This window comes from Gossypium raimondii, chromosome 9, assembly GCF_025698545.1.
Source record: "Gossypium raimondii isolate GPD5lz chromosome 9, ASM2569854v1, whole genome shotgun sequence".
In the NCBI taxonomy this organism is placed as follows: Eukaryota; Viridiplantae; Streptophyta; class Magnoliopsida; order Malvales; family Malvaceae; genus Gossypium; species Gossypium raimondii.
In genome coordinates this window covers 38,276,645-38,337,592 of record NC_068573.1, presented here as the reverse complement: position 1 = coordinate 38,337,592, position 60,948 = coordinate 38,276,645, and the positions used below count along the sequence as shown (strand labels likewise).

At 34.2% G+C, this 60,948-nt stretch overlaps 5 protein-coding genes and 1 non-coding gene across 9 annotated transcripts; 3 read left to right on the top strand and 3 right to left on the bottom strand.

Annotated features, from left to right (window-relative positions):
• The first annotated feature begins 696 nt into the window (after nucleotides 1-696).
• Nucleotides 697-9,088, top strand: LOC105799509 (uncharacterized). 3 transcript variants are annotated; one of them, XM_012630107.2, is made up of 15 exons: nucleotides 697-858; nucleotides 1,582-2,030; nucleotides 2,279-2,372; nucleotides 2,826-3,012; nucleotides 3,108-3,366; nucleotides 3,856-4,068; nucleotides 4,147-4,233; nucleotides 4,332-4,466; nucleotides 5,622-5,735; nucleotides 5,897-6,144; nucleotides 6,223-6,303; nucleotides 6,667-6,898; nucleotides 7,855-7,953; nucleotides 8,051-8,236; nucleotides 8,520-9,088. In XM_012630107.2, the coding sequence occupies exons 2-15, from the start codon at nucleotides 1,686-1,688 to the stop codon at nucleotides 8,619-8,621; spliced, it is 2,382 nt and encodes a 793-aa protein (XP_012485561.1). In that variant the 5' UTR covers nucleotides 697-858; nucleotides 1,582-1,685; the 3' UTR covers nucleotides 8,622-9,088. The 3 variants fall into 3 exon arrangements, with proteins under 3 accessions (XP_012485561.1, XP_012485559.1, XP_012485562.1); XM_012630105.2 differs by lacking the exon at nucleotides 697-858 and adding an exon at nucleotides 925-999; XM_012630108.2 differs by lacking the exon at nucleotides 697-858 and adding an exon at nucleotides 1,285-1,344.
• A 443-nt stretch (nucleotides 9,089-9,531) lies between these two features.
• LOC105799510 (uncharacterized) lies at nucleotides 9,532-16,668 on the top strand. The gene is made up of 15 exons (XM_012630110.2): nucleotides 9,532-9,755; nucleotides 9,984-10,088; nucleotides 10,291-10,359; nucleotides 11,017-11,106; nucleotides 11,234-11,317; nucleotides 11,707-11,874; nucleotides 12,421-12,608; nucleotides 13,009-13,081; nucleotides 13,552-13,605; nucleotides 14,337-14,594; nucleotides 14,931-15,137; nucleotides 15,244-15,347; nucleotides 15,678-15,822; nucleotides 15,970-16,104; nucleotides 16,216-16,668. Exons 1-15 carry the CDS (start codon nucleotides 9,663-9,665, stop codon nucleotides 16,390-16,392), a joined length of 1,950 nt encoding a protein of 649 aa, XP_012485564.1. The 5' UTR covers nucleotides 9,532-9,662; the 3' UTR covers nucleotides 16,393-16,668.
• Nucleotides 16,669-19,775: 3,107 nt separating this feature from the next.
• Nucleotides 19,776-23,885, bottom strand: LOC105799508 (uncharacterized). 2 transcript variants are annotated; one of them, XM_012630104.2, is made up of 7 exons: nucleotides 23,774-23,885; nucleotides 22,774-22,902; nucleotides 22,501-22,700; nucleotides 22,252-22,359; nucleotides 20,682-22,081; nucleotides 20,403-20,475; nucleotides 19,776-20,223 (listed from the first exon to the last, which is right to left on the bottom strand). In XM_012630104.2, exons 2-7 carry the CDS (start codon nucleotides 22,868-22,870, stop codon nucleotides 20,071-20,073), a joined length of 2,031 nt encoding a protein of 676 aa, XP_012485558.1. In that variant the 5' UTR covers nucleotides 22,871-22,902; nucleotides 23,774-23,885; the 3' UTR covers nucleotides 19,776-20,070. The 2 variants fall into 2 exon arrangements, with proteins under 2 accessions (XP_012485558.1, XP_052477294.1); XM_052621334.1 differs by having other exon boundaries at nucleotides 23,815-23,836.
• A 16,785-nt stretch (nucleotides 23,886-40,670) lies between these two features.
• Nucleotides 40,671-44,417, bottom strand: LOC105799506 (zinc finger CCCH domain-containing protein 30). The gene is made up of 2 exons (XM_012630099.2): nucleotides 44,069-44,417; nucleotides 40,671-43,249 (listed from the first exon to the last, which is right to left on the bottom strand). Exon 2 carries the CDS (start codon nucleotides 43,112-43,114, stop codon nucleotides 41,027-41,029), a length of 2,088 nt encoding a protein of 695 aa, XP_012485553.1. The 5' UTR covers nucleotides 43,115-43,249; nucleotides 44,069-44,417; the 3' UTR covers nucleotides 40,671-41,026.
• A 1,739-nt stretch (nucleotides 44,418-46,156) lies between these two features.
• Nucleotides 46,157-46,263, bottom strand: LOC128032934 (small nucleolar RNA R71). The gene has a single exon (XR_008189273.1). It is a non-coding gene; the product is annotated as a small nucleolar RNA R71 (small nucleolar RNA).
• Nucleotides 46,264-57,580: 11,317 nt separating this feature from the next.
• On the top strand, nucleotides 57,581-59,833 carry LOC105799507 (galactan beta-1,4-galactosyltransferase GALS1). Its single transcript, XM_012630100.2, has 2 exons — nucleotides 57,581-58,879; nucleotides 59,007-59,833. The coding sequence occupies exons 1-2, from the start codon at nucleotides 57,720-57,722 to the stop codon at nucleotides 59,353-59,355; spliced, it is 1,509 nt and encodes a 502-aa protein (XP_012485554.1). The 5' UTR covers nucleotides 57,581-57,719; the 3' UTR covers nucleotides 59,356-59,833.
• Nucleotides 59,834-60,948: the final 1,115 nt, after the last annotated feature.

Below are 60,948 nucleotides of genomic sequence, written 5' to 3'. Positions count from 1 at the left end.
GCTTGTTTTATTTATTTATTTATTCATCGAGCAAATTGCTATGTTTCCAGCTGTTGCCCCATGCACCCATCTATTTAAAGGTAGAAAGAATAAAAACTTTACTAAATTAATATATTAGGTTATGAATATGATGACAAATTATGAATTTTGGTATCTCTAATTTAATACCAAGTTCCAAAATATTGTTTTCTTTTGTCATCACACCATGTGCTTTCCTTAGTTTACAACCCATAAATTTCAAAAGCTTTCTCTACCGTGAAAAAGTGATTTTAAAAATTATTTTAAAACTTTAATTTAAGATTTGAGTGTTATTAAAGGATGATTTTTAAAAATAAGATGTCTATTTTAAATATAGTGTTATAAAATAACAAATATATGTTTAAATAATATTTAAATTAGTTATTTTAGTAAAAGTATAAGAAATAATGTATGAAATATAAATTTTAAATAATTATAGAAAAATAATTTCAAAATATTTTAAATATTCTCAAAATATTATATTAAATACCGGTTAAAATTGTCTTTTTCTTAAATGTATTTTTGCCCAAAGTAGAAACTAAAAAATTTGCTCTTACTTTTGAGGCTTAAAGCGCTTTTCAAAAGCGGGTGAAATGACAAAATTGGGCTTGAGTTGCTACCGGCTTTCTGTTCCGAGTAACCCGTCATTGGATAAGAGGACTGGGTATTTACAGCAATTTTAACTGTCAGCATTTTCCAACGTCTTCGACCAAAGCCTAGTGGCTTTTGTAATAAGAGCGTCGACTCTTCCCACGTCAGCTGCAAAATTATTATTTCCTTTTAATTATTCTTTTAATATACTCCGGCTTTGCTTGGAATCTGCAGAACAAGCGCCAAATGGTGAGCACTGTTTTAAATAATCATTAATTTATAAATACAATTAACTATTGCAGTATTACATTCTCGTTCTCATGTGTTTATACCATTTCCTGTTAAGTTTTGTTTTTTGGTCAAACTTTGCAAACCCAGATCTGTTTAAAGGTTAGGCATTGCTTTTTTATCATCAAAATTCAATCTTTTATTGAAAAGAATTTAACTTTTCTCCTATCCTATCTATTATAGTGATTTATTGCCCTGTTCTCAGTTAGGTGAGAAGTTAAATGGTTTTAATTCCATAAATTGTTAATCACTGCTTGTTTTGAGTTTTAGATTTTAAGGTGTTATTTTTGGAGGTTGTCTGATTTATAAATTGCTGCTTGCTTTTATCATTAAACATTGCAGTAGGGCTTTGGGGGTTTTAAACTGTAATTTTGAAAATATTTTAAGGTTGCCGTTGAGAACTTATTTCCAAAGGATTTGGATGTCAACTGCTGTATGAATTTTATGGTAATGCTCCTTCAATATTGGATGTTTATGATTACTTTCTAATTCATGGCGTTTTTGCATTTCTATTGAGCAGTGAATTGGTAAACGAAAAAGTGAATTCCTATACATTTGAGAATACAATCATCCTCATGATCTGTAAAATGATTAAATCTAAATCTACTCTCTAAAATTTGTTTCCAATGAAGCATATGCTTGTTGCGCTTATTTTCTAAAACTGCTTTCTGATTGATGTTATAGATGCTTGGAAAGAGTGAGGCGTGAGCATAGAGCCGATTTTTCATGTGAAAATCAAGGTTTTTTTATTTGGTTCTCGCCTGTAGTTAGAAGAGGTACTTGAGATAATGTTTTCTGTTCAGAAGTGGAAATGCTCATGGTCTATGGTGGCTACAGTTGCTTCTATTATAGTGCTAGTTTCAGTAGTTCATCTATTCCTGTTTCCTGTCGTCCCATCTCTTGATTACTTCAGTGCTCGGCAAGTCCAGTACAAATGTGTTCCAATTAATTCATCACTTGAACAGAGTACTGATCATGTTTGGGAAAAAAAACCACAAGGTCTTAATTTAGATCTCAGGTTTCCTAGCGACTTGCATAATGGAGTTGTTTATCGTAATGCACCGTGGAAGGCAGAGATAGGCCGCTGGCTTTCTGGTTGTGATGCTATTGCTACAGAAGTCAACATTGTTGAGGTAATTATATTGATTTTTAATCTTCATTCATCCTTCTTGTCTTCTTGAGCAGCCCCTTACTCCATCCTGGATCACTCTCTCTTCTGTGTGAGTGACAACTTTAATTCCAGCCTGCTACTCTTAGGAAGTTTATATTTGTTATGCACGGTCAAGTGGATGTATGTTGCTTAATTTCATGGACCTAGACTAATTAATGTTACATCAGCATCATCTTGACTTGCACATCATAAATATGTTCTTTTGGGCAGACACTAGGTGGGAGGCGCTGCAAATCTGACTGCAGTGGTCAAGGTGTTTGCAATCATGAGTTGGGCCAATGTAGATGCTTTCACGGATTTAGTGGTCAGTACTTCCTTCATTGACTTCGTTTCAATTGAAGTTCTATAAGAACCGTCATTGGAAGCAAAGCCTTATCCATTGCAAACATTTTTTGCATATAAACTTGAGAAATATTCTATCAACTATTACAGACTTGATAAAAATGCAGTTGACTATTAGTTAACAGCTTACCGCTCCTAGCTTCTACAAAATTGGACATAAGACACTGTCTAATACTTGGACAAGTTGAGCTGTATGTTTTGTCCATCTCTAGGATGGTCAATTAAAGACGATGAAATTTGAAATATAACCAATTTAAATGGTAATAGCAAATTAAGATGGATTATGGAGCAATAAAGAATGTAATTGTTGTTACAAATTGACGGCAGTTTACTCTTTAAGTCTTAAAATAGAAATCCTAAAATAATATGATATTTTAATCATGACACTGGCTAAATGACATATCTGATGGAACAGGAGAAGCATGCTCCGAGAGGCTAAATTTGAGTTGCAATTACCCTGGAACACCAGAGCTACCATATGGGAGATGGGTTGTCTCGATATGTTCTGCTCATTGTGACACTACTCGAGCTATGTGCTTTTGTGGAGAAGGCACAAAATATCCAAATCGTCCTGTGGCTGAGGCTTGTGGGTTTCAAATGAAGTAAGCTATAGTCAGTCTCCTAATCCATGCTTCTCGGTATTTCTTTTCTATCATGAACTTCACAAGCCACACTCGTTGTGTTGTCTCTATTTCAGCTTACCTTCTGAACCTGAAGGTGCCAAACTGACTGATTGGGCAAAAGCCGACCTGGATAATATTTTTACAACAAATGGGAGCAAACCAGGATGGTGTAACGTAGACCCAGCTGCTGCATATGATTCAAAAGTGCTGTTTAAAGAGGAATGTGATTGCAAATATGATGGACTTTGGGGGCGTTTCTGTGAAGTTCCTGTTGAAAGTGTTTGTATCAATCAATGTTCTGGAAATGGCCATTGCCGTGGTGGGTTTTGTCAGGTAATGGCTTTATCCTTCTGTATGTTTATATTAATTGTGGAACTTGATTTTCTTCTGAAAGGAAAATTTCTCTCAACAGTCTTCTTTCTACCTAGATTCATTATAGGCAAGGATATACACATATGTGTGTGTGCGTGTGTGATGAGCAGTAATTGATAAGGATAAAAGAATCACTGCCAACTTTTGGGGTAGCAAAAAATTAATGGACTACTTGATTTGGAAGGATAATAGCTTATAATAACAACAATTTTCGTAAGTGTCCTTTGAATGATGTGCAAACTCTAGGAGCAGATTAAATGCTAAATTATGTTGGAACCTTTTCAAAACATTACTAATTTGATTTTAAAAATCTTTATCATTCGTGTTCCTTCCTTCAAACATTTGATTTGTGTTAATCACCCTTTACACTGGGGAATGTTTGCTTAACTTGTCCCTTTCTTGGATTTATTCAAAACTAAATCATGGTTTCTTTTTTTTTTCTTTTTCCAGTGCTATAATGGATGGTACGGGACAGACTGCAGTATTCCTTCAGTTGTATCTCCAATTGGAGAGTGGCCTAAGTGGCTCAAACCTGCTCATCTTGATATTCCTAGTAATGAAGTCACAGGCAGACTTGTCAATCTCAATGCTGCAGTTGAAAAGAAAAGGCCCCTTATATATGTATATGATTTACCTCCTGAGTTCAATAGCTTGCTTCTTGAGGTAAGAATGAGCAGTATTTTTGTACCCAATACCACCAAGAGCAATATTCTTATATTTTTGCTTGATTGACAACTCTAGGGACGGCATTTTAAGTTCGAGTGTGTGAACAGAATCTATGATGAAAGGAATGCAACATTGTGGACAGAGCAGTTGTATGGCTCCCAGGTATTTTTCAGAGCTCAAACTAGTATTAACATTTAACGCAAAGCACCTTATAACCTGAAGTATTGCTTAGAATTTGCTTTGATTCTATATATTTCCAGATGGCTATGTATGAGAGTATTCTAGCGAGTCCACATCGAACATTAAATGGTGAAGAAGCAGATTTTTTCTTTGTTCCTGTTCTGGATGCTTGCATCATAACACGTGCTGATGATGCACCCCATTTGAGCTTGGAGGTAAATTTCATAAGTTGTTATATTTTAGTCTATGTCTACAGTGTTAAAATTAAGTTATTGGATTGTGGATAAGTATAATGTCCATTGCTTTCTATTTTGGGGGCTTTATTCAATGTCTTTCACAATTAAAACCAAAGACTATGGTGTGATTGCTCTTGTGAGGAACTCTCCAGATATTACAATAGCATATTAGCAAGTTCACTTTTTTTAATGAATGAACCTTTACGATTTGAGACAGAACTTTCTTAGGGCCAGTTCTTCATTGTTTAAAAAAAGCACTTCTGACTCCAAAAGCACTTTTGAAGGAAAAGCTGTGAAGAACAAGCTACTTTTGGCTGAAATTTTTAGTTTTTCAGAAGTGCTTTTGAAAAGCACTTCTGAAAAGGAGCTGAAAAGGAGAAGCTAAAAATTTTAGCTTTTCCTCTCCCAAAAGCACTTTTGGTGTTTAATTACTTTTTCACCCCTCCAATAACATGGTATTTTTATTTTTTTTCTTGGTGCTTAATTACAATTGTGTTAAAATCATTAATTAAAAATAAAAAAAATATTTTTTAAAATACTAATTACAAATATTTAATGGTTATATTTAAATATTTAAAATATAGTTTATATATTCTAATTAAATTTTATAAATAATTAATATTTATTGCTTAAAAATATTTAAAATTTATATTTCATATATTAAAATATTAACAACAAGTTATAATAATTTTTATATTCTTACTAAAATATAATAATATTAACTAATTTAAATATTATTTAAATACATATTTGTTACTTGATAATAACATGTCTAAAATGGACATTTTATTTCTCAAAAGCACTTTTTGACAGCAATGCTAAACACTCAAATTTTAAACCAAACTTTTCAAAAGCACTTTTCAAAAACACTTTTCAAAAGCAATGAAGAACTGGCCCTTAGTCTATCAGGCAGCACTGCTGATGATTTGTAGCTTATATTTTATTCTAACAAAAATGTTGCCTCCTTGATAGATAGTATTCTTATTATGCTTTAATTTTTCCTATTTTGTCCTCTCTTGCAGTGACCAAAAGGCAGCACTTTTGTTTCATTTGTGAACATCAACAAGGCTTTATTAACTTTTCATTTGATCCCAGGTTCCATGAATTTATGTCCTTATTACTCTGTGATTTCAGAACCATACTGGTTTGAGGAGCTCTCTCACTCTGGAATTTTATGAGAAGGCATATGAGCATATTATTGAGAAATATCCGTACTGGAACCGCTCAGCAGGAAAAGACCATATTTGGGTATGATATGAAATGTTTCATTTGATGATATATAGAAATTTGAAGAGAATGGTAGCTGATTCTCTGTGTGTGCATGTTTATTTCTATCTATATGTCGGCATTTTCTGTTTAGAACTTTGCTCTATGTATGCTAATCATATCACCTTTACATTTGAAGGCAGTCCTTTTCATGGGATGAAGGTGCTTGCTATGCCCCCAAGGAGATATGGAATAGCATGATGTTGGTTCACTGGGGTAATACAAATTCTAAGCACAACCACTCAACGACAGCCTACTGGGCTGACAACTGGGACAAGATTCCATCTGATAGAAGAGGCAACCATTCTTGTTTTGATCCTGCAAAAGATCTTGTGCTTCCTGCTTGGAAACGCCCTGATGTTACTTCTTTAAGTGCAAAACTGTGGTCTAGGTACTCGTCCTGTTGATTGCAGTAATACATGTCCCATTGTTTGTCTTTATATAAAATACTTATGTTTCTCAATTTCAGGCCTCGTGAGAACCGGAAGACACTTTTTTACTTCAATGGAAATCTAGGACCAGCTTACACAAGTGGAAGACCAGAAGCTACGTAAGTAGACTACATGTTAATACGGAAAATTTTGATTAAGGAAGTTATATTTAAAGGAAATATAGACGAAATGCTCAGAGGATCCCAAAATCAGCACCTTCTTTTTCATTTCTTAGCCATGCTTTCTTCCATTTCATAAATTTTCATTATCTAAAATGGGCTATTTTCTGATTTTAAGAATCGTGTTTAATAAACTTATGAGCCATCACTTTTGAACCTTTGGTATCAATATTCAGAAACATATTTATCTGGAAGCTACTTCATTTAATGGTTGGATTTTACTTATTACATGGCATCTATATGCATTTAATAAATTTAAAATCTTGGAAATTATCTGAAGATGGTTCTTTGGTGTTCATGCAGGTATAGCATGGGGATCAGACAGAAACTGGCCGATGAATTTGGATCAACCCCTAACAAGGAAGGAAAACTAGGGAAACAGTATGCGGAAGATGTGGTTGTGACTCCACTTCGTTCTGAAAACTATCATGAGGATATAGCCAATTCTACTTTCTGTGCGGTGCTGCCTGGAGATGGCTGGAGTGGTCGTATGGAAGATAGTATTTTGCAAGGATGCATTCCTGTGGTTATTCAGGTACAGTATTAATTCATGTTTTGTACCTTATAAAACCATGATCTGTTTAGAGAAGCAATTTATAGCTTGAAGCATTTAGCTTATTGGTATCTCAATTAGACTTGGATTACTTCCTATGTCGGAATGGAAAATGACGTTCTGCATTCATTTGAAGTGGTTGTCATGTTTCGGTGAATTATGGCTTCTCTTCTTTGCATTGCACCTCAAGCTATTTGGCAATAAAAAGTATAAAACTTTGAAGAATTTTCCCTGGCAAACTAAGGTGTTCTATGGAGGCAGTAAGCACATTTAGCTCCCTTAATATTTAGAGAACAGAACTTTATTCTAAATGAGCTTTATTAGATTTTGGGCTGCCTAGTTCTTTTTGAAGGCAGCATAAATGAAGTATTTTCAGATTTTAGTGGCTAGCTTGTTCACCAAGTAGCTGCTCAAATGCTTTTAGTGGATGTCCTGTCAATGGAACAGACAAATATGCAACATGAAAACTAATGAATAAACAAATTAATGTGCTGAGATCAATGATTTTACTGTTTGATTGACTATGGTAATTAAAAATTGACATTAATTATCAAGAAACAGTAATTTGCATGATCCACATGTGCATCTGGTAGGCTTCCTTCTCCCCATCCTAATTTCAAATGAGAAAAGTGCATGGTGCTGAAAAAATTGGCCATGATTTGCTATGAGCTAAATTGCTCAAGTTGTTCGAGAGGAAATTTTCGTTCTTTCCCCCTGAATGCTTATAGCATATCTTACTATTGCTCTTCAAGTACACGCCAACTATGAGTTCCTGGAATATGCTCTATTGATCATTGTTGCAAATACACGTAAATGGTTCTCCTCAAGCCGTAGGGTTCTTCTACATCTCGGATGTCTAACTTCTATATTTTCATGCATGTTTCATCAGCCTTTTTCTGCCTTTTCCCTTATTTGACTTGTTATCTGCTCATGTATAGGATGGTATATTCCTACCTTACGAGAATATGCTCAACTATGAAAGCTTTGCTGTTAGAATACGTGAAGATGAAATTCCAAATTTGATAAAGATTCTTCGGGTATTGCGTCTCTTTAGGCTTTTCTTATAAACTGAAAAAGAGAGAGTTGAAACTTTGCTTTTAGCTGATCATTTGGCGGCCTTTACATTCGCTGCAGAACATAAATGAAACTGAAATAGAGTTCAAGTTGACCAATGTACAGAAAATATGGCAGCGGTTCCTTTATCGCGATTCTATTTTGCTAGAAGCCGAGAGGCAACAAACTGGTTTTGGCCGAGTGGAGGATTGGGCAGTTGAATTCTTGCAACAATCTGACGATGATGTCTTCACAACATTTCTACAGGTATTCATCGTTCGGTAATACATATAAAGCTCTTGTATCTATTACCTTTTCAGACAGTAGAATGTTCTAGCAGTTTTCCAACATATAAAGCTTAAACATGCAATTGGACCACCAAAGAACCAATGAAGCAATTTTTGTTTTTCATGCATGTTTTGAAGTGTTAAATATGCTCCCAATTTGCACATCATGACCTCAGGTCTAAACAGCCTTCAGATTATATGATCTATACCCTTCATGTTTTCTTGTGTATGCATGTTAACCTTTTTTTTTGGTCTGTAAACAGGTTTTGCACTACAAGTTACATAATGACCCTTGGAGGCTGGAACTTGCTCACCTTAAAAAAGACTACGGATTACCACCAGAATGTTTGATAAGAATCAAGTGAAGAGCTTTTAAATTGAAGTAATATAACAATGCGGCAATCCAAAGTGACCAAAACCAAATTTACATTAATCAACATTCATTCTTAGCTTTATACCAAAGATTTGGAAAGCGGCCAAAATCTAAAAGTGACAAATTGATGCAAGATTCAGTAACCCAACAGAGGTAGCACAAGAATGCAGGCTTAGTTACTACTTTTCCCTTTTTTTATGGATTTCACAATTTTTCTAAGTGTTCCAAGGAAGAGGAAAATAAATAGAAATTGTTTGGGGGAAGTGAGGGTGGAATAAGCAAAGTGCAGTTTAGCAGAAGAGTCAATGTGTGGAAGTTGAAACCCTCTTTTTTGTTTGTTTTTTTATTCTTTTCTATGTTGTTTGTAAGTCTACTTCTTCATCATTGCCTTCACAAATACGAATTGCGGTATATTACAGTGCCAACAAATTTATACAAAAGGCATTGATCTTCTTTCTATCCTTTGAGCTTAGGGATATTTTATCGGACAATTTTCTTACGAGTAACTTGGAACCTTAAAAACTTATAACCTCAGCTTTAGGATAAATTATACTTATAGTCACTCAATCATTAGTCATCTAATTATAAAAAAGTTACAAAATAGTTATGAATTGTTCTATTTTGATTTTTTAGCTATCAACTGTTGATTGGTTAATTATCAATTTAGTCTTGATTTTAAATTTTTATTTTATTTTTTTATTCTTTTAAAATTAACCCTTAAAGTCATAAATAAAAATAAAATATAAAAATATAAATATTGAAGCCTAAAATTTTAAAATTAAGACTAAATTAAACAATTTTAAAAGTTGTCAGATGTTTTGAACAAAAAATTTATTAACGTCACTCCTGAAGTAGATTACCCTATTTTCTAAAATGAATTGAGTTTTTAAAATTGTAAGACTGAATTACCACAGTCACTGATGATAAATTACATTGAACTCTGAAGAGTGTAAACGACCTTAGCAAGCATCTCCACTCAAGGAACGTTCATAGTTGTCCCTCAACGGTGCTCGTAGCAGTGAGAGAAGTGGGGATGGCGATGGAGGGAGAAAAGAAGAAAAAAGCATCTCCAATTTCTCTTCAACAATTCATCTCCAATATCACCCCTTTAATTGATTTGGAAAAGGTTCTTTCTTTTATCTCTCCCTCTCTCTCTGTATATTTGATTATTACTTTTTAATTATCAAATAGCACCAAACTGGAGAAAATATGTTTATATTGTTCTAGCATTCTTGAATTCTGAAACTTTAGTGATGATTTGATGTAAATGATACTATTCTTCTATGTCTATATTGATTGGTTTTCTGTTTTTACAAAGTTTTGAAAAGAAAAAAAATTTGTTTCTGTGTTTCAGGAAGCTGAGATATCAGCTTCAATAAGTTCAGGAACAACAAGAAATTTGGATACTGCTCAAAAGAGGGGCTCCACGATTCTAAATTTGAAGTGTGTTGACGCTCAGGTTATATTATTTTCTTAGCTTTTTGTTTGCTGTTGTGCTACTTTTAGTTTGCTTCCTTTGGTGGCTCTAAAAAATAGAAGGCAAGGGAAAAATGGGGATAATACGTTTTCAGTTTTGTTAAAAGGAATATGCTCCAAATTATGTATCAGAAATGGCTTGGGTTTCTTATTGTTTATTCTTTTTTTTTTCTTTTTGCAAACAGACAGGGCTTATGGGGAAAACTCTACTTGAGTTCCAATCGACCAAAGGAGATGTTCTTCCTGCTCACAAGGTGAGGATTCTTAAGTGGTAGAGCTGGAAAGTTTTGGGGATTTTTGGTGCTTTTTCCATGATATTGATCTACTATAGAATCATTTTAAATTGTAGTGAAGAAAGCATATTTCGCATTTAATTATTCTTTTGCTTTTGGTGACTTATTTTTTAGTCTTTTCTATAATTTCAACAACTGCTAAATTTTTTTATTTTTAAAATGAACATTTCTATTAGTTCTAGTTGAAAACAGGTTTTTTATTTGTATATGACACTTTGTATTTTCTTTCAATGTGATGCAATGCTGGATTTCAACAGTTATCAGACTTACTTTGGGATTGGAACGATATTGCTTGAAGACATGGTTTGGGGTCAAAATGTTCTAATTTATTTTCTTGGAAACAATGAATAACTGATTGATGTAATAGGAAATGGCATTGGTTCACTTGCATTGGGTAATAATTGATTAATCTTCCAGCAGAAAGTAAAAATATAAATTAATTTCTTGTTCCAGTATGAGAAACCTGCATAAATTATCTGTTAACTACTGTTACTGCAAAATGAGTAGTAATATGTCCCATCCAATGGCAATGAAGGGAATTTATTCTTTTTTCTTTTGCTTTGAAATGCATGTTCCCTTCTTTTTATCAGCTTATGTTTTCCTCTGTTTGCAATGCAGTTTGGAACCCATGATGTAGTTGTCCTAAAACCAAACAAGGCTGATTTAGGTTCTCCTGCTCTTGGACAAGGTGTAGTTTACCGGTTGAAGGTAATTTTTTACTTTATTACAGGAGCATTGGTGTTGGGTTATTTCTTTATTGGTTTTGTTGCTTCATATCATGCATGGTCTTTGTCTGAAATTCTTATGCCACTGATCCATGTGTAATATTGAACAGGATTCCTCAATCACAGTTGCTTTTGATGATGTACCTGAAGATGGTTTAAATAATCCTTTGCGTCTTGAAAAAGTGGCAAATGAGGTCTGCTATTCTGAATTTGTTTTGCTTCCAGGTTTTTCATATTGGCTTCTTCAGTTACACTGTGTCATGATAGTTTTCTTTTATTTTAAGTATTCATGTGGACTTAAACTTTCCCCAGTGCATTTCAAATCAAATTTCAGTTATTTATTTTATGTTTGTTGAAAAATTTGTTCTGGTTGACCTGGGAATCATATGAGAAGTCAAATGTAATATTGTAGTGTTCATTTTTCCTATTAACATCTAATCATCTATACAAAGTTAAAACTAGATTGAAAACCGTGGAATTAATATTAACTACTTGGTTTATAAATTTGGAGTTGGTACTGTCAATGTTTTGTAGACTTAAAGTTATAAGAAAAAGCACATAAAATATTTAATGACCTTTGCAGGTGACATATCGTAGGATGAAGGATGCCCTGATACAACTGAGTAAAGGTGTGCTGAAGGGTCCAGCTGCAGATCTAGTTCCTGTATTGTTTGGAGAGAGACAGCCAACAGTCTCAAAGAAGGGCACTGTCACATTCACCCCATTTAACAAAAACCTTGATCACTCTCAGGTGCATTGTATGGGTTCTGGTTTTTACCTTTGCCAATATTTTCATTTTTCTTTTCATTGTGTTTCTTTTGTTTTCTTCTATTCTTCTCACTCAGAGCGGTGATATTATGGTTAAAAACTATATTCTATTTGCACTATGAACATGTTGGCCTCAAAACATATTTACAATGTGAAATATTGATGCTATCTTTGTTTCCTCTCTCATGCCCTTTTCTCCATTATTTTTGGGTAATTGATATTTTATTCTAGGTCAGATACTCAGAGTGCAATAAGATGAATTGAGTGAAGTAAAGAAATGGTTATTGCCTGGGTTTTCTGAATAATAACTTTGATTCCTTTACTGTTGATCTAAAATTTTAATTGACTGGCTACTATATGTGTTATGGTCATCAGTCATCACTGCTTGTTGATTCATGCACTAACATTCTTATTCAATATGTCTAGTAGTATATCCAATTTATAGGCTTTATGTGTGCTACATATTTTACAAATTAAGGATCCTCCTCCCTGGCCTAATTTATTCATTAACCTTATTTTTTGGGTCAAGAGAGATGCCATTTTAAAGGCACTGTCATCAAAGGATGTATTTTTGCTGCATGGACCTCCTGGAACCGGAAAAACTACAACAGTCGTGGAAATTGTACTACAAGAAGTGAAGCGAGGATCAAAGATACTTGCTTGTGCTGCTTCAAATATTGCTGTTGACAACATTGTTGAGCGACTTGCCACTCACAGGTACAATGGCCCAATAATTGGGCAATATTCTTCAGCCTCAGCTAGTAAAGAAATCTTTCCTGATTTACTTTTGTCTCTGATCCTCACAGTTTCTATTTTGGGAACCTTACGCATGCAAAAGGACTAATGATTTTTTGAGCAGATAAGAGCCTAAGGCTTTAAACTACTGACTTTTTAATGCTTCCTGTGATTCTGTTGAAGTTTGCAGTTTTTAGCATCTTTCTTTTTCGATAAAATTTTCAGTTATCTTTTATTATTCATTGTTGGGCCACTATCCGTTAGTAACTTCCTCTGTTAAATGTTCCTTTCATAGGATTGCTACTGAGACTTGAAAGGTTAGAAATATTTTTAGAAGTAAGACAGTATAATTGCTCAATTTTATCTTTGCTGCTTTCATCAGAGTAAAGATGGTCAGATTGGGGCATCCTGCTCGATTATTACCTCAAGTTTTGGACAGTGCTCTTGATGCAAAGGTAAACCTTTGTTTTCAAAAGGAAATAATTGACAATGAAATTTTAAAATAGAAAGACAAGAAAATTTTTGTTTTCATGATGTTGGTTTCTGTTTCAGGCACATACTTGATGGTTACCCCAGTCAAGTGTTTTACATATTCTGTTAATGCTCTTATCATGTATATGCCTTTGCTTGTCTTTTATCATTTTGTTATCCATAGTTTTCCTAGGAAAGATATACATCTCCTACTCATGTTCTCTTTACAGAGAAATTAACACCTTACCTGATCTTGTATTTTCACTTTCTTTTACGAAGTGCATAAACTTTCCTTTTATGTCATCTATTTGTGAATATAGTAGCAAGAATGACTGTTTCCTATGCTTTCTTCTGAAGTAGATGCAACTTTTGTGTTCTTGTCTGTGTTCTTATATTAAGTTTATCTGTTGTCTAAATCTTAGTTTGCTTATATATTTGGTTCTTTTGCTGTTAGGTACTACGAGGAGATAATAGCTCTCTTGCAAATGACATTAGAAAGGAAATGAAGGTATATGCTTATGCTATAATTTAATGTCTCAGTTGTACAGTACCCAAAAGAACATAGAGTGAAGTTTCAGTTTTCAATATTGAAGCTAATATACTAAAGCATGATCTATTCTTGTGACCTTAGTTTAGATATTAAGCCTCCATTTGGTTTCAAGAAACAAAGACCGATTTTGTTTTCATTTCCTTGAAAAATGGAAAGCAATAAAGAAAATGTATTTGGTTGAAAATTTTAAAAATGATTTCTGGAAAACTAACTTTAAATGAATCGACCTTGGTTCAAACCCATATAAATGTAAAAGTATTTGTTTCAAAAATTTTGAATATTAATATCTTACCCTCCAAATCCATATAATTGTAGCATTTAAAAAAATATATTTCTAATGTTTCTGTTATAGAAAAATAGATAGCAAACATGTTTTTATATTTTCCTTATTGAAAACAATTAACTTTTATTTACCAAATGTTCTTTTCAAATTTTAAATAGAAAATGTAAATTAATTTTTAAAATGAAAATAGAAAATAAAAACAGGAAATATTTCTTAGAGCCAACTGGAGCCTAACTTCATCCTGAAATGGTCTCTAGTGAAATATTTGAGTCAGTGACCCAGTATTAACATTGGCATTCTTTTATAAAAAAATATATTTGCATGTTGAATTCATTTATACATTTTGTATATAGAGAGGAATTTTAGTTTTGCCTGTTCTTCAGCGTACTCTACTTCATTGCTTCAGGCACTAAATGGGAAATTATTGAAAACCAAAGACAGAAATACAAGGAGAGAGATCCAGAAGGAGCTTAGAACTCTTTCAAAAGAAGAGCGTAAAAGGCAGCAGCTTGCTGTTACTGATGTAATTAAGGATGCAGATGTCATATTGACAACGTTGACTGGTGCATTTTCTCGCAAACTGGACAACACTACATTTGATTTGATTATTATTGATGAAGCTGCGCAGGCTCTTGAAATAGCATGCTGGATGGCTCTACTAAAGGTAATTATGTGGTGAATGTAGATGCGTACATTAATAAAAAAAAAAGGGATAACAAATATGAAGTAACTTTTTGTACAGTTTAGAGACAAAATTGTTTTTAGGAATTGGATCACCCAACCCCCTCTCATTTACATAGTTATTCTGATATCTAGTAGGTATGGTTCTTCAAGATTTATGAATGTGAAACCTGCCTTTTTCTAGGTTTTATGGTGCATGCTCATTCTTTAATATATGTAAAATGAAAATTGATATTTTACTTGTAAGATTCTTTGGCTGAGCATAAACCTAGCGTGTAACTGTGCAATCCCACCTAATCTTCCACTGTCATAATTTCAGGGCTCAAGATGTATACTTGCGGGGGACCATCTGCAGCTTCCTCCGACTATCCAGAGTGTTGAAGCTGAGAGGAAAGGGTTAGGAAGAACCCTTTTTGAACGCCTTGCAGATCTGTATGGAGATGAGGTCATGTCCATGCTCACTGTCCAGTACCGCATGCATGAGCTTATTATGAACTGGTCATCTAAAGAGCTTTACAGCAGCAAGGTACTGAGATTTGAGCGTGTATGCTTGCTTACATATTTAAATTGCAGGTTAAATGAACATTTTGTTTTGCTACGTTGTGCTCACGGCAGTTATATCGTTATTGCAGATCAAAGCCCATTCTAGTGTTGCTACGCACATGCTTTTTGATCTCGAGAATGTTAAGAAGTCAACTTCAACAGAACCAACCCTTCTTCTCATAGACACAACTGGGTAAGCTCTTATTATTGAATTTTGATAACAAGCATGCATGTTTTTTTATTTGGCCTCTATTCTTAGCTGCTTTGGGGGTAACACATGAAATGGATTTCACTCCCTTTTCTTTTTATTGTTATTTAACTTACCTTTGCTTTCAAAAAAAAAAAACTTTAACATTTAGTGAAATACTTTGACTATATGGTTTCTTAAAAGGAAAATTGATACAAATGTTGGTAGAAGTTGGAAGATAAATGTGTGAAAATGAAGATCCAATTTGAATCTACCACAAGAAACATCTCAAATGTGATAGGAGGCACATATGACTTTGATTTTAATTTGCTGTAGGTGTGATATGGAAGAGAAGAAGGATGAGGAAGAGAGCACATTGAATGAAGGTGAAGCTGAGGTAGCTATTTCACATGCAAAGAGACTCATTCATGCTGGAGTCCATGCTTCTGATATTGGAATTATTACCCCTTATGCTGCACAGGTAAGAAGATTTTATTATGGATTGGTTGATCTCATTTCTATGAATTTTCACAACTTTGATTAAAACATTGCCAGACTGAAATACTCTATTGAACCTATACCCTTTGTTTATATGCATAAACTCATAGATCCATGGATGATTTTGCAGGTGGTTTTATTGAAGATGTTGAAAAGCAATGAAGATAAGCTAAAGAATGTGGAAATCTCAACTGTTGATGGTTTCCAAGGTCGAGAGAAGGAAGCGATTATCATTTCAATGGTTCGGTCAAACTCAAAGAAAGAGGTATTAGCATCTCTTCTGTTGTAACTGGATTCCTTAGAATATATTGTACAATTCACGGTGTTAAATTATGATCAACTACATTCTTGGGCTTATAATTCTCAAACCATTCAGGTTGGGTTTTTAAGTGACCGAAGGCGAATGAATGTGGCTGTGACACGAGCAAGAAGACAGTGTTGTCTTGTATGTGACACTGAAACAGTTAGTAGCGATGGGTTCTTAAAGCGATTGGTTGAGTATTTTGAGGAGCATGGTGAGTATTTAAGTGCCTCTGAGTATTGTAATGAATAAGTGAAGATCCATGGGGAACAACTTTATCACATTATGAGAGGTACTATAATCTGTTGGCTTTGTGGTGTGATTCCTCGGATCTCTTGCTACATGTTTTTGGAGCAGAAGAAACTTAATATTCTTACGTTCTATGCATCTTTCTTTGTTATTTTCGACTTGATAAAAATTCCAGATCATATGTGTTTGATCTTATATTGATATCAGAACAAGTAAAGCTTAGGTTTGACGACTGTTATACTAACAAATTAGCTTTAAAGGAAGGTTAGAATTGTGGCATTTTACGTTATGGATTGGAATGTAAGATTGTCATAAGATTACCATATGCTTGGATGTATTTCGATGGGTGAAGAAGGGTATTTGGAAAATGAAATGACGGAGGAAGAACTTTGATTGTGCATCGAATGCATTGGGCATAAAATTAGGGCATTCTTGGTTTCACTTGAAGGGGATGATTACCCCTTCATTGCCAGAGTAGATTTTGACCATATCATTTTTTCTTTTGAAAACCCTCACTGGAGGTTCACCAGAGGGTCATTGGAAGTTGGCTCGAGCACTGTCAAGAACTTAACGGGGGATGGGTGCTCCGGTGATTGGGGCAGGGTGAGGGTGCTATGTGATAGGCGTGAGCAGGCTCTAGTGAGTGGCATCCCCGACCTCTGCGCCCCCTTCTAGGGCACTCAAGATTTCTTCCCTCCAAAGAGATTGAGAGTCTTGCAACCAGTAGACATTGGAATGCTCAAAACGAGGACACTTTTTGTTAGACACGTTCCACAACAATAAATACAAATAACATGCAATTCGAATTTGGAACCAAAAAACCCAACCAAAAAAATTAGAAAATTTATGGACCGATAAATATTGAAAAAATCGTTAAAATTAGGAAATAAGCCGGTTGACCATGAAACTGTTTGAAGCATCCTCCCACAGTACTATAAATTTAAAATCTATAAAATTTGTATTAACAGAAAAAAAATTTGAATACGTGCCTAAACTCATCTGATGGTGTGTAGCTCCCACACCAGTAAAGGCCTTGCTAGTGCTGATTGTGTGCAGGCCTCTCGCACCCAAGGGCTTACAAGTGTCGTTGGTGTGCAAGGCTCCTACAAAACCAATGCCATGAATTGTCGAGGGTTTGCGAGGTTTCCGCACATGTGAGGCCCCATGGTACTGATGGTGTGCGAGGCTTTCACACCACGAAGGCCTTATTGTGCCAATGGTGTGCAAGGTTCTTGCACCAATAAGGCCCAATCTTGCCTGAGGCTCCTACCCCAGCAAGACCTCATGGTGATGATGGTGTGCAATGCTCTTGCATATCAAAGGCCCCATTGTGTTGATAGTGTGCAAGCACATCCAAGGGATAATGATGCCGATGATGTTTGAGGTTCTTGCACATTCAATGGCCAATAGTGTTGATGGTGTTTGAGACTCTTGCATGTGCAAGGGCTAATGATGTTGATGATGTCTAAGGCTCTCATACATCTAAAGCCTAGAGTTACTAATGATGTGTGTGGCTCTTGCAACACCAAGACCCTATGGTGTCGATGTCATCTAAGGCTCCTACACCAGCAAGGTTCATGATGCCAATAGTGTACAAGGCTCTCATGCCACCAAGGCCCGATGGTGTCAGAGGTGTGTGAAGTTCCTGCACATCCAAAGGCCAATGATGTTGATGGTGTTCAAGGCTCTTGCACACCTAAGCGCCAATAGTGTCCGAGGCTCTTGTACAACTAAGCGCCAATTGTGTTGATAGTGTTTAAGGCTCCCGCACATCCAAGACCCCAAATTGCCAATAGTGTGCATGGCTCCCATACCACCAAGGCCACATCGATGGTACTTGATGCCTAAAATGTGAATTTTTTAAGATTGTTCTAAGCTCAATTTCACATTCTATTGATTTAAATAATGTATATCAAAATTTAAAAATTCTTTTTTTTCTCCAAGCCGTTTGTTTTTTATCTTTTGTTTTGCTCAGCGGCGGCGCCAGCTTTCGGGCTGGCTATCGCCCGTTTTTTCCCACTCCCACCAACTCTTTCTTTCTTTCTTCTTCTCATTCACTTCACATGTCTTTTCTATTTTTCAGTTTGCAAATCTATTTTGTGGGTATCTTTGTTGTCTTCACAAGTTGTGATGGATAGATGACAATGTCTGCCGTTCGCTAAAACTCTACTGGCCACCTGTAGTTTTTCTTGGAAAGTGGGTGGCTCTTCGTCAGCTTCTTAATTTGTTTTTGTTTTGAGAATATTTCAAAATAATAAATGATTTCACGAGTCGATTTGGACCTCTTAAGTTTTATATTTTTTTGTTTGTTTTTCTCATTATTTTAATAAGTCTTCAATTTTAGAAGTTTTTATCTGCTCTTGCAGTACAGTTTTTAATCTTGCTTAGGCATGTAATCTTAGATTTACAAGTGATTTTAGGGATGATTTTGTTGTAATCCTCTATAGTTTGGTGAATGCTTGATTCTTTTGTCATTTTTTGCTCACCGCTTTGGACCATCCGGGGCTGATTTCCTTATCGTGTTAAGTATTTGCAATTATTCCAAATATGTCATGCTTGAGTTGTAACAAAACCAATTACCAACGTATCATAATGTTCTATTGATGCAGAGGTTAAAGCCTTTGTTGTGTTGATAGAACTTGTCCTTCCCCATCTACAACAAGTATTTGTTATTTTTTTCCTGAATTGTATGGTTCCATTCATTGAATAAATTTACCTTTAAAATAAATGTATATCAAAATTTTAATAAATTTAAAAAACTATTTATTGAATTAAAAATCTTTTAAATATTAAATATTAAAAATCATTATTAATTAATATGTTATTAGTTTGATTTGTATTGTTAAACTTTTAATTTGTAATTTAATTTCACACTAGTATAAGTAGATATGTTACATATATATATATATATATATATATATATATAATGCAAATCAAGTTACTAGCATAATAACAAAGACTTCAAGTTCAACGTTGACATTAAGACTTGTTCAAACTTTATGGAACTCTTGGATATACTAAAACATGTGTATATTGTGTAAGAAAAAATCTAACTAATGTAGTCTCATTTTGCATGACCAAAAAACTGTGAGAGGAAGCCCTTGAGCTTTTATAACTAGCAGACAGAGTCCCAACAATACACCAGTCCACACCCTCAATCAGCAGCCCGTGTTGCAAGGAAATAAATTCACACCTAATAGTTAAGGATTAAAGTTCAACTAAAATCTTGCTAGCAAGGGTGAGTTTCCCTATTCTATCAACACTCTTGTTCTCAAAGAATAGAATTGTGAAGGTGAATTCCCGCACCCCTACAATATATAACATCTTATACACTCCCATCAAATGCATGTAAAACATCAAATTTGGAGATAGCTAGGATTAAACTATTTAAGTAAACTAGCCATACCTTAGCATTTGAGATGACCAAAGGTACATAGATGATATATACCAACATCATTCAAAATACTGGCTTCCAGTTCCATCAAAGGCAAACAAGTATGTCATTTCACAAAAGACAAAAACAGGGGGAAAACCCATTTCCAACTTCCTATTACTTATGCTTTAGCCCTGAATACAGTAAATCATAACAGAGCTATTGAACTCACCTACTTCCTTTAAAACAAAAAGAGATGACTTAACCGAGATATATAAGATGCAAAATCACAAGGCTGTGACATCATATCATTTGCATCCCGGGCTACCCTTGCACATACTTCTCCACTTATTCTTGAGGTCTGTTGCAGTCCTATCCATAAGAAACACATTGGTACCAAACTCCAAAATTCTCTTCCATGGAACTGTCCCATCCTCATTTGCAATCTCCTGCAGTCCCTTCTGCAAGCACAATATAGCCAGTAAAAATCTTACAAGAAAGCTTGACATGTATTACAAGCCATGTGCTTAGTAAATAAACATTTCAGAAAGTTCACACTTGTAACACCAGGAGTATACAAGTATATGGACTTCAAAACTATCAACTATAACTTCTACGACCTATGAAAGAAAGTAATTACCTTGAGCATCTCTTCTTCGTCATTCGTCCATGGAGCTTTCTTTCTCCTCAATCGTCGAGTTGTCGAGAATGATCTACAAATAAGAATCTTGTAAAGATTTAATCATCAATAAAATCAAAGGCTAACTCATTTCTTCCCACAAAAATAATAAAATTGATTGCAAAAGCATGTTAAAAATTAAAAAAGAAAATGCGTTAGAAATGGTGTATATGTGTGTGCGTTTGCGTGTGTATGCTTGAAGATGCATGAATGTTATCAATTTACGCAAAGAGAACTTACTGCCTTGTCTCACTTTTTTTGGACCTTGTAGAATGACTAGATATTATATACTTATCATCTGCACTGGTAGATGATTCCTCTCCATCACTATTGACAAGTTTCTGACGTGCATCAGTAATCTGAGGCCCTACAACTTCCTTTAGTATGTCATGTCCTTCAACTTCTACCTGATTTATGGGGAAAGTTTCAGTGTTTTCAGTGGTTGGATTATCATCAGAGGTTTTAAGCTTGGCTGGTAGTTCTTCCTGTTTGTGTTCATGCTCTCTTCCTAGATGCCCACTCTCCTGAATTCCAGCAAGGTTTTCATTGCCATTTAATTTTGAATGATTCCAAGACCTCCCCTGCTCCTGAATAAGTTTTCCCATAAGCCCCATAAATGCAACTAGTTTCTTCCTTGCCAAGATGATCTTGTTCTTAGCTTCTAGGTAATTTGAGATGGAAACAGAGCATGCACAGAAAGGGCAAAGAAAGTGGCCCTTATCATCAAATCTTGCAGGGCAATTCAAGCAGCTCTCATGAACCGCAAGCAGGCAACCACTAGAAGTACAGACCAACAACTGACCATTTTGATTACACTTGACACAAGAATTTTGTTCTGTCCAGTCAGCATTTTGCACAGGATCTTGACTTGCCATGCGCTGTGAACTCAAGAAAAGGTTCTTCTTTAAGGAAATGTTAAAGATCTCATCTTCATCTTCGCATATTTGTTCCACACAAGGATGATCCATGTCAGCTTTTTCCCCAATCAGATCAACATTTTCTTGCAACCCATCAGCGGAGGTAGAATTTTGGGAACTTGATGTAAAATCTTGATCAATATTTCCACCCGCATCACCACTAGATTCCTTTACCGGTGCACCATTTTCAACAGGACTGGATTCGTCAATCACAACATTTGGGCAAATTATATCTCCATGCTTTTGCTCGACCATCAGCCCAGGGGTCCTTGAGGCAACACATAAATCTTGATCACCCTCGCCTATCTGAGAAACCTTTCCCAAGTTATTAGTCTCTATTTCAGTAACCTTCATAATCCTTTGAGATTCATCTTCCAACTGCTCATCATCACCATGCAGGTGAATTGGAAGCTCCGCAACAGCCTGAATAGTACAAGTGGGATTTGCAACTAGCTTTGACTTCTTTGCATTCAAATGAAGATCACATTGCATACTACCATGGTTAACACTGACTACTCCCTTCGAATTTCCAGCAACCAACTCATCTCTAGACCTCTTTGACGGAATTGGATTTCTTCCAAGCAACTCTTCATTTTTTTTAATTTGTGGAATCAAGTTACCCTCTTGATTACCATTTTCATCATTGCTGTCATCAGACCGTGATGGAGGCCCATTTTCATTGCCATCAAGATAAGGATCGTCCAGCAAAATAACATCTTTCAACTGTTACAGAAAAGGTCAATAAGAAACGATAAACAAATTTAGAAAGAAAAAAAAAGAACTTGGATGAGAGAAAACAAAAGGAGTGAAGCTTGACGCCATTATCGCATCATAGCAGCAGGAAGCCAGGAACAAAGAAACTTAAAAGAAGAAGAAGAAGAATCCAGTTTTACCTGTTCTAATGCACATTTAGGTAGGGTGGCTCTTTTATGCTCAATAAAGGAGTGACCATCCCATCTCAAAAGCTCTGGTCCAGCATTTTTCAGATCAGATAATGGGACCTGATAAAGAAAGATACTTGTAACTGACAGTGCATGCATTTCAGCTAGCAAGGTCTTACGAGTGACACAAAAAAAGTTGTTCTTTCAAGACAACCAAATTTATAGTGCAATGCTGAAACTAGAATGTATTTTATATTTGACCTTTTGCAGTATGTGATACAGTATGTGATCAAGAACATCATCGCAGCTTGCAGAAGGATTCAAAACAGCTCTTGAAACAGGAGAAACACTTCCATGACTGTTTTGAGGACCAAATAACTCCTCCAAGCATCTTAAAGCAACCCTTTCACTTGTATTTTCTTCTAGGTCCTCTGGTAAAATTGGAGCTGTTTCAATCAGACCTGAAAGAAGAAAGAAAAAGGTAAAAGACCCAAAATAGTCAACAAACACCATGAGATTTGTATTTGTCCATACCGGATATAATGGAAATATCTAGCTGGGGAAAGCTTGATACGTACTCAATGATCCAAAGCCATGCAGCTCTTGGACCATAAGTGTAAGGGCGAAACATCGGACCTAGTCAAGAGCAAGCACTTGATTTACCTGTTACAAACACGAGTTTCGTAAGTTTGAACCCTTATAAGAATTCAGACCAAAAAAATACCTTTTAGGAATGTAAAATTATACATATGAAAACCAATAAATAAACATTATTTTTAATAATAAAAAAACCCTTAAAGATGACATCATTCAAGAACGAGAAGATCATTGTGTTTAACCACATTTGGCTAAATTTACAATCTCATGCGCGGAAATGAGCAATGAAAAATAAATTTAGCGACAAACGAAACATAATAAACCTGATTAATGGAGAGAAAATTATCTCATGTATGAACTACTTGAACAGATTTCAAGAAAAAATCCTTCATTAACCTACTGCTAGAGTAATAGTTTACCGTGGTGGATAAATGAACTAAAAAGTCTGAAAAATCAAAGTCAAACCCAAACTTTAGAAAAATAAACACCCCAGTCCCTTGAACTAAGAAATGTTAAAAAAAAAAAAAAACAACCCAGAAAATACAGCATCCAAAAAAATAAAATAACTAGGCGAAAACTTAAATCAAAGTTAAATTAACTGAAAAAGAATGAAAAATCAAACTCAAAGCCATATTTACAAAAATAAATAAATAAATAAGTCCCTTGAACTAAGAATGTACAAAACCCTAGAAAGTACAGCATCCGGAAAATATATGAAATCTTATATCGAAAGAAACAAACAAAAAAAGAAAGAAAGAAGAATACCAAACAGAAAGAGGAACACAGGAAGTAATTATTATCAGCCGATACACATAAATTTAGGAATTTCTTTATTCTTAACAGATATTGCCAAATTAAAAAAGAAAAAAGAATCAAAAGGTACAATTGTGAATGCTTAGCTAACAATCATGCTGCTGATGAATAGAAAATTTAGAACCTTAAGAATCCATTGAAATATTTCAAAGAGAAGAGTATCACTTGAGTGCCGGGAAACAATGTGTTCTTTCTCGTGGTGGTTTTTTTCCTTTTTAAAAAATTTAAAATAATATATATATATTTGCTTTTTAAATTTTAATTTTAAATAGAGGAAAATGAGGCGAGCTTGCTTATATTTGGGCTTATTGAGTTGATCTAATTAGGACATAATTTTTAGAGCCCAAAACTATTGGGCTTCTATTCATAATCCCTTTTGCTTCCATTATTATAAAATAATAATAGGTTATTAAATCCTTTATTCGTATTTCAAAAATTAGGCTGAATTTGGTTTATAAAATATTATTTATTTTCATTTTTAAAAATTAGTTTTATTTTTATTTTTAAATTGAAAATTGTTATGAAATAAAGAGAGTAAAGAACAACAAATAAAAAATTATATATTTTATTTATCAATAGGATATTTATAGTATTTCTTTAAAGTCTATATTTATAGACATAAGAAGTATATATGGTATAAAATTTACTTTTAATAAACATTAAATTCATAATGTATATCAAACTTAACTTGACCTTAATAAATATCTACTTAATAATAAAATAATCATAACGCTCATCCTTAAATGTCCATTAGTAGATAATATGTTTCATTAAAACCTTACTAAGTAGTACATATAATTATAATACGCATAACATGCTATTTGATTAAAAACCTCCCAGTGAAACAAAATTTCGGTTTAAGGAAAAAGAGTACAACACGTATTTACTCCATCTCATGACAACATCACATAATATATCATATTCTACGTATTCAAATCTTGAATGTTAGCTTTCCAAATGATCATTTGAACATATTTGCTAAGATTTATATCACCAATTTTTTGAAAGTCATGAGTGAGGAATTTTTTGGGGGGAAAATATATTTTGATCATTTTAGGAGTTTTCAACAACAAACATAACAAAACTTTGATCATGACAATTCTATAATAATACATATGTTCAAAACAAATTACATAAATATTTAAACAACTATTTTGAACAATATTGTAAGAATTTCTATATGCTTCTAGCATTCTAAATCCTTCAAAAATTTTAGAATAAACTTCTCTTGTATAGTGATTTATATAAAGATTGTAACAACAATCATAAGGTGCTTGTCAAATCTTTCATGAACTGTCATACTAATAAAATATCTAAAGGTTATTGCATCCACCATAAAAGAATATTATATCTTCTCATACAATGTCAAGACTTAGCGAAAAATTTCATTTTTCTTCTTTTTTTTTCGCAAAACTACTCATTGGCAGATGTTTGGACTGTTGGTTAAGAAACTTCACAAATTTTTTGATAATTTTACTATTGGTTAAGAATATTATACCTTCTCATACAATTCTACTTGAATTGTATATTTCCACTTTGGCCAATTACTCTATGTTTATATTTTTTGATAATTTTATTTAAGATCCTCGTTTTCTTTCATTATTTCAATAATAATATTGCATGCAAAATTGTTGTTGACAATTTTCTATTTTCACATTTCCATATTTTATCATATTGACATAACTTATAGAAATCTCTTTATTTTTAATATTTCATCTTCAATTTCAAGTATTTGAATCTCTTTTAGAGTTTTAATAATTAGTTATGTCTTGGGTCTCTTCGAAACACTCGTCTCTACAATAGAACCATCTATATTTATTATTTTCTTTTCCGAGAATTTTCATCTTTGGAACCAATTGATCTATCATGCTTCAAGCATGCATTATTTTCATTTTATTCTAACAAGTTGTCCTACTGAGACTTTAATTCAAATCAAAACATTAGCGGTATATAATATTTGTTATTCTCATCGATCAAGAAATGCATTTAGTAGTTAACTTGTAATAAAATGAATTATGTTTTGAACTTCGGTTCAAATCACTTTCTCTGAATATCTAAATAATGATAATTCATTCCAAGTAATTTATTTATCCAACTATTATTTTTCGCTCCTAATGTTGGGAAGACTATCAAATAGTGATCACAAATCATGTCATGATTGAATCTCCAATTCATTTAAAACATCTAATAATAGAATAAGACTCATAATTAATATACATTCCCAATTTTATTTGAATACTCATTTTATGCATTGTGGTGGAGTAACTTGAATATATATCATACATTCAAAAATTCTAAAATGGTTGAATTTAGCTCTTGACCAAAAGTCAATTGTAATAAGAAGTATTTATTACAACTTATTGGCATGATGCGTACAAGTATTAATTCATGTAAAATATAATATTCTTATACATATACAAAAACTTTTGTTCTCAAAGGATATGGTTTAACTATTAACCGGAGGCATACTTTATAAATATTGTTAAACCATTTTATATGTATAAACAATAGGCTTTTGCGATAATTACTCACACCGACAATCTAGCATTCAATAATAATTAAAAGCCCGAGAAACAAGAATTGTCTCAATTGTATAATTTAAAATTTTTATTCTTAAACAAACCATTAAACAAATAATCTTGCAAACTACATGTTGTGCAATAATTAGATTTATTATAATTTTAAAAGTTACAATAAAATTTTAAAATCATTATTGCAATAAAACTCACCCAACTAAATAACCCAACCTAAAATATAAAGTTTTAAAATTATATTTAATCCAATAAAACATTTATTATATTTATGATAGTGTTTTTAATATAAATATTTTTAATATATTTTTAATATGTTACAAAACTTTTATTTTAGCGTTTCTTAATGCATTTAGTGTATTATATTTTTAAATAAAAGCTAATTCAAAAAAATAAAATGTTGGTAGGTCAAGTTTAGACCTGGATTTAGCTTTCCTAAATTAGGTCGAGCTTAGACAAAAAAATAAAGCTATTTTTGGGCTAGGCCGAACCTAGGCTTGAAAATTAGTATAGATATTTTGCATGGGCTTAGCCCAAACTTTGCTTAGCCCGATCATTTGCACCCCTATTTGTAGCCCACTTGAAAAAGTAAAACTTTTGCTAGAATTATCTATATGTTCAAATATGGCTTAAGTTTATATATTTTTAGTACATTTAGAATTTAGACTTTTATTGTTATTTTAAAGAATTTAGTCCATGCAAGTTCAATTATTAATATTGTTAGAATTCTTTCATTAAATTTAAATTCATTAAAAAGATTTTTTTAGTTAGATAGCTAAATTTTTTATTTTTTAAAATAATTTAATGAAAATTTTAATTACATTAACAAATAAACCTATGTAAATGATAAAAAAAAATTAAATTCTTAAAAATATATTAACTATAATTCGAATTTACAAAAAATAAAAAGATTTATAGCCTTTTTATCCTTGATTCAATGTTGAACTCTTTAAGGTCTCACTTTCACTTCCACCTCCATTGTTCTCTCTTTGTCTTCAAGTTTTAGTTCCTGCTCTTTTCATTCTTTCTTTCTTCTTCAAGAGTAATTTGATTTTTTTTCTCTCTCTTTTTCTATTACTTACTTTGATGGGATTAATTTATGAATTCAGCCATGCAAATTTTGTTGAAATAAATGCAAAACTTAGGTCGTAAAAGTAAAGAAATCGTAGCTTTTATTAAAGAATGTATAAGCGGTGAGAGTTGTAGGAAAAGACTGAACAAAGGGTGCGAGCTTCTCAAAAACTGAAAACCGTTTCCACTTCAATCGTGTTTTTCACTCATGGAATTTTGATTCCTTGCCTAAAATATAGAAAAGGACGAAAACTAAATAAAAATGGAAAAGGAAAAGCACACTAAAATATATTTCCAAACAAATAAAATGGTTGTACAATAATTAGAGGTGTTCATGAATCGGATTAAGTTGGATTCAGGTTGGCCTAATTATGATATTAACATATTTTATTCTTGTTTGGTTCGGTTCAAAATATGGGTCTAAAATTTTACTTAAGCCTACTCATATTTGTAAATGACTAATTCAAACATATTTTAAGCCCACCCATATTATTTTTTAAAATTTTTTAAAAATATTTATATTATTTTAAATTTAATATTTAGTACTTTTATATATTTTTCTATTTATTGAAAATTTTTATATAGTTATCTTAACATTATTTTAGTGTTTACATTACAATAATATTATATATATAATATAGGTTTTATTTTTTTAATGTGTTATGAATTACATAATATAAAGTATTATAAACTTAAAATGGTTTGAGCCAAACTCAGGCCTTAAATGTTCAAACCCAACCCACATTTTAAACGGACTTAAATTTTTTACCAAACTCATTTTTCGGATCTAATATTTTTACTCAACCCTTCTTAATTTTCAAGTGGATATTCGAGCATGGATAAATAACACATCTCATAAACGAGTATAGACCCAACATATATATCCCATCGCAAACTATCAAAATAAAGTATTAATCTCTGTTAAAATCTACATAAATACAAAGTACATTAAAATATGATTATGTAATAAAAAAAGACACAAATTTTTAGGTCTAACAAATATTAAGCTATATATATCAAAAGAGAATTTCTTGGTAAATGGCAAATGCCAAAGGTAGATGCAAACAAAAATTAGTTGAGTAAGCTTACTAAAAATATCAGTTCCTTGAATATGCTACCAACCAAAAATGCTTCTATCTGAATTTGGGAATTAGGAGGCCTTCCCTTCCCTCTTGAAATAGATTTAATTATCTGTTATTTAGAACAAATAAATAAATAGTTGGGCTCCATCCAAATATTTTGGGCACAAAAAAAATATGATATGGACATGTCAACATATCAAACTGAAGGTACCATACTTACAAAGGGCTATAATACAAATAAAAACCTAAATATGCGTGCGACCCATCTTTTCTTTCTTTCCCTTCTTTTCATAATTGAGTATGGGGCCAACTTTTGCATATATTTTTGGCCTATGTCCCTTTTGCTAATGCAAGAATGAAACAGGCATTCCTTGTATAAAATGGATACATATTTTATATATTCATTTTACTATAGATTCTCAAACTCATACAATCAATTATATGAAAAAAGAATAGATATAATACGTAGATAGATATATATTATATGGCAGGGAATGTATAGATATATAAAATAATATCTACGTTTTTTTTTTCACAACTTATATTTTATAACGATAAATTTGTTCAATTGGCACCATTAATGTTAAAATCTCTTAAAAATTATGGGTTTAAATGTATTCAAGCACGTAACATCATTTTCAAATGAATATAATTAATAAAAAAATTTAGATTCAAGTGATGAGTTACTCAAGTATCGATGATCCACAGTTTGGTGGGTGCAATGAAAAATGAAATGTAATTGATCGTGGATAAAGAGTTTTAATCAGTATAGCTGTTAGATTTGAGGCTCCTGCAATTTTTTTTTTTTTTTGGAGGTGTGTCTCAACCTTGAAAATTATGAGTTTGGAAGGTTGAATATGGGGGAAGTTGAACATCCACAAGTTGAACAACATCCAAATAAATCGTCAAAGGAAATATAAGTTAACCTTGATTCAGTATGGTGATGGGTTTGTGATATAGGTGAAGACCACCCACAATATGATCAATAAGATCATCTTCGGAGATGGGAACATCAAATGCAAGTGCAACCAATTTCTTGGCACAGCCCATGTAAGTGGCAATGGATTCATTGTCCCAAGATAAAGTATAAAGACTATTTGTTTTGGAGTGTGAATTTGAACTCTAAAACTCAAAGCATAAGTGACTTGTAGTCGAGACCAAGCAACGGTGATGGCACCAACAATTTAATAGAGAATATATACAAAAAGACAATCAAGGATTTAACTTAACACAATCAATTCTTTAGGTGGAAGAGGCTTGGAGGCATTAATGTGATAAATCGTTTGTTGCCTGCAAATGAGTGGACTAATTTAAGTTTTCCAAAGAAAATAATCAGAGTAAGTGAGCTTGATTATTATTTGATTGTGAAGTGATGGGAAAGACATTATAACGCAGGAGGAAGAAGAAGCTGATGACTAGGAGGCCATGGTGAGAAGGGAAATAAATTGTGTCAGTAAATATGATACCATAAAAAATTCACAGTTGAGTGTTAATGGAGCAGACGCCCTTGATTACCCTTGTCAAAGACATATTTAATAATTTTAATGATAATTTTGCAAAGAATAAATTCAAATTTACAACAGAATCCCTCTAAATTGAGATGGTATGTTTGAGTTAAATGATTATTAGCTAGGATGGTGTTTATCTATTTTCCATTATATGTCTAAGTTATTTTATACCTAACATCTAATTTTTATAAAATGAACTAATGCAAAAGGAAATCTAATTAAGAAAATGATAATTATTCTTAAGAAAGAGACTTTTTTTTTAGAATAGTGCCAACTGATTCATTAAAAAGAAGTGGGAAAAGTAACTTGGGAACATAACTGAAAACAAAACCTTTGGGCTGAACAACCATCCGCCAAAACCAAAAGAAGAGAAACAAAAAACCCCCAGCTACCCCTACCAAGGCCATCCTTTGCTCCCAGCTTAGCCGAAACCTATTTCCACTGTTAGAACACCAAAACAGAGAGGAAAATAGGCAAAGAAACAACATGCAACCAGATTTCTTAGCTAACCACCATGTCAATTGCCAGTGAAACTTCAATCGCAACACCTATCCAACTTACCAAGGGTGATACCTACGTCTATCAACATTTACAACATCCATCACAGCCGTCATCCAGTAAACCGACCCGTCTAATTTGAGACCTCCACAAGCAAGTTGGTGTGCTACTATAAGCGAATCATTTATGTTTTCCGGCTTTCAACCAAATAATCTTCTTCACTGTTCTCGTACCACATACTGCTTCGAGTGCAAGGTCGAGTCAATTGAATCGAAACACAGAACTAGAAAAAGTTTTTTCTGTCTTTGGGGTGAAAACGAAAATTCTCTCTACTTAATAAAAACTGGTAGAATTGTTATTCCGGAAAAATATATGTAACATTTAAGAATAAATTCTCTATACTTTTAGAATAACAATATCTCAAAGTTGTGTTCATATTGGAGGAGAGAGAAAATCAAGCTAAAGCTTGAAATTAAGAAAACAAGGTGATAATATCAAAGTTCCATCATGCTTTTAAGTTTAATCTTGTTAGAAAAGTAAAGAAATGATGTTAAAGTAGAGAATTCTCATTAAAAATTTTATGTTCTTGACATGTTATTGAAGAGTCGAAGGAAGTGATTCAAATGCCAAAGAAAAGAGAAAAACAAGTGATTCAAGGTTGAAGAGAGGTAAGAGAGGTAAGTACCCTTGAACTCTCTTGTTATCTAAGGATTAAAAAGTAAACTTTGTGAAAGCTGTGGTAAATTAGTAAAATAAAGTGTAAAATAATTTGATATGTGAAATACAATATTTTAAAAGAAGGCTTAATTGAAGTGAAATATGTTAATGAAATAGACATAAAGTGGTGTTGGAGTGAGATTATAGTAAATATTGTATGTTTATGATGTTAAGGACTAACTCGTGAACTTTTTGAAATTTATGATTGAAATAAGAAATGTGAAGAGCATACATGTGAAATAAGATATTATGATGAATTGATTGATTAAAGTGCTATGTGATAGTGAATATTGAATTTCGTGGTAAAAAGACTAAACTAAAAAGTACGTGAAAGTTTTACATGTTATTATTTGATAAGTGAAAATGATGTAGAGAACACGAAATATGAGGTGTATTATGAATTAAGAATTTACTAAATAAATTTTTGTGATTATTGGAAATAAAATTATAATTGTTCTTTAAATCGTGGAAAAATAAGGAGTAAATTGAAAAAGTGCAAAAGTGTAGCTAAATTGTGAAAATCGTGAAATAAATACCAGTATGAATAAATATCGTAGTTAGTCATGGAATGAAAGTGTAAAGAAAATGTTCTTGAAAATTTTAATGTTCGAAATTATATGTTCGTGTAATATTAAATAGTAAACTAGAACGAAAGAAACGTTAAAGTGTAATGAAATCGTGGAACAAAGTATTCATGATTAATTATTGTACATTCAATTATATTCAAGTGCTCATGTAGACTAGCGTTGAACTTTGTGGATATAGTTCGTATTCCATAGGAACCCGAGTGCTCTCGTGTTATTCGTAATATTCATGATATTGCACTTCGATGCCTCATGTTTTGTTATGCACTTTGGTGCCTGTGTTTCCAACACTTTTTTGCTTCGTGTATCGTGTTATGTTTCGTGTATCCATCTTGTTCAAACTAGTCTAGCATGGCTAAAAAGTCATGGTAAGGGATTTATGATCAAAGTTTCATTCATGTTAATCCGTGAAATGATAAAATTAGTGAATTTTGTAAATATGAAATAACGTATTGATTATTAAGATATATTCCTGAATTATAATAATAATAATGTTTATGGTAAAGAAAAATCAAAGAAATGGTAACATTTGAATTAAATGGTATTTACTAAGTTTTCACGAGCTTAACGCGTTACTTTTCAACGCGTAGGTGAAATATTGGATTGAAGTTCTCGTTCGAAGTGGCGACCTCAACACATCTCATCACATCATCAAGGCTTGGAGGAAATGGGGTATGAAATAAATTTCATGGTATAGAATATGACATGTACATAGGTGAATTAATGAACTAAGAAAAAAAGTGTCTAGTTATTCTTATATTTGAGTTTAATGTGTTTTGAACGATAAATATGAGGTATTACATAGTTTATGAGCTTTGATTATTTTTTGGAATGATCATGGACAATTTTGGATGGCTTGGAGGTATTTGAAAACAAAATTTCCAAGTTCTGTATCCCTCTCAAGTCTCGAGACACAAGAACTTTGAAGCTAAAAAGCTATAGTATCAGGGTCATGTCTCGAGACATAAGCCCCTTTATCTCGAGACATACACTCATTTGTCTTGAGACAAGACAACTTCGAAGATAAAGTTCTACAATAGCATGACATTGTCTCGAGACATTCAAGCCTTTGTCTTGAGACATATAGACCTAGAATTAATTAATTTTTTTTAGTTGGGCCAAAAGAGACCTGAAATGAGTTTGGAATAGAATTAAACTTTATTGTTAGTATAATTATGTTCTAAAAAGTGTAATGTGACCTTGATAAATGTTCAAATTATAAGTATATGATATTGTAAATAATGTTCAGTGCCAAATGTAACATTCATTACTCGAGTTTCTCAAGTAAGGGGTGTTACAAAATTTCTCCCCCCTCGAACCATTAAAAATAACCAATAGATGACTGGTTTTACACAGTGTAGAATACGGTCCACCAGAGGCCCATTAAAACCCAACCGAACCATCATCTCGTTCAAAAGACTCCACTCCACTGTGTCATATATTTTGCTTATGTCCAATTTCAAAGAAAAACATCCATGATTAAGTTTGCACCTTTTTCTTGAATGAGTGCAACATTTCATAGGCAATTAAAATATTGTCATAGGCAACATTTCCCGGAACGAAAACATTTTGCGCTTCATCAATACAAACATTTAACACTTTCTGCAATCACCTTTGATATGATTTTGTATAGCACTTTACAAAGGCTAATGGGATGAAACTTATTAAGATATCAACAATACTGAATTGTTATTAGAAAATTAACTTGAGCTTCAGTACAACAACTATTGCTTATTTATAGCAGTAGAAGTTAAACTGATCTAACTAACTTTAACCAACACAAGCAGTGGTTATTCATTAGCTAACTAACTAACAGACTTGAACTTTAAATCCTGTCGAAAGCCAGCAAACTGCTTTGGAGGTATAGGTTTTGTAAGAACATCAGCAATCTGCTTAGCAGAGGGTACAAAATTAACTTGTAAGGCACCTGCAGCCACTTTTTCTCGTATGAAATGATGATCAATTTCTACGTGCTTCATGCGAGCATGATGGGTTGGATTGGCAGCCATAGACACTATAGAAGTGTTGTCACACCAGACAACTAGTGTTCTACACATTGACACCCCCCGACTTCATCTAGCAGCTGTTTGATCCATAACAGTTCAGTAACACAATTAGCTAAACTGCGATACTCAGCTTCAGAGGATGACCTGGACACAACCGATTGCTTTTTAGAGCACCGTGCAACTGGATTGGAGCCAAGATAAATCACATACCCCGTGGTGAAACGCCTGTCTTCAACCGAGGCAGCCCAGTCAGCATCTGAATAACTTATCAACTTGAGCTACCCTTTGGAGAAAATTAAACCATAATTCATAGTCCCGACGAGGTACCTTAGATCACGTTTTACAGCTTTCTAATGATCATCACTGGGAGAATTCATATATTGACTTAATTTGTTGACACAAAAAGCCACGTCAGGACGTGTAATGCATAGGTACTGAAGCATACCAACTGTGCTTCGATATAACTAACCATCAGCAAATAATGAATGTCCATCAGAGGCAACTAGTTTTGGGGTACTCACCATAGGTGTTGGCGTGGGTGCAACCCCAGCCATTCTAGTTCTCTGTAAAATCTCTGAAATATACTTTCTTTGATTGAGGTACAACCCTTGAGACGTGTGATGTACTTCAATCCCCAAGAAATAACTAAGTTGACCCATATCTTTGAGTGCAAATCTATCATGAAGTAGACGAACGACTGTGTCTATTTCTTCAGCAGAACTTCCTGTAAGTACAATATCATCAACATATGCCATAAGCAACAGTTGATGTCTAGCAGAGGTTCGAACGAATCAGGTAGGGTCTGCTTTTGAAGCACGAAAACCAAGGTGATGCACAAGATGTTGCTTGAGCGTCTGAAACCATGCACGAGGTGCTTGTTTTAGCCCATAGAAAGCTTTGGTCAACTTACACACAAGTGGCTGCCCATTAGGTCCTTCAACTTCAAAACCAGGTGGTTGAGCCATATATATTTCTTCTGTCAGATCCCCATTAAGAAACGCGTTGTTCACGTCAACTTGCCTCAGAGACCACCCATGCATAACTGCAACAGCTAGAATAGTTCTTATTGTTGCTGCCTTGACAACTGGGCTAAAGGTGTCTCTAAAATAAAAACCAGGGTGTTGAGAAAACCCCTTTGCCACTAAACGTGCCTTGTACCTTTCCACAGTGCCATCAGCTCGCTTTTTGACTTTAAAAAGCCATTTGCACCCGATAATCTTTCTATTTGCAGGCAGAGGGCAAAGCTCCCACGTTTTGTTGCGCAAAAGAGCCTGCAACTCATCTCGAATAGCCGTTTCCCAACAGGCATGATGCATGGCATCATGAATATCAGTAGGAGATTCAGTGAGCTCATGACTGACCCCACTCAAATACACTTTTGGTTTGAAAACACCAGCTTTGCTTCTGGTAATCATTGCATGTGAATTAACAGGCAGCATAGGAGATGCAGTAGGCACTGAGGACCTAATTGAAGGAGATTGTTGCAAGCTGGTGGTTAAGGGAGAATCTTGAGCTGGATTGAGACTACCAGGAGGTGAACCATTAAGCAAAGAGTTCACTGAGCTGGTCATGGGAGCTGAATTACGACACAGTACTGGTGAGATTGCTGCATTCGGTTCCGAATGTAGTACCAACAGCTTAGAGCTAGAAGAAGCAACAGGTGGTTGCGAGACTGTCAACTTGGAGAAAAGCTTCTTGAATGGAAACTCGTCTTCATGGAATGTAACATGCCGTGAGATATACACCCTACCATCAGCTGCCTGACATCGGTAGCCCTTATGATAAGGAGAATACCCGAGGAACGTGCAGGGACTGGACTTAAACTGCAGCTTTAAAGTGTTAAACAGCCGAAGATTAGGAAAACACAAACAGCCAAACACCCGTAGAAATGAGTAGTTGGGACGCTCACAAAATAACTTTTCATAGGGTGACACTCCCAATGGAGAAGAAGGTAACTTGTTCACCAAGAAAACAGCACTACAGAACGCATCATTCCAGTAAGTGATGGGTAGACCAGCATGTTCCATCATGGAAAGACCAGCTTCTACGATTTGCTTGTGTTTGCGCTCCACCAAACCATTTTGTTGCGACGTATATGGACACGTGACACGTCGGACAATCCCATGCTGTAACAGGTAACTATTCAAAGCTTGAAATTCTCATCCACCATCTGTTTGTAAAATTTTTAACTTGCACCCTAGAAACCTTTCAGCCTGTCTATGAAACACGGGAAACATACTAAGAACATCAGACTTTTTGTGTAAGAAATAAAGCCATGTGTATCTCAAGTAAGCATCTGTAAATGCAACGTAGTATCGAAAGCCATTGGACGTGACTGGGGCAGGTCCCCACACATCGGCAGACACAAGTTGTAGTGGAGCAGTATATTCAGAGGTTGAATGAGAGAAATGTTGCTTATGCTCTTTTCCTAAATGGCAAGCAGTATAGCAAGTAGTATGTTTATTTGTAGCAAAAGGAACATTACAGTGATACAATGTTTTCTTAAGTGTGGCATTACAAGGATGCCCTAGTCTACAATGCCAAACATCAAAAGGAATCATAGTACTGGCAATCAGACATTGAGCAGGGAGCATGGATGAACCAGGAGCACTGGAGTGCAGTTTGTATAACCCGTCACTTATAGAGCCAGTAAGGAGAACCTCTCTACTCTGTAGATCACGAACTTTGCACTGTGTGAGGGAAAACTCAAACATCACATTATTATCCTTTGTAAATTTTGAGACAGATAGAAGATTTTTAGTTATGCCAGGAACGTGCAGCAACGACTTCATAAGCAAAGGACGTGATCGAGTAATTAAGGAAGACTGTCTCATGGACATAACAGGAAGAACTGAGCCATTACCCACATAAACTTTTCCTGGACCATTGTAAGGTAGAGTTTCACTGATTGATGACCCCGAATTTGTCAGGTGGTGCGTGGCTCCAGAGTCAGGATACCAGGCATTATCCGCCACCATCGCAGGAGTTGTAACAAAAGCTTAGAACTGTGAAGTTGGAGAAGAAGCAAAGGCAGGCATGCTACTATGCTGTGGAGAACCAGCAAGAAACGGATTAGTCCAGTTAGGAATTTGAGAAGGTGGACAATACCAACCTGGAGAAACAGTCTGATTGACAGTAGGTGCTGGAGCCATCCAAGGTGCAATCGGATATCCAGCTCCAAACAAACTCAGATTCGCTTGAGGAACCGGAGGAGGCCTGTAACCAATACTTTTATATGAAGCATCAAAGCGATGGTAACACTGATCAACAAGGTGTCCAGACTTTCCACACAACTGACACTGAATCCTCGATCCATATGAACGGCCACGTCCACACCCTCAGTTATTTGAGGGACGATAAACTGATGTGGTTACATTCTCATTGACAGTATTTGGTTTTTGACTAGAGACCAAATTTTTTGAACTAGGAGCCTCGCATACCACAACATTTTGTCTCGTTTCAGCATCAAGAAGAATAATTATCACTCCTTGAACCATATATGGGACCTGGCTAGCAGTAACGATAGAGATGACAGATTCATATTCAGGTGGTAAGCTATTAAGAATGGCAGTGACATGCTCAAGATCAGTAATAATCTCCCCACAACTGGAAAAACCATCACAATAGGTCTTGATCTTCATAAGAAAGTCTTTCATAGAAAGATCTCCCTTCCGTTGTGAATGTAAGGCTCGTCTATAAGACATCAGTTGAGATGTAGTCTTGCTGCCATATAAAGCAACAATGGCATTCCAGATTTGAGCACTAGAATCCAAACCAATAAGATGAGGTAAAACACCCGTACTTACAGAGGATAAGAGCCATGAGGCTAAAGCACAGTCTTGCTGCTCAAACCTGACAAACTCTGGATTCTCCTGAAGAACACCACTTGGATCCACAATCTGACGTGGAGGAGCAATTGTGCACAAATCAAGAAAATGTTGAAGTCTGTAAGTTTTGAGCGCCAAAAGAATCTGTTGTCTCCATAACAAATAGTTACTATCATCTAATAGCACACTAATCTTCTTGGTTGAAAAAAAACGACTATCAACAACCCCATCAGTAAGATTCGATGCCATTGTAGCAGTGGATTGCATAGCAGAAGGACTGGATGGCAAAGCCATAGAACTCACAAGAATACAAGAGCCAAGAAAACTTCTGATACCATGTTAAGATATCAACAATACTGAATTGTTATTAGAAAATTAACTTGAGCTTTAGTACAGCAACTATTGCTTATTTATAGCAGTAGAAGTTAAACTGATCTAACTAACTTTAACCAACACAAGCAGTGGTTATTCATTAGCTAACTAACTAACAGACTATAGCTCTAACAAAACTATCTCATATTCTTGGGATTCAAAATTTTGGGAATAAACACTATTTGTTTTGTTAATCTCATCCAATCCAACCTTTCGGTTCAAAATAGATAAACAATAACCACACACATCATGTACCCAAATATGCCAATATCTTTGGAAAAAGAAAGCCGGGAAACCATGAAAACCTGATTCTTTCGTTGTATGCATCCCCTTCAACGCCGCAAAGACTTCTTCCTCTCTATATGCTGCTCCTAACTCCTCATTCATGGCTGCCATACATGTGTGAACTCCAGATAGTAAGTGACTCGTATCCCCCCTCTCTCGTGTCTGAAAAAGTTGGTAGAAATAATTCCTTGCGCATGCTGCCCATTCATCCTCACCTTGAACTAAGTTAGTAGCCGAACGCTTTCTGAACGTGGCAAATTGATGACAGAAAAGCGTGTTATGGTGAAAGGGACATATTTATAAATAGTAAATTTATTTATAAAACTATTTCGTTTATTAGTAAAATTAAATAGTAAATAGGATCATATTGTTTGATTAGTAATATAGTCATTTTAATCTTGTTAATATAATATTTTCTATTATTTTAAATAATTTTGGATAAATTTTAAAAATAATAATTTGAAATTTTCATTTAAAAATTATTTCAAATATATGTTTTTCAAAAATAAAATAAACTCAATATTTTTAGCATTAAGTGATAGGCGTTATCTACTTGCATATTCTATTCAATGCTTTTTTGGCTAAAAATTTTGTATTAAGTAAAAAATTCATATGATTATCAAACACACCCTTCATTATTTTTGTGCCTATTTGTAAGATTTTGTTTTTGCCTATTTGTAAGGCTAAATACTCAAATTGGGTTCAACTTTTTATTAGTTGCTCACATAAGAGCTAAAGGTTTCAAAATAGTCAAATAAGAATTAAGCATTTTTCAAAAATGCTCAAATGAGGCTAAACCTTTTTAAATGGACAAATAAGGCCAAACCCTTTTGAAAGTGTTCAAATAAGGTATTTTTAAATGCAGTATATTATGTTTTCATTTTTTTTCCTTTCTTTTCAAGTAATATTTAATTCAACTATCATGTGTTCTATTCTAAAAACGCTAGGGGTGAAGTGTGTGAAAAGCCCTTAACACGTTCATTGAGGTTTGACCCTTATATGATCATTTTGAAATATTTGGCCTTTATATGAGCAACTCCTGAAATATTAGGCCCTAATTGAAAACCATTGGTTTGGTTTTGTTTGGTTTAAGACCTATTTTGGCCCTTGGATTATAATGAAATTCTCAAGTCGACCCATTTACTATTTTTTTTCGGCCATTTTACCCCTTTTACTTTCATCTCGTCCATCATTTTAGCCCAGAAGCCATTTTTGTTAAAAAAAACTCTCATGTAAGCATTTAAGCCAATCAAATGCGAACACATGGAGGGTCGAAGTGAGAATTTCACTATCATACAGGGGCCAGACTAAGAATTTCACAACAAGTCACAGGGTAAACATATGGGATTTTTTTTACCTAAAAGATCAAAAAGGTAACATGATGAGAGATAAAATTATTAAAAAAAATAAAAATGAAAGTATAATTTGATTAAGTGGGAGAATAAAGAAAGAAAATAACAAGAGAATAATTTAAGATGGCATGGTATCATCAACTTTCGGCAATTCTCTTCAACTTTTTGATAGGAAGGAAATCAAATTGCAATTTTTAATCTTTGAGCGTCCAAATCAATCCTTTTAAACAACCAAGTAACAGCTTGTCCAATATATAAAAAAAAAATTCACAATCAGAACCTAAACATATTCCCATTGGAAGATCATTATGGCCACTAATTAATTTGATTGCAAATTGCCTTCTCCATTATATATTTTTTTCATTTTTACTTATTACTTCTATCTCTTTTAAGATAGACTTCTTGCATGCTTAGTGAAGATTATAAATAAACAAATTTCTAACTAATGGCACCCAAAGGTGAGAGGGACATCAATCTCCACTCAACTTTTCTTAAATCTAAATAGTTTACCAATATCACATTTTAATAAAGCACCAAAATAATATAATAAATTCAATAAGTTCAGCGCAATACATTTAATATGTTTTATCGTAAAATTACGTTAGTAGTCATCTAACCATGATTTTTCTATTTTAGTCACTCAATGATAAAAAGTTACAAAATGGTAACTCAATTATTCAGTCTTTTCTTTTCTTTTTTGCCACCATCTTACTAACATAAAAATGGAAGCATCCAAAATCTAAAATAATTGGGTGATTAAAAAGACAATTGAATAGTTGAGTGACAAATTTGTAACTTTTCATAGTTGGGTCACTACTAATGTAGTTTAGTCTAAATTTTAACAAATTTAGTAATTATTTATACCGTATTTATTTTATAGAGAATTTTCTACCCTTTTTCCTCTGTTGTTCTATTTTTAAAACAATTAAATTGTAGAATACCATTTTTAATTAGTATTTTTGTACGCATTAAATCTAATCTTTAAGACAAAAAGATCATCACCTAGAGAAGGTAGAAGGTACTAAAATCAAAGTAAGATATGACAATATACTTGGTGGGCAAAGAGGTACTAATATCGACGCCTCAAGATTTTGATTTGATGCCATTGAAAGAGCAACACGCGAAACACAAGATTTAACTACGTCACGTTGAATACTGGTTGCTGAAAGTAATATGTAACAATGAAGATATGGCAATAGGAATTAAGCAATAAACTATAGTTGAATGTTACATCATCATCATCAAAGGATCAGAAATCTCAGAAAATATTGCATGTAAAAAACACCGCAAGTTTGGGCATCATTTCTTTCAACATATAGCCAAAGGTTATCCTCAACCCTTCTTTGTTTTTTCCTTAACTGTTTCTTTGTAATAATAAATGGTGAAAAATGAATGTTTTCCCCCCTTTCCTTCACCACTTGCTGTGACTGTTTAGCTTCCCTTCTACATTCTTCACCAACAAAATCCCAAAAAAAAGAATACAAATGTTATATACCAAAACCTTTTTATGTTATCTCTACCTCAGGGTTCAGTGAAACTGGTTTTCAGTTTTGCTGAGCCACGAGCTCATCAAGCTTCATTTGCTCGATCCATGCTCCCAACACTGCAGTATCGACCGGATCAATTCGAGAGTTCATGCTTGAACCTAGACCTGTAGAAGCATTAAGTGTTACACCTGAAACAGGCACACCTGTTTTCTCTTTGACCTCAGTGGGAGATTCTTTTACAAGGGATTGAACCCATGATAAATCGGGCTCGTCTCCATTGCCAAGCTCAAATGAAGATGACCTGCGAAGCTTGCCTGAGCCATCTGCATCGACTGCCCAGTCCGGTTTCCCATTGGAGGATCCCCACCAAGAATTTACTGGGGAACCAACGGTGGCAGAGGAGCCAGAACCAAGCTCCCTAGAGCTTAGGCTGCGGAACTGTTGCTGCTTCTCGCGTTGAACTAACATTGAAACCCGAGAGCTCATTGGCGAGATAGGTTCTACGTTTCGTGGAGACATCCTACCAGATAGAGAAGCCTGCAACAAAGGATGTTCAATATTTTTAGGAGAAAAATTTGTGTTTATAGGTGATAACATGCTTTGCTGCTGCTGGAATTGATTTAAAACAGCAGACTTATGGGTGGGAGAGTAAACTGCCGCAGCCAATGCTTGATCGGAGTACTGCAGAGATGAGTTCTCAGCCGAAAATAGATCATCAAGATTCGATGGAGTCAGAGTCTTCAATCGACCAGATCGATTTAAAGAATTAGAACTCATAGAGGGCTGAGAGAGGCTAGATAACTCATTTATCAGCTGTTGTTGCTGCACATCAAAATCCGGCAGCAAGTTGAAGTCTTCAGTTGGAATGTCTCTTGCATTAAGAGAAGATCTGAGGCGACTAGATTGAAGATTGCTTCCAGGAAGATGCAGGGCCGGAACATTGGGCTGTGGCCAGGCAACATTAGAATGAGACATGCCATTAGCAGATGGAGACATGGGAGGTGTGAAAGGTGACGGAGACATTACGGATACAGAAGAAGGCGATCCAGGTAACAGACTCAAGGCTGCAGCAAAATCCATAGCTGTAGCACCAGAAGTACTTGAACGAGGAGATAGAACAGCAGAACCAGTGGAGACATATAGAGGCCGGAGTTCCTCAGCAGTATGAGCAAAGAAACACACTCTCCTTGCACAACTAGTACCGTCCTTGCACAGCCGGGTTCGGTATTGAGCAGGGTGTAGCCAGCATTCGAAAACGCCATGTGCATATTCACACATATCACCACGTCTACATGCCCCCTTGCGAAAATCGGGACAAGGAACACAACTGTAATGGAACTTCCTAGGATCCCTTCTTCGAGCATTCTCACCTGGATGAACAAATGGACACTCAGTCCAATCATGGGAGTAGGCGCGAGAACAAGGCCGCACCTTAAACGAATACATTCGGAACTCATCAGTTGAATAGATGCTGTTCTTGATATCTGGAAGAGATGGGTCGATTGGGTATTCTTTCTTCTCTGATGTGGAAGAAAAAGGAGCATTAGTTGACTTCAGCTTCTGAGGGGAACCTAAACCAGATGTAGGTGACCCATTTTCTCGAGAGGGCGAAGGAGGATTCGAGCCCGAATTCGTGACAGCTGTTGACACCCTTAAATTCTGCTCTAGAACAGAACTCTTGGTCGCGAGGAGTTGTTCAAGAGTTAATTTTGCAAATTGAAGCTTTGGAGGAACAACAATAACATCAATAGGAAGATGACCATTTGCATCAACCAAATTGGCATCGGCCCCAGCTGCTAAAAGCAGCTTCACAACATCAATAGCATTTGAAGCCCCACCAGAGGCAGCACAGTGGAGTGCAGTGCTTTTGTCATGGCCGCACACACGATTAATATCAGCATCGGATGAAGATAGGATCAGCTTAATAACATCGATGCTACCATATGTAGCAGCAACCATCAAAGGTGTTCTTTCATTGTTAACCATCTGCTTTGAGCCCTTGGGACGACCGTACCACAGCCCTACTTCATCTACACCAGAAGGGTCACGTTGGATGGATCGTTTAAAGCCCACGACATCATTATTAGCGGCAAGCTCAAGCAAGCTTGCAAAAGTATCTTCAGTTTCTAGAGTCAAGTGATTCATTTCTCAGCTATCTTAAAAAGAAATATTAGATGTTGTTGGAGGTGACCTGCAATTTAACCGCGCTAATCCACGGCACATGCTTTCCTTTGAAAAGAATCCAACTCAGGTTTACAAACAGCACCCATTGGAATCAACCTGTGGAAAATGATCAAATATTCTGTAAGATATTATTGGAATTAAAAAAGAAGAAAAAAAACAACTAGAAAATCAGCCCCACTTGGGATTTCAAGAAGATTTCAACCAAAAATAATAGTGGTGGATCATTAAATTAAATTTAAAACAAAAGTCGGATAACTTGACGGATCATCAGTGGGGGGACGATAAAGAGAAAAATACAAAATATTGTAGTTTGAAGATAAATAAATTACAACATATATTCCATTACTTTGAGACATGATTGTCGACAACTACACACAGCCTTAGTAGAAGAACACTAAAATAAATTTTGATGGTCATGCTATTATTATCACTAAAAGAAACTACAGTTATAAGAATATATATATATATATATATAGGGTTTAGCTGAAGGCCTGAACTAATAAGAAAGAAAACGAAAATACAATGGTATTTTGGAGAAGCAAAAATAATAATAAACCTAGCTTTATTAAACTGAAAATCAAACAAAATAAGATTGCTTTTCTTCCATTTTCTTTAAATCAGTTTTTCCCAGTACAACCATAAATAAATACAAAAACAGTAGAAATATTTTTGAACAAAACTTCAAAACAGTATCTATATTATCATTGAAGGATCTTGAAATAAATCATTCAACGCTCATCACTAAAAATATTTTTTTTCAAAAAAAATAGCAAAGGATCAGTGGCAGAAAAGAAGTAATAAAAGATCTAACTGAGAAGCAATCAAAACAAAAGTGCAGAGAAAAACCAAGACAGCTAAACCCCGTGACCAAGATCTTTGTCACAAGGGGAAAACTGAAGCAAAAGAAAACCTTACCAGTTTAAGAATCCATCTCTGTTGTCAGAAACCAATAGAAAGGAGAAGCTTTTACAGATCTACCGGGTCTTTGAAATATTTGCCTCAAAAAGGGCGGAAAACAATTTGATCTTGGATTAGATTTGTTTTAGGGTTAAGTAACAGAGTTCTTAAGAACAGGAACAGCAGCTACTTCTTCTCCTCCTCCTCCTTTCCATCTCTATTTCCTAAGTCAGTGCCGCTTTTTCTTTCATGAAAAATTGAAAATGAAACTACAAATCAAAATCCCAAAACAATTAAAAAACGATTAATTTCTTTAATTCCTTTAGATAAAATCGCCCATGAGAAATAAAAAATGAAAAAGGCAAACTCAGTCTGAGATGACGTTAAATGAGTGTAGCGTTGAATATTCTCCTTACCAATCATATAGTAACGCGTCACTTCCATCAGGGAGGCCTGTCATTAAATTTTAAAGTTAGGGCTATTTTTGTCAATTTGGGATAGAATCCAATTTTTGTATTTTTACGTGGCGTGAATTGATTCGTTTTTGGTGTTTTAACGAGGACAACTCCTGGCAGACAAACTATGTTGCCTTGTAATAAATTTAACCGTATCCTTATGTCAAATTCCTTCAAAATTCAACCTAAATTCACTTTACATGATGGTTAAATTTTCTAGTGTTTTTAAATAGGTTGAAATATGTCATAGATATTTTCCAATTTAGTTTTTATATTTTTATTTTTGAAATTTAATCTCTTTATTTTTTTAATTTTAAAATTTACATCTAATTATTAATACTATCAATTTTTTTATTAAATTTGTTGACATGACATTTTGAAATAAAAAATTCTCACCGATAGCAATGTAACTAAAAAATGTTGTAATAAACCTAAATTAAACAAAATAATTTTAACATTGTTAACAATTGAGCTTGGATTTTGAAATCTAAAAGGTAGAGGGACTAAATTTCTAGAAATAAAAGTGTAGGAACTAAATTCTAAATTTACAATGAGTACAAAAACTTATGACACATTTTAACCTTTTAAATAAATAATAACGTAAAGGGTTAAATATAATATTGGTATCCGAATTTGTCCACTTTTCTCAGATTAGTACCTATGGTTTTTGTTCCAGATTGGTACCCGAACTTTTTTTTCATCCACTATATTGGTACTTAACACTAACGGTATTTATTTTTTTTGCTGACATGGTAACGCTGGCCAATCACGCGCTGCCACGTGGCATCCTCATGTCATTTCTTTTTCTTTTTTATTTCCCTTCTTTTCTTTTCTTATTTTTCTTTTTTCGACTTCATCTTTCTTCTTTCTTTCTTCTTTCTTCTTTCTTTCTTCTGTCAGGAACCCCAAAAGTTTTCCCTCACTTTTTTATCATCCAATCAATTCTAAGTTGAAAAACTTTGTTAATTTATCAAATTGTTGAACTAATACCAAAAAAAATTTACAATCAATTCATTTCCCTTGAACAATTTCTACTATGTTCATTTTTCAAAAACTAAGAGAAAAAAGCAATTAAACATATGAACTACTAAAATTAAACTCATTGGAAGTGTTGCAGTACATTGATGGTACCAGTATATAGAAAAACTTAAGAGTTGTATTGGGAAAAAGATACTAACATTCGATTACATAACAATGTTGGATTACACAACTCTGGTTATTTATGGGGGATGTACAATTATGCATATTTCAAATCTGCAACATCAAGAAAGTAGTGGTTTTTTTTTTCCATAGTTTGCTAGTGCATACCTACAATCCTAAAGTGAGAGAATATGTATTTGATTTTTTACAAGTTAAAAAAAAAAGCTTGGGTTTCGTATGCAACCACTGATGCTCCAAATGCTTCAAATAATGGGCCAATTTAGTGGGATGCCTATTGACGATCCACATCTTCATCTTCGTTTGTTCATGGATGTAAGCGACTAAATTGGCCGGAGTAACTGAAGATGCCCTAAGATTAAAGTTGTTCCCATACTCGTTGAGAGATAGAGCACGAGCATGGTTGAATTCCTTATCACCTGACTCCATATCCACATCGCAAGAATTGGCTGAGTGGTTCTTGATGAAGTACTTCCAACCTAGTAAAAATGCTAAACTTTAGAATGATATCACCACATTCCAACAACTTGATAATGAATCCCTGTATGAGGCTTAGGAGTTGTGCAAGAAATCATTACAAAAATGCCTTCACCATGGTATTCTGCATCGCATTCAATTGAAGGCTTTTTACAATGGTCTCAATGCACATGGTGGTAGATACTTTTACAAACGGAGCCATTTTTTTGAAGTTCTACAATGAATCTTATGAAATTCTTGAAAAATTTCCAGCAAAAACTATCAATGGCCAACTAATTGAACAACCACGGGAAGAAGTGTGGCAGGAGTACATGAAGTTGATGCACTTACTTCATTGGCAGCTCGGGTATCTTGTGTCCTCCATGCTTAGAACATTTACTACTAACGGTTTTAATACTAACATGACAGGTCAACAACCAAGTCAGGTTGAGAATATCTCCTATGTTTATTGTGGAGATAGTCATATGTTCAAAAATTATCCATCAAATGCAGAGCCTATTTATTGCATGGGTAATCAAAATCAGAATAGAAGTGGGCTAAGACCGCAACCAAATTACTACAATCATTCATGGTGGACTCGTCCAAATTCCTAATGGAGTAATCAAGGGGCCGATCCTAACAACCTTTATATGCAATCCCGCCCAAATCATCTACCAGGATTTTTTCAACAAGTTCAAAAACCTCTGTCACCAAAGTCTTCAAGTAATCTTGAAAATTTGCTAAGGGCATACCAGACAAAGACTGATGCATTGATCCAAAGTCAAACAACAACATTAAAGAATTTGGAGAATCAGATGGGTCAGCTAACCAGCAAACTTCGAAGTAGACCCCAAGGTGCTTTGTTGAGCAACACTGAAAATCTAAGAAGTTCAGGAAAAAAATTTGCAAAGTTGTCACCTTGAGGAGAAGGATATTGGAGTCCAAAGTTGTTAAGGTTGAAGATAAGCCTACTGTTTCTCAAAACAAAGATAAAGTTCAACTGAGTTTTAAAACTTCCGTTTTACAAAAGACATATTCTACGATCCCTAATGAGGTAAACCTGCAACCAGTTAGTTATGATAATTTAACATTCGCATCAGATGTAAAGAAATTGCTGCAGAAAAGTTTTTCGGTTAAAGCTAAGATTCCACCACCTTATTATCCTCAAAAACTCCAACAACAGAAGCAAGAGGTCCAATTCAAAAAGTTCTTAGATGTACTCAAGCAACATCAAATCAATAACCCATTGGTGGAAGCTCTAAAGCAAATGTCGAACTATGTCAAATTTGTAACAACCCGTTTTTGGGTCAAATCAGAACAGTGGTTTCAGGATCACAATTTGAAGTTAAAATATTTATTTTATTATTTTATCAAGGTTTACAATATGATAGAATGATCGTGTAAAAATTTCGTAAAGAAATTTTATCGTTTGAGTGGTTAATTCGGTAAAAAGGACTAAATCGCGTAAAGTGTAAAGCTTGTGTTCTATTAGTTAAAAGTATAAAATGGCTATTAAATTAAATTTTAGGAGTCCTAATTTGGCAATTATACCATTAGTTGTCATAATGGACATTTATGGACACCTTTAACATTATTTTTGGTTGTTTAATTAAAGGTTAATTTTGGTATTTTATAATAAAGGTTAATTAATTAAAATAAAACAATAATTTTGGGTTATCATCTTCCCAAAAACTGATTGAAGAAAGGAAAAATCAGCCATGGTTGTGTTCTTATTCAGTCAAACTTCATTTGTCCATTAAGGTACGGTTTTGACTTGGTTTTTAATGATTTCTATAGTTCTGAGCTTGTTGCAGCTTAATCTAGCTAGCCCGTATCTTCGATTTCAAAACTATTAAAGTATTTGAATGTTGTCATTGTTTAATATATGAGTATTTTGATGTTTTATGATAAATTATGAATGGTTGTTATTAGATTAACACGTTTTGTTAAGGAATTTTTGATAAAAATGTCAATTTTGGACTAAATTGTGAAATATGAAAATGTTGTGGTAGAAATGTGAAATAAATGAAAATTTTGGGCTGCTAGGGACCCTATTAGAATTTGGCTAGCTTGGGTTGAGGTTGAATTTAATGAATTTTGTATTTTATGAGCTAGGGACTAAATTGTAAAAATGTCGAAGTATTAGGGGTAAAATAGTAATTTTACTAAAATGTGAAATTGGATTGAATTGATTAGAATATGGATTGAAGTAGCTAAATTTGATTATTTAGATCAAGAGTGGGAGAAAATCGAGGAAAATAAAAATTATCAAAATGCCCCTAAACCTTGGAATTTCTACTATTTAGCCAGGTAAGTTCGTATCAATAGAATCAAACTTTAATTATGTGAATTTACTTGTATTTTATATGAAATAGAATTATAATTGTTTAAAATTTATGATATGAAATTTGAATGCTTGATTGAGGAAATTATTGAGTAATACCGAGCCCCTTTTGAACTTAGAGAAAATCGTAAGATACAAGTGACATGTCACTAGGGTTACCATTTGGTCAAGCTCCTGCATTTGTTTTGGACTCAACATAGCTTGTATGAGCTTACCGTTTCAGCTCGATAGAGCTTACGGTTCATCCGCTCAAAATGTACTTACCGATCATGGCTCGAAAGAGCGAAAATGATAATGAATTGACGGATTTCTAATAAATACACTTATAGTGTATCACCTGTGTATCGCTCGATGTTCGAATAGGTTCAACGGGCATAATTACTGTTGCTGATCATATGAATAAGCTATGTAATTATATGGATGAATTACTGTTGATATGTATAAGTTACTATTGATACGGATAAATTTCTATTATTACTGATGAATTACAGGTTATACGAATAGAAATGAATTGATATAAATTCTATGTGATTTACATAGTATTGATGATTTATGGTGAACTAAAGTATGAAATGAAAGTTATAAGTGCTTGAGCTTGAATACTTATTGTTTTCACTTGTGACGATTCGATGAAATATGGGCATTATGGTACTAACTTATTGATGGTTTTATATGCTTAGACAATTGGAAAAATTGGTTGGATTGTATGAAAATGACATTACATGTTATATTGATGTATGAATTGGTGATATATATGGCACTTAGTGTGCAAAATACTGAGTATTCGACGTTAATTCCAATGGTTTAATGGAAGAGATGATGGTACGAGAATAGAAATGACGATATGAGTCAGTACAGGTATATGTGATATGCTCGACAAGTAAGTGATATTTGATTAATTCATATGATACGTAAGTGAAAGTTGATGAATTCATATTTGAAGTACCTAGTTGTTAATGCAATAAGAATTAAATTGGAAGGAGCTGGATTATATGTATTTATGTTGCTTTAAATTGTGAATAAATTGTTAAATTATTTATAATACCGATAATCATACGGCTTACTAAGCTTATTAGCTTACTCTGTTTATTTTCTGTATTTTTTCAATGATTTGAAAGCTCGCTCGGGTTGGAAGTCATCGAAGATTTCATCACACTATCCAGGAGTTGATTTGGTATTTTTTATCTCTGTGAAATTGGTAATATGGCATGTATAGGCTAGTTGATTATATGAGATGTATAAGTTATTTTAGCTATAGAAGCTTATATGTGTTGATGTGTTTAAGCCATGTGATTTGGCTTAACTTGGCTAAATATTTGGTTATGTATATGTGTGCTAAATATGGTATGTTTGGCATTTTGATTGATGGAATTTATTATGCAAATGGTTTGAATATGTGATGGATATGTGAATCGAAATTGCTTAAATGATAATTGGTATGTGGATGTTTATGAGGTTGAATTATTGAATAGATTATATGCATATTTTGGCTTATAAGTCTTGTTGGTTTGGTATGCATTTGATGACACAAATGGTATTGATTTGAGATGAGTTTTAATGTAAGAATGGCATGGATTTGAGAGGTGAAATGGATGTATATGAAATGGTGTAATATGTGTAATGAAAAATGATTAATTGGTTGCTTATTTGAATGTGGTTTTGGTACCATTGGGTTGATTATAGATGCATGTGTTTTGGGTGAGGAAAATGGCTTAAAACAAGCCTAAATTTTGCCCCACATGGTTGAGCACACGGGCGTGTGACTCGACCGTGTGTCCGCAGTAGCTTAACTAATTAAGTCAGTGAGTTACACGGCCTAGACACACGAGCGTGTCTATTGGTCGTGGGTGGCACACGGGCGTGTGGTTGGCTGTGTGACCTAAGTCAGTATGTATGCCATGTTTCCACACGACCTGTGACACGGGCGTGTTTGGTGGCCCTGTGAGGCACACGGGTGTGTGACCTTAGTACGAAAATTTTCTTAATTTTTCCTAAAACTTTTATATGTTCCCGATTTAGTCCTGAATGTATGTTCTAAGCTTTATATGCTCAATTTAAGCATGTTATGATATTAAATGAATGACAAATACTGAATTGAGTTGTTAATTGATAAATGTTTATTCTGATTTGAGTTACGGGTCCGGTAATGCCTCTTAACCTATTCCGGCGACGATTACGGGTTAGAGGTGTTACAAAATTCATGAAGGATATCCTCTCTAAGAAGAAAAGATTTAGGGAATTTGAGACAGTGGCATTAACAAATGAATATAGTGTATTTTTGCAAAACAAACTTCCCTAAAAAATGAAAGATCCAGAGAGCTTTACTATACCTATGTCGGTGTCTTACTATGGTATGACTTTATGTGATTTGGGAGTGAGTATCAACTTGATGCCTATGTCGGTGTTCAGGCGATTAGGTATTAGTGAGGTCAAACCAACTACTATTACACTCTAACTAGCAGATAAATCATTAGCACATCCTAACGAGAATATCAAAGATGTATTGGTACGTGTAGATAAATTTATATTTCCAGCTGATTTTATTGTTTTGGTTTTTGAAATAGATAAAGAAGTCCCTATCATTCTAAGAAGGCCTTTCTTGGCAATTGGTAGGACGTTGATCGATATGCAGAAAGGTGATCGATGTGCAGAAAGGTGAACTCACCATGCGAGTTCAAGATGAACATGTGACCTTTAATGTACTCAAGGCCATAAGATCTCCTGACAAGGTTAAAGACTGTTCTGTTGTTTCCAAGGTAGATTCATTAGTTCCTATAGAATTGGAACTTAATTCTCTAATCGAACCATTGAAATGTATTTTATTATCTAGGCCACCAATTACAATGAAGATGATAAATGTTCGGCTTCATTAGAAGTTAGTTCGAAGGGGATCATTTTGAAAGATCAATTTAAATCATTTGAGTTGTCATCTCCAAAGTTGACTGAAGACAATGAAAAGAGGTCTATCGAAGGACAGGAGATTGATCTAATCTCGAGTATTTGATCTTGGAAAATTCAAGTCTCGATGGTTAGAAGTCGGAATCATTTATTCTATATCTAACAGTTCTTGGGTATTGTTCAGTGTGGACTGAAAAATGATGGAATTAAATTTTGACCTAATGACTTTAACTAGACCTGTCCATGGGCCGGGCCGGGCCGGGCCCGAAAAAATTTTCAGCCCGACTCTTAGGCCCGGGCCCGACCCGAAATATGGGCCTGAAATTTTGTCCATGCCCTACCGGAAAAAATAATAAGCTTGAGTTTTACTACCTACCCGATTTTTAATATATATTTATTATATTTTTAAAGTATTTTAAAATTAAAAATAAAATAAAAATATATATTTATTATATTCGTAGTAGGGCTCGAGCTCACCTCCAAAAAAAGTTGAGCCGAGCCCGCCCATTTTAAACAGCCTCGTTTTTTGTCCAAGCCTATATTTCGGTCCTATATTTTTACCCGAACCCTCCCATATTTCGGTGGCCGTCAGGTAGGGCAGGCACCTACCATGGATAGGTCTAACTTTAACTGCTACTATTGGGTCTTGATTGAAATCTCAAACTTTAAAAAATAAAGGAGTTAAAAGTAACCAAATTAAAGTATAAAGACTAAATTTATAAATTACACACAATACAATTATTCAAAGACCAATAAAAGAAATTGACCTAAGGATGTAATTGAGCCAAGTCGAGTTTGGATACTAACGATCTCAAGCTCGAGCCGATTTGGAGCTTGATACTCAACTCAAGCTCAATCAAACATCTATTTTAAGCTTGAGCTTGACTTGAGATACAGTTGAGCTTCTCAAGCTCAAACTCAATTAAGTTAATTTATCAATTTTTGTATTCAAACTCAAATTTAAACTCAATTAAGCTCGTATGTATTCAAGTTTGAGCTAGGCTCAACAATTGAACTTAGGGTTCATAATGTATTAAAGGCAATAACGTAATTCAATAATATAAAAATATTAAAAATGAAAAGTTCAATAAGGCTCGCAAGTCAACTATTGCGGAGTTCAAATTTGACTCGATAGCTCAAGCTCGACTTGCTAATTACTAAATTATGTTCAAATTTCTTTAAGTGAAACTCAAGTAGAATATGAGCTCTAATATCGGGACAAATTAGGCCGAATTGCCAGAAGGCAAAGGATTTTAGATTGGAGCTTGGAAAATAACAAGATTCTCTTGGAATTTTTTAGGGTCTTATGGTTTATCACTTGTTTTGCGTCATAGCCACACAATGACAGCGGCTAGTTGAATATCACCGTTGGAGGTGATGCTTACGGAGCCATATCCGACTAGCAAACAAGCTTTCTACAGGTTCAGTGTTGATAAGCCCATTGTGGTCTACATTTGATTTTCGATTATAGTTATCATGCTCGGATTTATGATATTGAAACGAATGATTTTATCCATGTTATGAGTTAATAAAATGAGTTTGTTTACCCTAAAAAAACAGCATAATGTCATCCTCAGGTGAACATAAACAGTGTAATTTTAATTTGTTTCTAAACAATTATTTAAATATTTTTAATCCACGTTATTGGATATGCCATGTGCTTGTCCTATTAGTTTTGTTTGTATAATAATCGAATAATTTTCTTAAATTTATCTCTCAAATAATATAATTAGTAAATTACTTTCAACGAGAGTTATATTAATCTAAATTATACTTTGGTTATTAAATTTTAATTTGTTACTAAAATTATCATTAATATTATCGATATGTAATATCTTTATCATCAAATTATTAATTGTCATTAATAGTATAATAGCATATTAACATGACACATTATATCATCATTTCGTATGAAAATTTTAAATCAGAGTATATATCTATTTCTTATAGTTTATTTGAGCAGTTTGTTATTTTTATTCTCCTCTTGACTAAATGGGAGAATTGCTTTCTAGGCGCTCTCAAAAATTAAATATTAAATTTAAGGTTTTAACCTTCCATTAAATAGAACAATTGCATTCTGGTCCTATGAAAATCTTTGTTTGGGGAAATCTAGGTTTTAACCTAGTTCTCGCCCTACACTCCAATTTGTTTGGGGAAATCTTTGAGCAAAATGAAAAAAAGCAGCAAACAAACAAGCCCAAATCATAGGGTGGCAAATAATTTGTTAGGCAAATTAGCAAGTACATTGGGGTTTGTGGAAAGCATGGGAAAGCCCAACTTTGCAAAACATGGGATAGCCCACACCAATACATTGGGGTTTGCGGAACTTTCCAATTATTTATTAACACATTAATTATAGAAAATAGAAAAAAAATCATTCTTTCTGAAGCTTTGATGTTTACAATTAAAAAAAAGAAAAAGAAAATCTCGACACATGGATTGCATAAAAAATAATTCATTTTTCCTATGTTTCTAACTTTGCTGAGATTCGCTTTGTATCTTTTACTTTTTCTCTTATATATTACTTTATGTTTGGAAGAAATAAAATGAGAGAAAATTGTTCTTAATCAAATCATAAAGAAGTCATCATGTTTTCCTCTTTTTTCACAATCATGAAAATTTTATATGTTCATTTACTAGTTCAATCCATCTAAACATGGTCCGGAGCAATTAATCTGGTCCAAGGAGAAATTGGAACATCTTGAATATTAAAGAGTTAGAATTATAAAAAAAACATATCAACAAACGACTTAAACAAGGACATATTATCTTTGATGTATACATAAATCGCCAACCATGGAAGATTAGAAATTTGGTTAATACCATAATGAAGATCATTCAACATTTGGAGTAACCATGGAGCTTGAACAATGGCAAAAGCCGAATTAACCCAAGATACTAACAAGAATAAATGGAAATCAAATTGGCTTGAAAGAGTGTTGGGAAGGGATAAAGTGTCTAAAGTTATATATCTGTTAGTCTTTTGTTATATGTGAAGGAGACCTAAAGTGGCAGAAACAAAGTGTAGAGGAAATGTGGGAGGGCGAGGACTAAGACAAAAGCGTCAATTTTGCAAAACATTGGAGAGTTGAGGTTGCGCCACATGGCCAAGGCGAGGATCTCCGAAATTTTACAAACATGGAACAGATTGGATAAACTGTCTTTAGATTTCTGTCTAATCAAAACAAAAAACACATAGTGCCTCCTGAGTTCCCGGAAATATTGTTTATTTTTCCCACTTCTTAAATATTGTTTAGATGTGAAATATCGTAACTAAACTAATGCATTAATCAATCTGCTGTCATTTGCTTTCAATTGGAACATCTAAAAACTATATATTTGCTTTAAACCATATTCAGTAAATAATACACAAAAATGGTTGTACCGACAGTCCCATCCCAGGTCCCAAGACCCTAAAAATGCAAAACTCAGAGTGGGCTAATTGAATTATTTGGAATTTATAAGCCACCCAAAACAAAGAAATAAAAAATCCAAAGTGTCCCCACTGATAATAGATATGTCTGTTTAATATAGCCAGCCAACCAATGAACCTAAATATTTTTGGCAACCGCGGCGATTTTTCATTGATAAGGACATTGAGAATCTTTGATTTTCATCATTAACCTCATCCACCCTCTTACCACTTCTACCCACCGACACGACCCTTTTTTTTTTTTGTCAAAGATGGAAACTAAAAATAAGTTAAGAGTAGAGTCAGGCTATCAGCAACAGGCTGTGATTCCTGCTGTACGTAACTATCCATGTAAACCCAGCCAATACCTACTCATTGGACTGTCTGTAGATATGCACGACTTGCCTTGTTCAGTGTCTCCTTCCAACTTCTTTTATTCTACTAACCACACCACTATTTGCAGTGTTTTTGAGGCATCCATTGCAGGCTTCATCCGCCACCGACGTAACTTCAAGCCTTCATACATCGCCCAATGCCACACTGTCCACTGTTCTACCTATAGCTGACCACCCACCTACCTTGATCATCACGGACACAAATTACTTACACTATCAAACTAACATTTACTTTTTTGGGTTCAAAAAGTAATTGCCAAAGGAATTGAAACTCATATTTTAAATTAATACATTTCTATCAAATTTTACACTAAAATTGATTAAGTTTAATTCATGATTTTCCCTTTCTAAGTATAGTAATTTATTCACTTTAATACTTAGAAGTATTATTCATTATAATTAAGTTTAATTCATGATTTCCCTTTCAGTTCTATTAATTTATTCACATTAATACTTAAAAAGTACTATTCATTATAATTTGGTCTGAAATGTAATTTTAAAGCTCAAATCATGAATTTAATGATTACTATTTTATTTAAAATTTTTAGTATACGATAGCAATGGCGAAGTCAAGGAGTTGACACAGGCCCGATCCTCCTAAAATAGATGTTCAACCCGTCTAGCTAAATATCTAAACGGTCTTCCTTTAAGCAAGTCAGTCTCAGGTCTTAAAAGAAAGATAGAAGCCTATGATTAGACTTGATTCGCGGGAGATGGATCACCAAACTATGAGGAAATGTTGTAAGCCATGTACTATTACCAATAGCCCTGTCCAGTCATTCGTGAACGTGAAAGAGAGACCACGAAAACCCAAATCATTAAGATCAGTCGAGTTCATACGATCCACGATCATATCAACGCCTTCCTCCCTATCCGTTCCATTAAAACACGCTTGTTTGGTGGCCCGATCTTTCGACGAGCAAAACCAACCAATATTATTGAGATTTGTAATTAATAAAGTAGTTTAACTATTAATTAAAGTTATATAAATTTAAGTAGTCATGTATTCTTAGTTATTTTATTAATTTATAATCAATGAAATTAATTAATTAGTGAACGTGTACTTAGCACATAATTTATGAAAATTAATACCGATCAATAAAATCTAGACCGTAAATTTCATATTTTTAATTTATGCATTAATGAGTTTTTAATAAGATGATTATTTTATAGCGTAAATTTTATTTTGATTATTTAATTAAAAGGTTATAATCGATCATCTTATCGTCTATCATTAAATGACTAATAAATGATGAAATGATTCTTTTAATGAATATAATAATAAAATTACTCCCAATTTTTATACTTGCTCTTGAATTATAATTTATAGTGAAATATATATGATTTGATTCCGGTGTATTATTTTTCTAGTATTTAAATTTCAATTATTGTTCAAAAAGAGTTCCTTGTTTTTAATTGTTAATTTATTAATATCGACAAAGTTTTCATTGCTATTTTTCCACATTTCTAAAATTTAACAAATATAGCTTCCAAATGCTTTTGGAAACCCTGTTGCTTCTACGCTTCTACTTTTGTTTTCATTTATTTTTGGAAAAACTACCTATCTTAATTTTATTGTTTCAATTAAAATCCCGTTTATTTTTATTTTTTTTATACATAAATTTATTATACAAATTTTTTTGTTGAGAAAACAAGCGGCTAACTGCCTACAGGCGATAGACTCTTAACCTTGCTATTCCAATAATATCATCGGAGGGACCCCAATGTTTGCCATTACAACCCCATGTCCCATCATGGTCTCCTGTGAAACCGCCCATAGCAAAATTCCCAATATTAGATTGAGCCGCACCATCGACATGAATTCTAGTGACAGACCAAGGTGGAGTCTTCCACAAAACCAAACGAATAGTCTTGAAAGATGAAAGTCGACGGTTCTCCCCTTTCCAAAACCACAAAAAAATTGTTTAGAATCTTTTCATGTAGTTATAATTCAAGCTTATGCAGTTTGTGGGTGTAAGCAAAAGAAAATGGTTGCATTAGAGATAACTTATGATTGCCTTAGTTGTGTTGGCACACTTTATTGGAGCATAAAGTTTATATGCAGAAATCCAAGTGCAATAAAAAAATAAAAAGAAGAGAGAGAATGAAGTTTTCTTATTTTGAAAACCCTTCTTAAAGGTTATAATATTATTCAGTTAAGATGATTTAGATTAAGAGAGTATTTGTTTAGAGGTAATAATTAGGTTAAAAAAGGGGTTATTACCTACCTAAAAAGATGCACATAATAATAATGGGGTGGTAAATACTAAATAGCCGTTGTAAAAACAAGGGTAATTAGAAGACTGTGTCAATTTGGTAAATTATTAGAGATCAAGGCCTAAACAATGCAGTAGCTTTTCCATCTCATTTATATAAATAATAATAATTAATGTTTAGGAAGAGGAAGGGGGTCCAACCCGAGGTCTAAAAAGGAAAACTGTCGGTATGAGTATGAAGGATGAGTGACCCCCATCCCCATTTCATTTAATCCTTACGTTTCTTCTTCTTCTGGGAATTAATCAAAATCATAACTACCACAACCGACACCGATATGAGGAAAGAAGCAGTGCCCTCCACCGTCCCTTTCACCGCCACCACCGTTGGCAAGAAGCTATTCCTTTGCTTTGAAACTAAACCCTTAGTTGTTACATTGCTTATTCTTACCTTTGTTATGCTTCTCTGGAACTTCCCTCCTTACTACCAAAACCTCTCTACCACCCGTCCCTGTTCAGCTGCTCCTCTCGCCTCCGTCGTCGCTGCCGCCTCCACTAGCTTATTCTCCACCAATGCATCACTCCCTTACACAGCCACCCCCGCAGGTGAAAAGAAGTACTACTCGGATCCTAAAGTTAAACCCAGGGACCCCAACAAGCGGGTCTTCGAGGCTTACGGTAACGCTGCTGCTTTGTTTGTGCAGATGGGTGCTTACAGGGGCGGTCCTACAACATTCGCGGTGGTGGGATTGGCTTCCAAACCCATTCACGTTTTCGGCCGCCCCTGGTACAAATGCGAATGGATCTCAAATAATGGGTCATCTTTCAGAGCCAAGGCCTACAAAATGCTTCCAGATTGGGGGTATGGGCGTGTTTACACCGTGGTGGTGGTGAATTGCACTTTCCCATTCAACCCAAACCAAGACAACCTCGGTGGTAAGCTGATGATCAACGCCTACTACGGTGAGTCCCCAAGGAAGTACGAGAGGTTCACAGCGTTGGAGGAGACCCCTGGATCTTACAATGACGCCAAGTACCGGCCACCATTTCAGTACGAATATTTGTACTGTGGGTCGTCTCTGTACGGGAACCTCAGCGCTGACAGGATAAGAGAATGGATGGCTTACCACGCCTGGTTCTTTGGGGCAAGCTCGCATTTCGTGTTTCATGATGCGGGCGGGGTCTCCCCGGAGGTCAGAGCGGCTCTCGAACCTTGGGTGCGTGCCGGAAGGGCTACGATTCAAGACATTCGGGACCAGGCGCAGTTCGATGGGTATTATTATAACCAGTTTTTGGTGGTGAATGATTGTTTGCATCGCTATCGACACGCTGCCAATTGGACTTTCTACTTCGATGTGGACGAGTATATCTATTTACCTGATGGAAACACTTTGGAGTCGGTGTTAAATGAATTCTCCGCTTATACACAGTTTACTATTGAGCAGAATCCAATGTCCAGCCTGCTCTGCTTAAATGATTTCTCTCAACAATATTCCAGGTGATCTCATCACTCACCCCATCTGTTTATTTTCTCTAGAAAATTAGAGATGAAAGAGCCAAGTTGGGTCTTTAATATCAAGTTGCAGAAAGATTATGAAAATGACATACGTTGTTCATCTTGGCAGGCAATGGGGATTCGAGAAGCTTCTGTTTAGAGAATCAAGAACGGGAATTCGGCGTGACAGGAAATATGCAATTCAGGCAAAGAATGCATTCGCAACGGGAGTGCATATGTCGGAGAATGTGATTGGGAAAACATTACATAAAACAGAAACAAAGATTCGTTATTATCACTATCACAACACCATTACCGTCCACCAAGAGCTATGCAGAGAGTACCTCCCTCCCTCTGCAAAAAACAATGTCACTTGGTTCAATAAGCTACCCTATGTCTACGATGATAACATGAAGAAACTGGCCAACACCATCAAGGAATTCGAGCGTAAAACCATTGGAGACCTGGGTTCTCTATGACCCCACACCCCACATTCCACTCCAGCAGCTACCACACGTATCAGTTGAATGCGTTAATGGTTGAGCATTCATGGCATATGTGCTTATTTTTACATTTGGGTTTGCTCAAAATTTTCTCCTCATTCATGCTAAGGATGGCCCCCACCCATTGCGAGCTGTGGCGAGAAACTCATGGAACAAGCTGGAAAGGGGCCCCCGATATCGTTTTGATTTCGTCTCTAGTGGTGAGTGTGTGTTTTACTCGTACCATTTTGTTTTTGGTTCTACATGTGTAGTGGGAATACTTGTAAAATTATTTCTCTTACATATTTAAGTTATTGCTTTATAGATTCATACCAGTTTTATAATAGAAAACATCCGATGATGGCCTGGTTGTCTAATTGTTTAAGGACATGGTTCCATTATTGTTTCTTTTCCGAGTAAAAGGTGCACCCACCACTCTGAGAATGTGAGTTGTGATGTTTTTTTCCCCTTGCTATATCTCTTTCCATTTTTATATGCCGTGAATTCAGCTGTTAAATCATCTTTTACCCTATGCACTTCTTAGATTTCATCATTTCACTTCTATAAAAGCCATGACGTAATTTAATAGCAACTCAAAGTTTGGACTATTGTATCATTTTAATCGTTGCCATTAGAATATTTGTTTAATAGAGTCACTCAGCTGTTATCTCATTAACAGATTGCTGACTAAATTTGTCACGTCAATATCCACATAATTAAAGGCTAAAAATATAAAACAACAATCGACTTAGAAGGAAATGACAAATCCCCTTGTATGGAAAAATCGCAAATTCCCTTTGGTGAGGAATTTGTGGGATGAATGAATTTCATTTGTATCAATATTCTAAAATGAATTTACTAAATAAAATTAAAATCAGTATGTATTTGTAAGAGCGAATTTTAATAATTCAAATTCCTTTTCAAGATTCCTCCCAATTTTATTTTATTAAAACTAATGATAAATTTTTGCAAATATAATGACCTTTTATATTATTTATTTTAAATATAATTATTTTTAATTTGTAAAATTCTAATATCTTAATTCTTTTAAATTAATTATTTATCTAAACAAAACAATTATATATTCTATTATTTTATATTGATAAATTCTAAAATACTAGCATTTTAAAAACTCAATAAATTTAAAATTTTCATCCAAATTCACCCTAATTCTATCGTAAAATTTTAACCCAAATATAATTTTACAAATTACTATCAACTTTTCTTCAAGGCTCAAACAGGAAAAGGCTTATCTTTCTAGGGTTTATCAACCAACAAACCCTAATACACTGATATACACTATAAAACAAGCAAAGCCATAATAAAAATCCCAAATTTCCTTTAGTCACTAATGAAACATTCAATTAAGTAACTTTCAGAGCTTATTAGGGAGTAACTTTCTAAAAATGGTAAGAAAAGTCAAGCACAAAGTCTTGAGCTGAAGATGATGACAGTTTTCTCACTAAAATATCAGTTAAGCTATCCTCCATTGGCGGCGGCGACAGTACCAGAGACATTACTAAACATTTCGAACCAAACAAAATTGAAAATATACTACACTAAAGACACTACATCTCGCTACTTCACAAT

Excerpts from the sequence above, each read along its gene's own strand:
- LOC105799508 (XM_012630104.2), bottom strand. The coding sequence starts at position 22,870 with ATGTTTCGCCCTTACACTTATGGTCCAAGAGCTGCATGGCTTTGGATC. Across the intron at positions 22,701-22,773 it reads AGATATTTCCATTATATCCG|GTCTGATTGAAACAGCTCCA; the intron begins GTATGGACAAAT and ends TTCTTCTTTCAG. Across the intron at positions 20,224-20,402 it reads ACGAAGAAGAGATGCTCAAG|AAGGGACTGCAGGAGATTGC; the intron begins GTAATTACTTTC and ends TTGTGCTTGCAG.
- LOC105799510 (XM_012630110.2), top strand. The coding sequence starts at position 9,663 with ATGGCGATGGAGGGAGAAAAGAAGAAAAAAGCATCTCCAATTTCTCTT. Across the intron at positions 13,606-14,336 it reads ACATTAGAAAGGAAATGAAG|GCACTAAATGGGAAATTATT; the intron begins GTATATGCTTAT and ends TCATTGCTTCAG. Across the intron at positions 16,105-16,215 it reads GGTCAAACTCAAAGAAAGAG|GTTGGGTTTTTAAGTGACCG; the intron begins GTATTAGCATCT and ends CAAACCATTCAG.
- LOC105799507 (XM_012630100.2), top strand. The coding sequence starts at position 57,720 with ATGAGGAAAGAAGCAGTGCCCTCCACCGTCCCTTTCACCGCCACCACC. Across the intron at positions 58,880-59,006 it reads TTCTCTCAACAATATTCCAG|GCAATGGGGATTCGAGAAGC; the intron begins GTGATCTCATCA and ends TCATCTTGGCAG.
- LOC105799509 (XM_012630107.2), top strand. The coding sequence starts at position 1,686 with ATGTTTTCTGTTCAGAAGTGGAAATGCTCATGGTCTATGGTGGCTACA. Across the intron at positions 5,736-5,896 it reads CAGGAAAAGACCATATTTGG|TCCTTTTCATGGGATGAAGG; the intron begins GTATGATATGAA and ends ATTTGAAGGCAG. Across the intron at positions 6,899-7,854 it reads GCATTCCTGTGGTTATTCAG|GATGGTATATTCCTACCTTA; the intron begins GTACAGTATTAA and ends GCTCATGTATAG.
- LOC105799506 (XM_012630099.2), bottom strand. The coding sequence starts at position 43,114 with ATGAATCACTTGACTCTAGAAACTGAAGATACTTTTGCAAGCTTGCTT.